We start from the raw sequence: 72,089 nt of genomic DNA on the forward strand, positions 1-72,089 counted from the left end.
GAGAACCTGTACTGAGTACAAATATTTAAAATAAACACATGAGGTAACTTCAAATGAACATTACGTAGTTACCTTGCCATCAGTTCCTCTCAGAAGCTCACCATTTTCTTCTGACAATTATCCCTTCCAGTTCTGACAATATTTTGTCAGATCTGAAATATATCAGTTGCTGTTAGTAAAATATCAGTTGCTGTCAGTTATAAATGAGAGGACAACTGATGCACCAGGTAATGTCCATGTTTCCCTATGGCTCAAGTGGGCGATGTTACAGTTTAACTGTGTGCTGACCAGAAAGCTGTTATGGGTAATGGCCATTTTCAAAATGGAGGACGGAGAATTCCCTTGATCACAGTGAACAAACAGGACGCAGGACAGGAGAAAGACACTGAGGAGAAGACTACACGGGAGGTAAGTATGACTTGTGTATGCTTATTTTGACTTTTAATTTTCAGTTCAGGTTTTCTTTAAGTAACAGCATATCTCGTGCATTTATCTCTTTTTACCTTAAGAACCGGTAGTTACTGCCTGCAATCAAAGAAAGGTTTACATTTAAATTGACAACACTGTAGCCTTGCAATTAAAGGTACCATATAACATCAAACACCACCGACCCCCCCTCCCCCTGCTGTATTAACAAGGAACAGGATTTTCCTGGCAGGACCCAGCATTTTTATGGACAAATATATCTTTTACCTGTAGAACTATTAATCAGTGAGTTCATCTGCCTAGTCTCTCAGACTAAAGCTTGCTACACACTTTCAATTATGATTTACCAATCACTGACCAATTTTGCCTCCAGCATGTAGTATGAGAGTTTACCTACACAATCTGCTCATAGCAATCATAATCTCTTGACCCTCATACTACATGGAGGTGGTAAAATTGGTCAGTGGTTTCATAATTGAAAGTGTGTGCCAGGCTTTATTCAAACAGCATGTGCCAGATAGCAATTAACCTCCCTAGTGGTATTGATGGTTATACACGTCAAGACAAAACATGCTGTGAGCAGTATTGATGTGCATACACGTTAATACAGTAACCAAGCAGCTCAGGGTGACCCAAACTACTAGGAATGTATAGGGGGATAAAAGGGACCAAAAAGCCCTCCTACTAAAATAATTTACACCAAGCTTTACACGTTAATACTCTCCTGCACTGTATACTAGACCCTTGCTTAACAGATTTTGACAAGTTACAGGAAAAAAAGGTTATGAAAATGAATTGGATCACTTAAATCCCAGAAATCCTGGGGAAATTGGAATGCCAGGGAGGTTAAAAGGGATTTTAAAACTTTTTCAGCTAATAAAATTTGAAGTTTACATCAATTCACATAATAATGCAATTGATGGCACGGGCCATGTACATTTACAGGTTTTGCACTAGATAGTCTCCTCTATATTCCTGTAATAGACAATTGTTTGTATGTTTATCAAGAAAAACTTGTAATAGCTTATTATGCAACATTTATTGTATATCACCCTGGTTTTAAACCCTTGATGTCCATTTTGATGTTCATTTGTGACTGACCAATGGTTTTAATTCATCAAGCATTACCGCATTTGGTAATGCTGAAAACAGCTGACTTTACCGAGCACTTAAGAAAATGTCCATTCATCAAAGCTGTTACCGCATGAAAAGCTACATTTACCGAGCAGTGAGGTAAATTACCGACTTGTGCGGTAATTACCTCAACACATGTCAGTAAATGTATAGGATGAGAAAAAAATGGTTGGCACCAGGTGCTAGCTGACAGTGGACACAAAGTGTTCGCCCCTTTAAAAGCTGTGCTCACAGTCCAGACATGTAAAATCCACACAGAAGAAGAAAAGATGGAGGACCAGCTCTGCTTACTAGGTTTATTGCGATCACAGATGCATTACAGGCATACCAGACAGGTGAAGGGTAAAGGTACCGGCCTAACAGCCGTTTCACAGCAACTGCCGCTTTCTCAAAGGCACAAGAGGTACCTGTCTGGTATGCCTGTAATGCCTCTGTGATCGCAATAAACCTAGTAAGCAGAGCTGGTGCTCCATCTTATCTTCTTCTTTGTGGATTTGACATGTCAGTAAATGTCAATTCATCAATGTTACAGCAGGCGGTAAAACACAAAATCATGTGCGGTGATTACCTCCAGCTTTACTCTGTTAGTAACTAGCTTTGAATGCTTTCCATGTGGATGTCCCCATGGTTGACAGGAGCAGGCAGCCAATAGAAAGAGCCCCTGTCTCCTGCAAGTGTCGCTGATAGGTTGCACAGGCTTCTCGGGTGGCTTTTAGACCCCCCCAGGCAGTTAGTAGAGAGAAAAGAACAAAAGATGTTTTCCTGACACACTTCAGTAATTTAACTCCTTGAGCCTGTTTGAATATGCAGAGATGCTAGTGGGAGCTGGTGGGGAAATGACCTAAGCCTGGCATGTGTTATGTTTCTTGGCAGTTCATCTAAGCTGTGGTAAGTAAATAGAATGTTAAGAGACTAATGGGCCAGATTCAGAGCAAGCAGAGGTAGTGTAACATGTATAACATGCACATCGAAGGGGATGCCTCTTTTCTATCGTATGCCCTCACTGCACGGAGAACAGCGGTAACAACACAGAACTGCTGTTACCTCTTTGGTAAATTACCGAACATCTACCACATGTGGGAAAATATTGATGAATTAGCACACACAAGTCTAAAATACAGAATGCGGTATTTTAACGACTTGATGAATTGAAGCCAATGGGTCTTAGTAAAGCCTGCTATTTTATCTAACAAAATAAAATGCCTGGTACACACCACGCAGCGCAGCACTTCAGATCCTACTTCTGACCGACAGAAGTGATCTGATCAGGTGACAAATATGAGCTTGGTACACAGCTTATGAATCACCGGCGATCCAATCCACGCTCAAAATCAATCATCAATCAATCGAAATACCATCTTTCATGAGAATAACAGCATATATATAATAAATCAGCAGTAAGCCAAGTATAGCTTGCATTGTTACTAGCACAAACGCTGGAATAGCTAGTTATGGAGCCAAAAAATGTCAAGGATATAGAAAATGTAAAGCAAAAAAAAATAAATAAAGCTGCAAAATAGTAAAGAGTAAAGAAAGTGAATATGAATATAAGTAATGGCGAAATGATTGTAATAACTGAAGATAAATAATTTGTGTAATCCATGCATCTATAAGCAACTACAGTATAGCAGTGCAATTATCTCATTCCTTAGCAGTTGCCCAGAGATGCATATTTTCATGCATGAAGATTGGAGAAAGTCCTCCTGCCCCATTGTCTAGTGGACATCATGAAATTTTACCTTCAGTACACTGGGAGGAAGCAGGCAGCATTCATTATCTTGTAAATCAATTCCATTTTTGCGATAATTTCCCTAACAGCCACATTACACAGGCACTGAGGCAAGATTCATTATACTTTTTGGATAAATGTATCTCGCCGTAAAGATTAGTTGCACTTAAACTTTTACTCTTGAATTACTTAGCATTAAGAAAATATTGGAATCCCGCTCAGAATTCATGTTATGGAGGAACCTTCAAACGTAATCATTATTCTATCGCCGACATTTTAGTAGTTGCAATTCCTGAACTCTGATGGAGGTAAAGTGTTGGACTATCTTCTGAAATAACACCCACGGTACTAGTTTTTACAATACAGTTGTCAAACAATGCAGGCTCACAAAGTATTGTGGGGGTTTTTGTGTGTGTGTGGGTGGCTAATTAAATAGGTGTTGGCATAACAATACAGCCTAAGAACATAAAGTTATGAAATATATGTAGAATCTAAATATCAGTATTTATTGGGTGGATGAAATGACATGATAATTCTGTTCTCAGCTGTTCATAACTTTGTGGGTGCGATTATTAGAAATCTATCAGTACATATCGAGTAATTACCTTTTAAAGCAATTATAGTAATTATTATGCATTTATATAATAACATCTTCTTACACAATGCTTTAAAGACTACAAAGTCAAAGTTGTGTCACTCACTAAATGTTCCTCTTTGGAACTCACAATCTATTTCGTACTGAAGTCATAATTTCTACCATAGTATTAGAATACTTTTAGGTGAGGGAACAAATTACCATAAGTATATATAAAGAAAGAGAACCGAGAGCCCAATATAGTGTAGTAAGTCAAGACAGTTTAGTATAATGAGAAGGAGTAAATTATATACTCACAAACCAGGGTTACCTCCAGGCAACCACTGTATAAGCAGGTGAGGATATTGACCTGTCCCCACTCAGGACTAAGAAGTCGCTCTCTGTAGACGTGAAAAAAGGGGTATCCCCCTCCACCAAGGGTGGATGTATAATGTATTATGAACTGAACAGAGGCGCCAAAAGAATAAAAACAAAATTTAAAATATTTAAAATTGTTTAGGACTCAGAGGCAGTGGTGGACTTACCTCCCTCAAGCAGACACAAGAAAGCTGTGTAATTCATCAGGCAAAGGCGCCAGGTGTGACTCTGACATTACGCTGCTGTGTGCTCCTATTTTTACTGCCTGATGAAGCGGGTGTAGACCTGCGAAACGCGTTGTACTAAACCCCTGGAGTGTACCATTAAATGTATATTTGTTGAATTACACAGCTTTCTTGTGTCTGCTTGAGGGAGGTAAGTCCACCACGGCCTCCTAAGCAATTTAAAATATTTTAAAATTTGTTTTTATTCTTTTGGCGCCTCTGTTCAGTTCATAACAAATTACCATAACCACTTAAGGACCTAGGGCTTTCTACCCCTTAAGGACCGGCCACTTTTTTTCCATTCAGACCACTGCAGCTTTCACGGTTTATTGCTCGCTCATACAACCTACCACCTAAATGAATTTTGGCTCCTTTTCTTGTCACTAATAAAGCTTTCTTTTGGTGCTATTTGATTGCTCCTGCGATTTTTACTTTCTATTATATTCAGCAAAAAAGACATGAATTTTGGCAAAAAAATGATTTTTTTAACTTTCTGTGCTGACAGTTTTCAAATAAAGTAAAATTTCTGTATACATGCAGCGCGAAAAATGTGGACAAACATGTTTTGGATAAAAAAAACCCCATTCAGCGTATATTTATTGGTTTGGGTAAAAGTTATAGCGTTTACAAACTATGGTGCAAAAAGTGAATTTTCCCATTTTCAAGCATCTATGACTTTTCTGACCCCCTGTCATGTTTCATGAGGGGCTAGAATTCCAGGATAGTATAAATACCCCCCAAATGACCCCATTTTGGAAAGAAGACATCCCAAAGTATTCACTGAGAGGCATAGTGAGTTCATAGAAGATATTATTTTTTGTCACAAGTAAGCGGAAAATGACACTTTGTGAAAAAAAAAAAAAAGTTTCCATTTCTTCTAACTTGCGACAAAAAAAATGAAATCTGCCACGGACTCACCATGCCCCTCTCTGAATACCTTGAAGGGTCTACTTTCCAAAATGGGGTCATTTGTGGGGTGTGTTTACTGTCCTGACATTTTGGGGGGTGCTAAACTGTAAGCACCCCTGTAAAGCCTAAAGGTGCTCATTGGACTTTGGACCCCTTACCACAGTTAGGCTGCAAAAAAGTGCCACACATGTGGTATTGCCGTACTCAGGAGAAGTAGTATAATGTGTTTTGGGGTGTATTTTTACACATACCCATGCTGGGTGGGAGAAATATCTCTGTAAATGACAATTTTTTAATTTTTTTTACACACAATTGTCCATTTACAGAGTTATTTCTCCCACCCAGCATGGGTATGTGTAAAAATACACCCCAAAACACATTATACTACTTCTCCCGAGTACGGCGGTACCACATGTGTGGCACTTTTTTACACCCCAAGTACGCTAAGGGGCCCAAAGTCCAATGAGTACCTTTAGGATTTCACAGGTCATTTTGCGGAATTTGATTTCCAGACTACTCCTCACAGTTTAGGGCCCCTAAAATGCCAGGGCAGTATAGGAACCCCACAAATGACCCCATTTTAGAAAGAAGACACCCCAAGGTATTCCGTTAGGAGTATGGTGAGTTCATAGAAGATTTTATTTTTTGACAAAAGTTAGCGGAAAATTGATTTTTATTGTTTTTTTCACAAAGTGTCATTTTCCACTAACTTGTGACAAAAAATAAAATCTTCTATGAACTCACCATACTCCTAACGGAATACCTTGGGGTGTCTTCTTTCTAAAATGGGGTCATTTTGTGGGGTTCCTATACTGCCCTGGCATTTTAGGGGCCCTAAACCGTGAGGAGTAGTCTGGAAATCAAATTCCGCAAAATGACCTGTGAAATCCTAAAGGTACTCATTGGACTTTGGGCCCTTTAGCGCAGTTAGGGTGCAAAAAAGTGCCACACATGTGGTATCGCCGTACTCGGGAGAAGTAGTACAATGTGTTTTGGGGTGTATTTTTACACATAACCATGCTGGGTGGGAGAAATAACTCTGTAAATGGACAATTGTGTGTAAAAAAAATCAAAAGATTGTCATTTACAGAGGTATTTCTCCCACCCAGCATGGGTATGTGTAAAAATACACCCCAAAACACATTGTACTACTTCTCCCGAGTACGACAATACCACATGTGTGGCACTTTTTTGCACCCTAACTGCGCTAAAGGGCCCAAAGTCCAATGAGTACCTTTAGGATTTCACAGGTCATTTTGCGGAATTTGATTTCCGGACTACTCCTCACGGTTTAGGGCCCCTAAAATGCCAGGGCAGTATAGGAACCCCACAAATGACCCCATTTTAGAAAGAAGATACCCCAAGGTATTCCGTTAGGAGTATGGTGAGTTCATAGAAGATTTTATTTTTTGTCACAAGTTAGTGGAAAATGACACTTTGTGAAAAAAACAATAAAAATCAATTTTCCGCTAACTTTTGTCAAAAAATAAAATCTTCTATGAACTCACCATACTCCTAACGGAATACCTTGGGGTGTCTTCTTTCTAAAATGGGGTCATTTGTGGGGTTCCTATACTGCCCTGGCATTTTAGGGGCCCTAAACTGTGAGGAGTAGTCTGGAAATCAAATTCCGCAAAATGACCTGTGAAATCCTAAAGGTACTCATTGGACTTTGGGCCCCTTAGCGTACTTGGGGTGTAAAAAAGTGCCACACATGTGGTACCGCCGTACTCGGGAGAAGTAGTATAATGTGTTTTGGGGTGTATTTTTACACATACCCATGCTGGGTGGGAGAAATACCTCTGTAAATGACAATCTTTAGATTTTTTTACACACAATTGTCCATTTACAGAGTTATTTCTCCCACCCAGCATGGGTATGTGTAAAAATACACCCCAAAACACATTATACTACTTCTCCCGAGTACGGCGGTACCACATGTGTGGCACTTTTTTACACCCCAAGTACGCTAAGGGGCCCAAAGTCCAATGAGTACCTTTAGGATTTCACAGGTCATTTTGCGGAATTTGATTTCCAGACTACTCCTCACAGTTTAGGGCCCCTAAAATGCCAGGGCAGTATAGGAACCCCACAAATGACCCCATTTTAGAAAGAAGACACCCCAAGGTATTCTGTTAGGAGTATGGTGAGTTCATAGAAGATTTTATTTTTTGACAAAAGTTAGCGGAAAATTGATTTTTATTGTTTTTTTCACAAAGTGTCATTTTCCACTAACTTGTGACAAAAAATAAAATCTTCTATGAACTCACCATACTCCTAACGGAATACCTTGGGGTGTCTTCTTTCTAAAATGGGGTCATTTGTGGGGTTCCTATACTGCCCTGGCATTTTAGGGGCCCTAAACCGTGAGGAGTAGTCTGGAAATCAAATTCCGCAAAATGACCTGTGAAATCCTAAAGGTACTCATTGGACTTTGGGCCCTTTAGCGCAGTTAGGGTGCAAAAAAGTGCCACACATGTGGTATCGCCGTACTCGGGAGAAGTAGTACAATGTGTTTTGGGGTGTATTTTTACACATAACCATGCTGGGTGGGAGAAATAACTCTGTAAATGGACAATTGTGTGTAAAAAAAATCAAAAGATTGTCATTTACAGAGGTATTTCTCCCACCCAGCATGGGTATGTGTAAAAATACACCCCAAAACACATTGTACTACTTCTCCCGAGTACGACAATACCACATGTGTGGCACTTTTTTGCACCCTAACTGCGCTAAAGGGCCCAAAGTCCAATGAGTACCTTTAGGATTTCACAGGTCATTTTGCGGAATTTGATTTCCGGACTACTCCTCACGGTTTAGGGCCCCTAAAATGCCAGGGCAGTATAGGAACCCCACAAATGACCCCATTTTAGAAAGAAGATACCCCAAGGTATTCCGTTAGGAGTATGGTGAGTTCATAGAAGATTTTATTTTTTGTCACAAGTTAGTGGAAAATGACACTTTGTGAAAAAAACAATAAAAATCAATTTTCCGCTAACTTTTGTCAAAAAATAAAATCTTCTATGAACTCACCATACTCCTAACGGAATACCTTGGGGTGTCTTCTTTCTAAAATGGGGTCATTTGTGGGGTTCCTATACTGCCCTGGCATTTTAGGGGCCCTAAACTGTGAGGAGTAGTCTGGAAATCAAATTCCGCAAAATGACCTGTGAAATCCTAAAGGTACTCATTGGACTTTGGGCCCCTTAGCGTACTTGGGGTGTAAAAAAGTGCCACACATGTGGTACCGCCGTACTCGGGAGAAGTAGTATAATGTGTTTTGGGGTGTATTTTTACACATACCCATGCTGGGTGGGAGAAATACCTCTGTAAATGACAATCTTTAGATTTTTTTACACACAATTGTCCATTTACAGAGTTATTTCTCCCACCCAGCATGGGTATGTGTAAAAATACACCCCAAAACACATTGTACTACTTCTCCCGAGTACGGTGATACCACATGTGTGGCACTTTTTTGCACCCTAACTGCGCTAAAGGGCCCAAAGTCCAATGAGTACCTTTAGGATTTCACAGGTCATTTTGCGGAATTTGATTTCTAGACTACTCCTCACGGTTTAGGGCCCCTAAAATGCCAGGGCAGTATAGGAACCCCACAAATGACCCCATTTTAGAAAGAAGACACCCCAAGGTATTCCGTTAGGAGTATGGTGAGTTCATAGAAGATTTTATTTTTTGACAAAAGTTAGCGGAAAATTGATTTTTATTGTTTTTTTCACAAAGTGTCATTTTCCACTAACTTGTGACAACAAAGAAAATCTTCTATGAACTCACCATACTCCTAACGGAATACCTTGGGGTGTCTTCTTTCTAAAATGGGGTCATTTGTGGGGTTCCTATACTGCCCTGACATTTTAGGGGCCCTAAACCGTGAGGAGTAGTCTGGAAATCAAATTCCGCAAAATGACCTGTGAAATCCTAAAGGTACTCATTGGACTTTGGGCCCTTTAGCGCAGTTAGGGTGCAAAAAAGTGCCACACATGTGGTATCGCCGTACTCGGGAGAAGTAGTACAATGTGTTTTGGGGTGTATTTTTACACATACCCATGCTGGGTGGGAGAAATAACTCTGTAAATGGACAATTGTGTGTAAAAAAATCAAAAGATTGTCATTTACAGAGGTATTTCTCCCACCCAGCATGGGTATGTGTAAAAATAAACCCCAAAACACATTGTACTACTTCTCCCGAGTACGGCAATACCACATGTGTGGCACTTTTTTGCACCCTAACTGCGCTAAGGGGCCCAGGGTCCAATGAGTACCTTTAGGCTTTACAGGGGTGCTCACAATTTAGCACCCCGCCCACTTGCCAGGACAGTTAACAAACCCCACAAATGACCCCATTTTGGAAAGAATACACAACAAGGTATTCCATGAGGGTAATGGTGAGGTCATTGAAAATCTTATTTTTTGTCACAAGTAAACGGAAAATGACACTTTGTTAGAAAAAAAATAGAAAAAAAATTCTGCTAACTTGTGACAAAAACTAAAATCTTTTATGAACTCACCGTGCACCTCACATAATACTTTAGGGTGTCCTCTTTCCAAAATGGGGTCATTTGTGAAGTCTGTCCTGGCATTTTAGGGTTTCTGCAATCATTACATGTATGGCCAGTATTAGGAGTTTCTGCTATACTCCTTATATTGGGTATACGGGTAATGCACTCTGGGCTGAAAGGAAAAATGAACGGCAAACATACCTTGCTCCACATCAATGGCAGATCTTCCTCCACATCAATGGCAGTGATAACCTCAGGAGAGAGACACCCCGTGCCACCCTGCACTCAGGGTGAGCCACCAACTTATGTGACTGGGCCTCAGAACTTTAGTATACAGCATTATGCCTGTAGGATACAGCAATATGCCTGCCAATAGAGATGACTCTGTGTGGCATTAAAGCATCATCATAGGCCCAAATCACATATAAACCGGGGGTGTCCACACTCAAGGGAAATTCAAACATGCCGTCTTATATCGCCAACCCAGGACAGATCAGCAATATCAAGCATGGAAACCGATCCTTCTTCCCACTTTTATGCTTACCCGTTTGGTCTTCAAGCTTACCTCTCCTCTCCCTGCGACAATGTGCAAAAGACCACTGAGTGTGTGCCTACTACTGTGTCTGGAGTTCCCTAGGTTCTAATAGTGTACCTGCTCGTGGTACCTCTCAAAACACGGCCCTACGCATAGGCCAGGCTGGTCAGGACAGCGGGGACAATAAAAACTGGTGACATTCCTTCTTCCAGTCCTGCTGCAGACACGACAACGTTTTCTTCGGATGCGTTGACCTGGGGCACACGGAATCTGATAGGCGTAATGCCTACCATGCAGTCGGCTAGTTGCATCTGGGGGGGGGGGGGCCTGGCACGTCCTGGATACAGGATGTCCAGAATGATCTGTTCCTGAAATTGGAGGAAAGATCCAGTTCTCCCAGCCTTACTGTAGAGAACAAAGCTGTTGTAAACTGCCAATTGAATCAGATAAAAAGACACTTTCTTATACCAGCGTCTTGTTTTCCGGGTCATTAAATAGGGCGCTAACCTCTGGTCATTGAAGTCCACCCCTCCCATGTTGACATTATATTCGTGGACGACAAGGGGCTTTTCAATGACCTTAGTTGCCCGTTGAATTTGGACTGTCGTGTCTGTGTGAATGGTGGACAGAAAGTAAACGTCCCTCTTGTCCCTCCATTTCACCGCGAGCAGGTCTTCAGTACGCAAGGCGGCCCTCTGCCCCCGTTCAAGTCTGGTGGTAATGAGCCGTTGGGGGAAGCTCTGGTGACTAGGCCGCGCAGTGCCACAGCATCGGATTCCTTCTAACTTTAAGTGCTGAAAGAGGGCCACACTTGTGTAATAATTGTCCACAAAAAGATGGTACCCCTTCTGGAACAAGGGTGACACCAAGTCCCACACAACCTTTCCACTGCTCCTCAGGTAGTCAGGGCATCCGACCGGCTCCAATTTTGAGTCTTTTCCCTCATAGACCCTAAAACGACATGTATAGCCTGTGGCCCTTTCACAGAGCTTATACAGTTTCACCCCATACCGGGCGCGCCTGCTTGGGATGTACTGTTTGATGCCAAGGCGCCTGGTAAAGCGTAAGAGGGACTCGTCTACGCAGATGTTCTGTTCAGGGATATAAGCATCTGCAAATGTTGAGGACAGGTGGTCTATGAGGGGGCGAATTTTGTGGAGCCGGTCATAAGCAGGGTCTCCCCTTTCATGACAGGTTTTGTCGTCGTTGAAGTGCAGGAAGCGCAGGATGGACTCAAATCGTGTCCTGGACATGGCAGCAGGGTACAAGGGAAAATGATGTACTGGGTTCGTAGACCAATACGACCGCAATACATTCTGTTTCATTAGTCCCAAGTGAAGGATAAGGGCCAAAAAGATTTTAATGTCGGAAACTTGGACTGGTTTCCACCCGAAAGGCTGGGCATACATGCTCTCCGGGTGCTCGGTGATGAATTGTGTGGCTTTACGGTTGGTCTCAACCACAATTAAGTCCAAGAGAACCTGGGTGATGAACAGCTGCAAAAATTCTAGGGCCGTTTCTAGATGAGCTGTCGCCACCTGGACTCCAGACTGGGCGGTGAAAGGGGGCACTACGGGTGCGGCGGAATCAGGGGATTGCCAATCTGGTTGTGCCAGCACCTCTGGGAGTCTATGGGTACTACGGGCCCGTCTTCTTCTTGGTGGCTGCGACGGGGGTACTACTGCACTTGCCACCGTACCAGTTTCAACTTCCATGCTGACGCTCACCACTTCGCCAGGGTCTACGGAAGCACTGGCACTAAGTCCAGAAGATGCTGCGCTGTGGTGCCTGCCTCACCAAGAAAACTATCAACAGCGCTAGCACCACCCTGCTGCCCTTGAGGCGGATCCTGCGCCACCTGCGGTCTAACGACTTGGGGTCTGGTACGCCTGGCTCTAGCCGGGACCATAGCCTCGTCATCACTTTCGGTCAGGGAACCACTGCTTTCTACAGGTTCAAATTCGGACCCGGAAGATTCGACGGATGATTCTTCCCAAAAGAACTCATCCGACTGGTCCATGTACCTGTATACCTCGTCATCGGAAAGCCCCCTTCTTGCCATTTTGGATTGCTAAATTTATGGGGTTTTCCTCCGAGACTACCCAGAAAAAAAGAGCACCTACCTAGCAAAAAGGGAGTATTTGAGAGGTATTGGGGTTGGTGGGAAGTGGGGTCTCAGAGGCAATCAAACAATCACGGGACAATCAAATACAATTACAGCACAATCGACTCCAATCACAGCACAATCAAATCTGATGCACTCGGAAGGTGATGGGGGGAGAGTGGGATTGGGTGTGGCGGGAAGTGGGGTCTCAGGCAATCAAACAATCACGGGACAATCAAATACAATTACAGCACAATCGAATCCAATCACAGCCCAATCAAATCTGATGCACTCGGAAGGTGATGGGGGGAGGGTGGGATTGGGTGTGGCGGGAAGTGGGGTCTCAGGCAATCAAACAATCACGGAGCAATCGAAGCCGATCACGGGACAATCAAATACAATTACAGCACAATCGAATCCAATCACAGCCCAATCAAATCTGATGCACTCGGAAGGTGATGGGGGGAGGGTGGGATTGGGTGTGGCGGAAAGTGGGGTCTCAGGCAATCAAACAATCACGGGGCAATCAAAGTCGATCACGGGACAATCAAATACAATTACAGCACAATCGACTCCAATCACAGCACAAGCAAATCTGATGCACTCGGAAGGTGGTGGTTGGAGGTGGTGGGGGGGGGGGGGGGGGTGGGGGGGGGGGTAATTCCATGGGAGCCATACAATAAGATCCAAACTAGGACAGTGTGCATGTGCAGCAGAGGGCTTATGTCCCTGTTTCCATGGTGATGTGTACACAGTTGATCCTCCCGGGCAGCGGAAGTTTCAGACATGTCTTCAGCTTCTCTTTTTTTTGCGTTCCAGCCCGCAATAGCATCCTGCGCCATTAGCGCTAATGGCGCAGAATGCTACTGTGGGCTGAAACGTAAAGAAAACTTTGTGTAGTTAGGGGCGCGCAGGCGTATGTGCCTTCGACTTGCAAGACGATGGTAACAATATGAGCTGGCGCCGGCAGAACGGAAGATCGTGCAGGACCAGCGCAGGACAGCACAGCTGCTGGGGGCTTGGGGAAGCCCTAGGTAAGTGAAAAAGTTTGTTTTTCTCAATTGTACAGTTCCACTTTAAAAAAAAATGCAGAACACCGCAACTGTTTGTTCAGCAGCACTGACATGAAGCCCCCCCCCCTCTCCCCGATAGGTAAGGAGTGCAATGCTACTACAACAAAAGGGATTGAAAACCTTGTAAAATATATGCTAAATGCTTAAATAAAGGAGGTGATTATGTAGAAAAATAATCAGAAGATGCAGTGCCTCCTATTCAATTCACTTTTTCCCATATGCAAAATTTTCACACCTTATCAATAGAATGCCTTTTAATCCACCAGAAAATACTTTGGATAATTTTGCACGTAGTTTTCACCTACTTTTTGGATTTTTTTTTCAATTGCAAAGTGCTGAAAATGAAAAAATTATCTCAGAGGAAAAAATGAATTGAATAAGGCACAGTGGGCCTGATGCACTAACTAGTGGTAATATATACTGTATATATGTTATATGCAAGGATGTGACATTTTGTACTGATTATGTGATTTTTTTTTTTTATTAAATAAAAGCTGGTTGTATTTTACAATTCAATCTCTTGTAATTATGTACCTCTATTTAACACACCATTATAAATCAAGCTTCCTATGGAGAAGTACTGTTAATCAGAACAGTCTGTGACATTTTCTTCTGTGCAGCAATTGAAAACGATGCACAAAGCCCAGAAAGGGTTTAAATCCCTGTTAACAATGTTTCTAAATCTCTGTTGAAAACTCTCCGCATTTCAGCTGATGCACCTAAAAACTGCTCTCCGATAAGATTGTTCAGAAAAAATGTGATAACGATGCTCTTACAGGCCATTCCTGATACTACAGATTAGCAGCCTTGTGCTGCATTGCCTGGGGGGAGCATAAGATACATCTATATGTCGCTACATTTTGTTTGGTAGATTTAAAAATATATTGGGGAAATAGTCACTGCATGCACTTTTACTGAATTTTCAGGTATTATCAGGTCAGATTTGTAAGTTACAGCCCTAGAAACATAATCTGCAGATCTTAAAATAGTGGATCTCACAACTCTATGGGCTTGATTCACTAAACCGTGATTAGTCATATCACGGCCGTTTTCGTGTGCATTTTCGCATTTGCACGTGATCGTGAATTTGTGCACAATTGCGTGTTTTCACGCACAAATACAAATTTTCACGAGAAAACTAAATCGTTTAAATACAATTCGCGATTGCGCGTGCAAATTCGCAATCGCGCGCAACGGCGAAAATGCCCTGCGAAAATGGCCATGATATGACTTATCACGGTTTAGTGAATCAAGCCCTATAGCTCTATACAGAGCATGCACATATTTATATTATTTTCCAATCACAGATAAAACATATTTTATAGACGAGCTTACAAATTCTACCACCTCTGTTTCATGATTTTGCCGCTTTGCTTTTTGAATATTTGGGGAATTACACTATCGGGAAATTATCCTATCTATACCTGAGTAAAAGATAACAGCTGCTGCAGACACAATAGGGTTATCTCTGCCTCTGCTGTATCCTTGCAGTAAGGTGCAGCAGAACCAAACCAGGGCTCATTCACACTTGAAATCTGCAAAACGGTAGTGTTTAGCGCTTGTGTGATTTTGCCGCGATTCCCAACCATCGCAATCTGCACTTGTTTAGACACTGGACCACGATCGCTCGAGAATCGCTGCAAAATGCTGCAGGTAACACGTTTTGCAATTGGCGTTAATCATGAAACGCCCACGATCAGCGGCAATTTCGGCAGTGAGATCACTGTCGTAGGCAGGGCAGCCACCGGGGGGGACAACTGACACTGCAGTGAAGGGCCCAGGGCTTCTGGGGGTCCCGGCTCCCCCAAAGTGCTGGAAGGGCCGCATGTGCTGGCTGCGGGCCTATGGCACACTAACCACCACACCGCGTTCCAGCACTGAGAGAAGAGTGACATCAGTGCTTGAACGTGGGGAGTAGATGAGTGAGCCCGCTACAGCAGACTTTCTATACTGGGGCACCACCTATATCTGGCTACAGGCTACCTATGCTGGGCTACCACCTATACCTGGCTACCTATACTGGGGCTGGAACCACCTACACCTAGCTACTTATACTGGACCACCACCTATACCTAGCTACCTATACTGGGGCACCACCTATCTTTGGCTACCTTTACTAAGGGGCACCATCTGTACATGGCTACCTATACTGGGGCTCCACCTATACTTGGCTACTTATACTCTGGTGCCTATAGCTTGCTACCTATACTGGATGCACCTGTACCTGGCTAACCTATACTGATGCACCACCCAAACCGGGGGCAACTATACCAGGCTGCCTACACCGGGGCACCACCTATAAGTAAATAACTATACTGGGGCACCTGTATCTTGCTGGCCTATACTTGGGCAGAAGCTATACCAAGCTACCAATACTGGGGACATCAACTATACCAGGCTACCTATACTGGGGACATCTACACCAGGCTACCTACACTGGGGCACCACCTATAGCTGGCTCCTTATACTGGTTGCTTCTTTTTTCCTGGCTACCTATACCTGGCTACCTATACTGGGGGCACCTATGCCTGGACACCTATACTGGGGGCACCTATGCCTGGACACCTATACTGGGGGCACCTATACCTGGCTAGGGCAGGGGGATGAGCTGAGACAGAAGGGGACAAGAGGAAACAGAGGGGAAAAAAAGAGGCACAGGGGAAACAGAGGTGGACAAAAGAGGCACAGGGAGAAAAGAGATGAGACGGGAACATGAGGTCACACGGAGGGACACAAAATAGGCACAAACTGAGGTGAGACAGAGGGGTGACAAAAGAGGCACAGGAAGAAAAGAGAGGGACAAAAGAGAATGGATAAAGAATAAGAACGGACCTACAAGTCTCCATCTCATTTTTTAATCAGGGACTACCTGTATTTTGCTAGTATTTGGCTCCACCCACAACATGCTATGGTCACGCCCTCTTCCTGCCGCATCACGCTGTGCATGACGCTTTCTTCAGTGTCTGAGCCATGCACATTTTTTTGCCGCAGTGTACTTTACGCACGGACACGGGGGTGGGGTGGCTAGTGGGTGGGCACAGCAACCAGTGGGTAGGCTCAGGGAGGGGGGGCCCAGGCCTGATGATGTATGAGGGGCCCCAAAATTTCTGATGGCAGCCCTGGTCGTAGGGTTATAATTGCGGAAGCAGTTTAAAAAGTGCTAGCACTTCGGCAATTAGCAGGAATCACCCGATAATCGCCATAGTGTGAATGGGCCCTAATGCAGTGTTGTCAAATTCAGAGAGGCTTACAGGGGATATAACTGTGAAAAATGGAGATTCTAGTGGATAGAGCAGCAGTGTATCCATGTGTGGGCAGGGTAAATTCTGATCTATTTGGATCCCCAGGTAAACCTCCCCCCGAACAGAAATGGTGTACTTAAGTACAAAAGCCACTGGAAAGCTAAATTATTCCACTGGCATGCTGGAATAAATAGAATTTCAACAGCAGGTTGCAAAAATCATAGACGGTATAATATGTAGGTACCAAAATGTCTTACTGGACAGAAGAATTACAATTCTGTCTAGCCACCAGTCTTGTGCTTCAGATAACCCTGCTATACAGCAGGGCTAGTATAACTACTTGTGTGAGGTCCCTTTTCTCCCATCATCATCTGAGCAATAGTTCAGCCATGTGACTTGCCAGTGAAGAGTAGCGGCACACTAATGAGCCCATGATTTTGCTTTGTCCCATTGTATTCAAGATGAAGGCAAGCGTTTTGCGATTCTGTTTTTTTGCGCCTCCCGGCGCTTGCTTGCGTGCTGCGTTTTTTTAAAAGCGGTTTTCTGAAGCGATTTTTGTAATTCACTCCCTGACGCAAGCCAGGAAGTGAACTCTTTGACCCAAAAAAGAATAAATACAATGTATTTATTCTTAAAAACGCATTCGCCGCAGAAAGCGATTTTGTGAGCAATTAGCGCTCTTCGTATACCTTTCATTAGAGCAAAACCGCCCCAAAATGGTACAGGCACCACTTTGCAGAGCACAAAGCGGACAACACGCACTGATATGAATCTTCTCATAGTGAATCATTGCACAAGCGTTTTGTGGGCGATTTTGAAAATCGCCTGTGCTTGAAAAAAGGCCGAAAACACCCTAGATGTGAATGACAGCATTATGCAGTACAAGAATGACTGATTGGCTTGCAGCACTTGCTCTACTATTATTAAAATAAGTGGTACTGTACAGGGAATTACACAACACACACACACAAAAATGAACACTTCATGTATTTAAAAGTTCATTTAATGAATATTTGGTGAACATATACATATATTTAAATTGTGTTTTTTATAAAATATTTTTTTAAAATTGCATGGTGTTCAGCATAAAATCCCTTAACCTCTCTGGCGTTCAGTTTCCCCAGGATATCTGTGTAAAAAGTGATCCAATTAATATTCATAACCTTTTTTCCTGTAACTTGCTAAAATGTGTCAAGCAAGGGTCTAGTATACAGTGCAGGAGATTATTAACTAATCTGCACATCAATACTGTTCACAGCATGTTTTTGTAATGATGTACGGTATATAACCGTCAATACCGCTAGCGAGGTTAATAAATAGGAACAAAACCAGAATCATAATGCAGTTTCAGTTTTTTTAAATTACTGATATATACTGTATATCGAAAAGGATTAAAACTGTTTAGGTCCCCAATACAGATCTAGATGCCCCAGCTGCACTGGTGCAAGAACAGTTTATGAAGACATTCAGGATCAGCCAAAAGTTTTTATTTCTATTTTGAGAGTTTGCAAAGAGGCTAGACTCAGGGTCAGTTTAAAGGTGCCCATACACACATCGATTTTCCAACTCAATTCCCTGCAGACTGGATCACTTTGACAAAAATCATTTGAAAGAATTAATTGGACAGGGATGGAAAATCTAGGTTGAAAGGGGCAGGAGTGGTGGACCATCAAAAGACCATAGCATTGCATTGCATCGAACAGTGCAATGCTGCGGTTCGATAGATTTTCAATAGATTCCCTGCTGGAATCTATAAAAAACTGACGTGCTGTGTGTGATAGGATTCTTTCTGAATTGATTCCTATTTTAAAGGAATTAATCGTTTTGGAAGTGTAACGGCAGCTTCAGGTCGGTTTCACACTGCATATTAACGGTAGCAGTGCAGTCCGGGGACCGCACCACACTGCCATAAAGAGGCCTTCGGGGATTACCGCGTTAATATGGAGCAATTCCCTGTCTGGCAGCGGGCCAAGCAGGAAGTGAGGCTGTAGGGCACTCACTTCCTGTGGCCGAAAAGAAGAATTGCGTTGAATTGTATTGACAATATACGCTTCAGTGCACGCGCGAAGCATAAAAGCATAAAACTTGCGGCGGTCATCGCTATAGACTTACATAACTTCCGGTCCACCACATGTCACCACAGGAGTGGCACGGCAACATAGGTATGCGCTGGTGTTAGATTAGGAACGTCCAGTGCACCGCGTCACGTGCAGTGTGATATGCCCCATAGATTTTCATTGACTTAGTCTATTAAAAACCGCCAGGGGGCAGCAAAGCAGTTTAAAAAAAAAAAATTTAAATCATGTAGCAAGCCCAGGGCTCGCTACATGATAGCTCGCTACATGATAGACGCATCCCCCACCATCTTCGATCGCCTCCGGCAATCTCCGATCAGGAAATCCCATTCAAAGAACGGGATTACCTGGAGGACTTTCCCCGTCGCCATGGCAACGGGCGGCATGACGTCACCGACGTCATCGACGTCCGTCATTGGGAGTCCCGATCCACCCCTCAGCACTGCCTGGCACTGATTGGCCAGGCAGCGCACGGGGTCTGGGGGGGGGGGGCTATGCGGCGAGGCGAGCGGCAGCGATCGGAGTGCACACGGCCCAGCAAATCGGCCCAGCAGGGCCTGAGAAATCCTCCTGCGCGGCACAGCCGGTGCTCAGCACGGGCTTACCGCCAGGGAGGTTAAGCTGAGGTAAAATGCCGCACCGCGCCAGTGTGAAAGGCCCCTCAATCATTGTCTCACACACAGCTAGGGAGATTTCCTCTATCCTATCCCCATAAGCGAATGAAATCATCTCAGTGCAGCTTCAAGCCCAAATTCAGATATATTTTTTCACACTTTACTTGATGCTATGCTAATTATTCAGGGAAAAAAACCAAAAAGCAAAATTCTTGATGTACCAGTTTGTAAAATTAGCACGTTTAAGTAGAAGTACACTGATGCGTTAACACTGTAAATGTGTGCCTCTTTCAAACAGCTTGAGATATTGAGCAGAAGTGCAGATTTTTAGGTTTTAGGTTTATGTTTTTGTCCAATCACTCAAGGGTGTAACGTGATCCCAGCAGGCCCTCCACCAAAACTCCACTAGCTGGGAACTGCTTAACCTTTTCCTTTCCCCCAAGATTGCAGTGGATAAGTGTCTTCCCACCTCCCCCTGCTGCCACGGAAGAGAGAGAACCCGGTCTGGTGGTGTGAAGGAGGAGAGCAGAGTAGTGGCAGGATCATACATTACCTTCATCCAGCAGAAGAACATGTCCTCCTCAATCCACTCTTCACTGTAATCGCTGTACAACCAGTCTCCCTATGGTCCTTGATGCATGTCACATGCTCAGACGGCAGCTGCCGGGAGATTGGCTGAACAGGGGTTACAGTGAAGAGTGGGGTGCGGTGGACATGTTGCTCCACTGGATGAAGGTAATGTATAACAACGCCACTCCTCTGCTCTCTACCTCCATGCCACTGGACCGGGCCCCCTTAGCCCCCGCCCCCCTGTGATGGTGTGGATTGCAGGGGATCGTATTAAACCGCTGTGATCAATCCATACTATGACCAATGGGGAGGAGGCAAGGTTTCTGTGTGCAAACCTGGGGATGAAGCTAAAATGTGTTACTGGCTGGTGGGGTAAAATAAACCATGCACAGAGATAACCATAAATTTGTTTTAATTGTTTACATGCTCATAGTAGCAGTAACAGGTTTAGGTTTTTGAAAATGGACACAGAACAAACAGTTCTGGCTCCCAGCCCTGGTAACAGACATATTTTCTTTAAGGTATAAAGGAAATTGAAAAGCTGCAAGATGCCCACAAATCCATAGTGATCCATAGTGAAGATCAAAATGTAGTTTAGGGTCTGTCTGTTTATGGTCCGTTTAACTCATTAACAAGAAAATAAATATGGCAGCCTCCATATCACTCTCACCACAGGGTGAGAGTGATATGGAGGCTGCCATATTTATTTTCTTTTAAACAATACTAGTTGCTTGGCAGCCCTGCTGATCTTTTTGGCTGCGGTAGTGTCTGAATTACACCAGAAACATGCATGCAGCTAATCTTGTCAGTTCTGACAATATTGTCAAAAAACCCTGATCTGCCTATACTTGTTCAGGGTCTATGGCTGAAAGTATTAGAGAAAGAGGATCAGCAGGACAGCCAGGTAACTAGCATTGCTTGAAAGGAAATAAATATGGCAGCCTCCATATTACTCTCACCTCGGGTTTACTTTAAGTATACACTGTATAAAAAATATAAAATAATCCACAGATCATGAATAACAGTTCTATCTCCTCTCGATTTCATTATCTTCTTAATTCAGTGCATTGGAGATGCTTGATTTACTGAAAGAGAAATATGCAGATGTCAATGAGGCACAACATAGATGTTAATGTGTAATCACATATCCATAACAAAAAAAAGACACATAACAAAAATGTCATTTAAAAAAAATAAATATGTGAGTGACATAGTTCCAGTTACCTAACCATTGGTTTTTTTTATACTAATTTTCACTAGTAGCACTTGAAAGGAGGCAGATTGTCTCTGTATGATTTGTCAGCATGCTTTAGCGGGATAGATCTAATAGAAAACATACCTATTCGGTATGTTTTCTGCACCTGCCAGTCTAGAATCCCCTTCAGGTACACTTTAATAATTTAAGGGGTCAATAATTAATGGGGAATTTTTTTTTTATGTATTTCACTTGTCTTTTTTATTTTTGGCCACAAGATGTCTCACACTTGCCTGTGTACTGAACAGTACACAGAAAGTAATGTGTATGTGTTTTGTTTGTTTGTTTTTTGTTAGTAATTCCAGTATTTGTATAGCTCTTTTCTCCTGTTGGACTCAAAGCGCAAAGCTTTGTTTACATTTCTTACTTGATAAAATGAAACACTAGTTAACATTATGTAAAGTTTCGGAAGCGGCCAGCTCTGCAGACAGGGAAGCTTCTAAAGCCTGTGTTAACCCTTTGAATGCAGTTCTAGTAAAAAAAAAATGCTGGTTGTGTATAATATGCTGTAAATAATCTATTAGAGCAAAGTAGAAATGCTGGGTTTCATTCCGCTTTAACCATTACACTATCCAGCTGATACCAGCGATCATTCACTTTGGGTAATTTGATCGCCTTTGGGAACACATGCTCCTATTCACCAGTTATGGACAGGCAGGACAGTGATGGGGGTGTGCATGGGTGCCCACTGCAAGCAGAAATAAACAGAGCCACAAATCGATGCCCCTGATCCACAAATAAAGATTTCAGGGGCGTCGATATGCATGGGAAGGATCCAGAACTGTAATTAAGTATGCAAAAATGTAATGTTTGTAGTTTTTTTTTTTTGTACCTACTGTACCTAAATGTCCATCCTCATCTTCTCCTATGAAGGTAATGTATGACAATGCCGTTGCTTGCCCACTTCTGGAAATACTCCTCGTTTAATTACATTGGTATGCAGAAAAGGTAGGATGGGGGTAATTGGTCTGTCAACTGGGGATGGAGGTGAGTGCTCCATCAGCTGAAGCCATACTTCCTTGCTGACATTAAGAGCTAGTTCACAGTACTCAGTTGCGTTGCAGAAAAAGTCTGCATGTCAACTCACTGGATGTCAACTAACAGATCATTAACTAACTTCTAACTCACGGCATGCAGGCTTTGTATTAAAGTATATGCCCAGTCTCCATGAGAGAGGTGAGAATAATTGACATTTTACCTTTTATAGGGACTGTACACTTCTGTCCACATTTAGGGCAGCACTTAAGTTTGGCAGGACAATCGTGGTCACTTGAGCATGGCATTGGTGATGCAGCTCCACAATCACCTGGACAGATTCCTGGTTTCTCTGAATAAGTAAAAATAAAATCCTAATTATAAAAACATATTTAGCAACAATATTGCAACTTAACTCTAGGCAAATAGGTTCAAATAATTTCTTACCTAATTTACTAACTGAGACAATAATTAAATGCATTTTTAGATACACTTGGAATGGGAGGAAGAGGATCAGCCTGGTGAGCCATTCAGACTCTACTGCATTGCATAGTGCTGTTAGTCTAAATGTGAGTTTGATTACAGGAGGCGAAAAGAATGATGACTCATCAGTGTACTGCTGCTTTTCACTAATGATGCTGTGCACCCAAGCTCTTTTTCTCAACTAGAAAAGCTTGTGTAGGAAAACACAAAAGAACAATTTCTAGCTGGCCTGAATAGGAAGAGGCTATTCTGTTGTAAGACGTCACGTACTAGCCAAGCTTAGGTGGTGGAAGCTGTCCTAAATATCACCCATACAGTCTTATACCCTTTGCACAGAGATATCTAAAACATAGCTTTTAATGAACAGTTTTAAAATGGTTGAGCCTGCAAAATAGTTCCCATAACCTAACTGGAAGAGGGGAGAGAAACTAACAGAGTCCTGTGAGTGAGGTCATCCTCACTTCGTAGGTAATCCCTCTTTCCCAAACAGTATCTTATCTAAACACACATCACACCACCATACAACCCAACATGTTTCACTCCGTAAAAGATAGGGGCTTTGTTAGGGGTACTATAACAAAGTGCTAGAGTGCTCAAAAGTGCTATACAGACATTATGCATTTGACATGAAAAACAAAAAAACAGTGAGTATGTCATAGCCTCACAGCTATTCTGACAGGCTAGCCATGACGCTATGACACACTTGATTTTTTTTTCCATGTCCAATGTATTTCTAATGTCTGATTTGCTTTTTGAGAAATATATAAGCAAACTAAGAAGAAACAGTGAGAATGGAGAATGGAGTAACTGACTGGTTCACAATTGGTGAAGGAGTGTGACAAGGTTGCATATTGTCATCTTATTTATTTAACTTGTATGCCGAATATGAAATGTGGAAAGCTGGTCTGGATGAGTGACATGCTGGAATTAAAATGGCAGGCAGGAATATTAACAATCTGAGATATGCCAAAGATACCACTCTTAAACTAAGGAAGAATAAAGGAGCCTAGGTATGAATGTCAAACAAAAAAATGGCAAAAGCTGGTCTACTGCATAACATAAAGAAAACTTAATAGATGAGGAAAAGGTAGAAGTTGTAACAGATTTCATCTTCCTGAGATTGAAGATCTCTGCAGATGGTGACTGCAGCCATGAGATTAGCAGACATTTGTTGCTTGGAAGGAAAGCTAAGACAAGTTTGAACAAGAAACTAACAGACAGAGATGTCACTTTACCAGGGCCGGCGCTTGCATAGAGGCAACAGGGGAAATTGTCCCAGAACACCAGAGTGTGTAGGGGCCTCCAAGGTGTGTGCCCCTGCACTCCAGCTATGGTGACCCAATACATGGGGAGAAGTCCAGAGTGTAGAGCATGGTGCTGCCTCCTGTGTCCTGTCTGGATTAGGTAAGACCCTACACTCTGAATTTGTAAAGGAAATGAGGAGGGAAATAGTGAGGTCCCCAACAATGCTTATGGAGACATATGGACACCTAAGGAATTTGTGTGGCTGTGAGTGTGGTGGAATGGGTCCTCGGAGTCAACTTGGAGGCTTCGGGAGGGTTGGGGCATTGCTGGGGGGGGGGGGGGGGGGGGGGGGGACTAAGTTACCTTTGCCCCAGAACCCCATTATAGCTTCAACCGGCCCTGCACTTTACCAACACAGATAATGATAGTTAAAGCTATTGTATTCTCATTTGGACTATATATAAGGTCATGCAGAGAAAAGTTAATGCTTTTGAACTATGGGTGTGGAGAAAGCTACTAAGAGTTCCCTGAACTGCCAGAAGATCTAACCAGTTAATGCTTTAAAAAATAAAGCCAGAATATTCACTAGAAGAGCTGATACTACTTTTAAAACGCAAATACTTTGGTCACATATTGAGACGACCAGGCTCTTTGGAGAAATTCTTGATGCTTGGAAAAATTAATGGTAAAAGAAGAAGAGGATGGCAGAGGCTAAGATGGATAGACAGCATAAGTGAAGCTATGAACATGCCTATGCAGCAGTTGAAAGAAGCAATGATTGACAAGACATCTGGCATTCATCTACATATGGTCACAAAGAACCAGAGTCAACTAAATGCATGAGGAGGAGGATCAACAATAAACTGTCTGACAGCTAAAGGTGTAAAGGAGAAAGCAAACTAGTGAAGCTGATATTCCCTGTATGTGGATATGTGCAGGAAAACTCACCGTTCAGGAGTTCAGCTCTCTAATGTACAACCCCTTGCACTAATCACTGCAGCTTGTATGTCCCACTCATCATAAAGAGGTACAGACTAACCTGCAAGCTCATGGTGACCCAGAACTCATTGGAGTGTGTAAGGGACTACAATGGTCCTAAAAGTCCCCTTACTAAGATGTTAAGAAAAACAAAAGTTTGCTTTCTTAAAATAGAAAGAATTTGCGATAATTCAGGTTGGAGTGAGCTTGAGATATCTCCCAGGGCATCACTGCTGAATATAGGCAAATTAACCATTGTACCCTTAGAAGCTAAACACACCTCCAAAACCGCTGGAATGCAATGATGTGTCAGCTTGTTAATTATTATGGCTCAGTACAAATTAACCACTTCAGGACCACAGTCTTTTCGCCCCTTAAAGAGAATCTGTAACGTTAAAACGTCCCCTGGGGGTACTCACCTCGGATGGGGGAAGCCTCAGGATCCTAATGAGGCTTCCCACGCCGTCTGCCGTCCCTCGGGGGTCTCGCTGTAGCCCTCCGTACAGCGGTGACGTAATATTTACCTTTGCAGGCTCCTGCGCAGGCGCTCTGGCTGCTTTCGCTCCGAAGGAGGCGGAAATACCCGATCTCAGTCGGGTCCGCTCTACTGCGCAGGCGCAAGTCTCCGGCGCCTGCGCAGTAGAGCGGACCCGACTGAGATCGGGTATTTCCGCCTCCTTCGGAGCGAAAGCAGCCACAGCGCCCCCGCTGGAGCCTGCAAAGGTAAATATTGAATTGAACAGTCGGCACAGTCGCCGGCTGTTCGGAGGGCTGCAGCGAGACCTCCGTGGGACAGAGGACGGCGTGGGAAGCCTCATTAGGATCCTGAGGCTTCCCCCACCCGAGGTGAGTACCCCCCAGGGGATCTTTTTGTCGTTACAGAGTCTCTTTAAGGACCAGAGCCTTTTTCTCCATTCAGACCACTGCAGCTTTCACGGTTTATTGCTCGGTCATACAACCTACCACCTAAATGAATTTTACCTCCTTTTCTTGTCATTAATACAGCTTTCTTTTGCTGCTATTTGATTGCTGCTGCGAGTTTTAGTTTTTATTATATTCATCAAAAAAGACATGAATTTTGGCAAAAAAACGACTTTTTTAACTTGCTGTGCTGACATTTTTCAAATAAAGTAAAATTTCCTATACATTTGAGCGCGAAAGTTATTCTGCTACATGTCTTTGATAAAAAAAAAACCATTCAGTGTATATTTATTGGATTGGGTAAAAGTTATAGCGTTTACAAACTATGGTGCCAAAAGTGAATTTTCCCATTTTCAAGCATCTCTGACTTTTCTGCGCACCTGTCAAGTTTCATGAGGGGCTAAAATTCCAGGATAGTACAAATACCCCCCAAATGACCCCATTTTGGAAAGAAGACATCCCAAAGTATTCAGTGAGAGGCATGGTGAGTTCATAGAAGATTTTATTTTTTGTCACAAGTTAGCGGAAAATGACACTTTCTGACAAAAAAAAGAAAAAGAAAAAGTTTCCATTTCTTCTAACTTGCGACAAAAAAAAATGAAATCTGCCACGGACTCACTATGCTCCTCTCTGAATACCTTGAAGTGTCTACTTTCCAAAATGGGGTCATTTGTGGGGTGTGTTCACTGTCCTGGCATTTTGGAGGGTGCCTAATTGTAAGCACCCCTGTAAAGCCTAAAGATGCTCATTGGACTTTTGGCCCCTTAGCGCAGTTAGGCTGCAAAAAAGTGCCACACATGCGGTATTGCCGTACTCAGGAGAAGTAGTATAATGTGTTTTGGGGTGTATTTTTACACATACCCATGCTGGGTGGGAGAAATATCTCCGTAAATGACAATTGTTTTATTTTTTTTACACACAATTGTCTATTTATAGAGATATTTTTCCCACTCAGCATGGGTATGTGGAAAAATACACCCCAAAACACATTATACTACTTCTCCTGAGTACGGCGATACCACATGTGTGGCACTTTTTTGCACCCTAACTGCGCTAAGGGGCCCAAAGTTCAATGAGTACCTTTAGGATTTCACAGGTCATTTTGAGAAATTTCGTTTCAAGACTACTCCTCACGCTTTAGGGCCCCTAAAATTCCAGGACAGTATAGGAACCCCACAAATTACCCCATTTTAGAAAGAAGACACCCCAAGGTATTCTGTTAGGAGGATGGTGAGTTCATAGAAGATTTTTTTTTTTTGTCACAAGTTAGCGGAAATTGATTTTAATTGTTTTTTTTCACAAAGTGTCATTTTCCGCTAACTTGTGACAAAAAATAAAATCTTCTATGAACTCACCATACTCCTAACGGAATACCTTGGGGTGTCTTCTTTCTAAAATGGGGTCATTTGTGGGGTTCCTATACTGCCCTGGCATTTTAGGGGCCCTAAACCGTGAGGAGTAGTCTTGAAACCAAATGTCGCAAAATGACCTGTGAAATCCTAAAGGTACTCATTGGACTTTGGGCCTCTTAGCGCACTTAGGGTGCAAAAAAGTGCCACACATGTGGTACCGCCGTACTCAGGAGAAGTAGTATAATGTGTTTTGGGGTGTATTTTTACACATACCCATGCTGGGTGGGAGAAATATCTCTGTAATTGACAATTGTTTGATTTTTTTTACACACAATTGTCCTTTTACAGAGATATTTCTCCCACCCAGCATGGGTATGTGTAAAAATACACCCCAAAACACAATATACTACTTCTTCTGAGTACGGTGATACCACATGTGACACTTTTTTGCAACCTAGGTGCGCTAAGGGGCCTAACGTCCTATTCACAGGTCATTTTGAGGCATTTGGATTCTAGACTACTGCTCACGGTTTAGGGCCCCTAAAATGCCAGGGCAGTATAGGAACCCCACAAGTGACCCCATTTTAGAAAGAAGACACCCCAAGGTATTCTGTTAGGAGTATGGTGAGTTCATAGAAGATTTTTTTTTTGTCACAAGTTAGCGGAAAATGACACTTTGTGAAAAAAAAAACAATACATATCAATTTCCGCTAACTTGTGACAAAAAATAAAATCTTCTATGAACTCATCATACACCTAACAGAATACCTTGGGGTGTCTTCTTTCTAAAATGGGGTCACTTGTGGGGTTCCTATACTGCCCTGGGATTTTACGGGCCCAAAACTGTGAGTAGTCTGGAAACCAAATTTCTCAAAATGACTGATCAGGGGTATAAGCATCTGCAAATTTTGATGACAGGTGGTCTATGAGGGGGCAAATTTTGTGGAACCGGTCATAAGCAGGGTGGCCTCTTAGATGACAGGATGTTTTGGGCCTGATCTGATGGATAGGAGTGCTAGGGGGGTGACAGGAGGTGATTGATGGGTGTCTCAGGGGGCGGTTAGAGGGGAAAATAGATGCAATCAATGCACTGGGGAGGTGATCGGAAGGGGGTATGAGGGGGATCTGAGGGTTTGGCCGAGTGATCAGGAGCCCACACGGGGCAAATTAGGGCCTGATCTGATGGGTAGGTGTGCTAGGGGGTGACAGGAGGTGATTGATGGGTGTCTCAAGGTGTGATTAGAGGGGGAAAATAGATGCAAGCAATGCACTAGCGAGGTGATCAGGGCTGGGGTCTGAGGACGTTCTGAGGTGTGAGCGGGTGATTGGGTGCCCGCAAGGGGCAGATTAGGGTCTAATCTGATGGGTAACTGTGACAGGTGGTGATAGGGGGTGATTGATGGGTAATTAGTGGGTGTTTAGAGGAGAGAAGAGATGTAAACACTGCACTTGGGAGGTGATCTGATGTCGGATCTGCGGGCGATCTATTGGTGTGGGTGGGTGATCAGATTGCCCGCAAGGGGCAAGTTAGGGGCTGATTGATGGGTGGCAGTGACAGGGGGTGATTGATAGGTGATTGACAGATGATCAGTGGGTTATTACAGGGAATAACAGATGTAAATATTGCACTGGCGAATTGATAAGGGGGGGTCTGAGGGCAATCTGAGTGTGTGGGCGGGTGATTGGGTGCCCGCAAGGGGCAGATTAGGGTCTAATCTGATGGATAACAGTGACAGGTGGTGATAGGGGGTGATTGATGGGTAATTAATGGGTGTTTAGAGGAGAGAAGAGATGCAAACACTGCACTTGGGAGGTGATCTGATGTCGGATCTGCGGGCGATCTATTGGTGTGGGTGGGTGATCAGATTGCCCGTAAGGGGCAGGTTAGGGGCTGATTGATGGGTGGCAGTGACAGGGGGTGATTGATGGGTGGCAGTGACAGGGGGTGATTGACAGGTGATTGACAGGTGATCAGTGGGTTATTACAGGGAATAACAGATGTAAATATTGCACTGGCGAATTGATAAAGGGGGGTCTGAGGGCAATCTGAGCGTGTGGGCGGGTGATTGGGTGCCCGCAAGGGGCAGATTAGGGTCTAATCTGATGGGTAACAGTGACAGGTGGTGATAGGGGGTGATTGATGGGTAATTAGTGGGTGTTTAGAGGAGAGAAGAGATGTAAACACTGCACTTGGGAGGTGATCTGATGTCGGATCTGCGGGCGATCTATTGGTGTGGGTGGGTGATCAGATTGCCCGCAAGGGGCAGGTTAGGGGCTGATTGATGGGTGGCAGTGACAGGGGGTGATTGATGGGTGGCAGTGACAGGGGGTGATTGATAGGTGATTGACAGGTGATCAGTGGGTTATTACAGGGAATAACAGATGTAAATATTGCACTGGCGAATTGATAAAGGGGGGTCTGAGGGCAATCTGAGCGTGTGGGCGGGTGATTGGGTGCCCGCAAGGGGTAGATTAGGGTCTAATCTGATGGGTAACTGTGACAGGTGGTGATAGGGGGTGATTGATGGGTGATTGATGGGTAATTAGTGGGTGTTTAGAGGAGAGAAGAGATGTAAACACTGCACTTGGGAAGTGATCTGATGTCGGATCTGCGGGCGATCTATTGGTGTGGGTGGGTGATCAGATTGCCCGCAAGGGGCAGGTTAGGGGCTGATTGATGGGTAGCAGTGACAGGGGGTGATTGACGGGTGATTGACGGGTGATTGACGGGTGATTGACAGGTGATTGACAGGTGATCAGGGGGGACAGATGCATACAATAAACGCGGGGGGGGGGGGTCTGGGGGGGGTCTGGGGAGAATCTGAGGGGTGGGGGGTGATCAGGAGGGGGCAGTGGGCAGGGGGGGGATAAAAAAAAAATAGCGTTGACAGATAGTGACAGGGAGTGATTGATGGGTGATTAGGGGGGTGACTGGGTGCAAACAGTGGTCTGGGGGGTGGGCAGGGGGGGGGTCTGAGGGGTGCTGTGGGCGATCAGGGGGCAGGGGGGGGAAATCAGTGTGCTTTGGTGCAGACTAGGGTGGCTGCAGCCTGCCCTGGTGGTCCCTCGGACACTGGGACCACCAGGGCAGGAGGCAGCCAGTATAATAGGCTTTGTATACATTACAAAGCCTATTATACTATGTACATGCGGCGATCCGGGTGCTAGTAACCCGTCGGCGCTTCCGAACGGCCGGCGGGTTACTACGAGCGGTGGGCGGAGCCAGTCCCCGGCGGCTGATCGCGTCACGAATGACGCGATCGCCGCATAGCCACTCCCGCAGCCGCCCCCGCCGATGGGCGTATTGCGGTCGTTTGGGCCCAGTCTTTGCCGCCGCCCATCGGCTGGGGGCGGTCCTCAAGTGGTTAACAAGCTGACACATCATTGCATTCCAGCGGTTCTGGAGGTGTGTTTAGCTTCTAAGGGTACAATGGTTAATTTGCATATATTTAGCAGTGATGCCCTGGGAGATATCTCAAGCTCACTCCGACCTGAATTATCGCAAATTCTTTCTGTTTTAAGAAAGCAAACTTTTGTTCATCATACAGAGGATGGGATCATCACGTGACAGCAGATGAAACAGAGGACTTTGTATCTCTCACATCATCCTCCCAGGAAGTGAGGGAGATACAGGGAACTCTAGAACTCAGGCTGCAGACAGTCTGTGCAGAAAAAAACAGGGCAGCTGCAGATGAGGAGCATTGATTTACTTTGACATGTAAAGCCTTATCTCTTGGAGGTCTACCACCTTTCTGCTTTTTACACCCAAGACCATGACCTTTTTGGCCCTTCCCAGAAATCCGGCCATGTGTATGGTGTAATAATGGCACATAGTACTTCCTCTATGCTATGAAATCCACCATAGAGCCAAATGTGCTTCAAAGTGCTTGGCCATTGGTAGGGCCAGACATTCTACTTTGCTGGAAGACTGCAAAAAAAAAAAAAAAAGGTAACATATGCTGTGTTCTAGCGATTTTGCCTGGAAGGTGAAAAACACATTTTGATGTACCATGAATTGAAATGTCTTTTAAATTACGGTATGCTACATGCATCTTTCTTTACTTCTTTGTGAATATATTTTGCTAGGATTATACAGTAAGCATATTATCATTGATTACTAATGGGGGGCAGCAAACAGCTATACGAGTTGATATTTACAATATACATTGATTGAAGTAATTAAAGTGAATGTGTGAACTCTGGGGTTAAGGTAGCACCTTAGTATTTACAATTAAAAGCAGTACTTTGCAGATTTATAATGAAGTCTTTATATTCATAAATGTAAACCGATTAATAAATACAAAGGTTATTTCAAGACTGATTTACTATGTAAATACATTGCTGTTATGCAAAGACGGCTAGCATATTGATGTTTGTTCCTTCCTCTATCTGAAGGACAAAACACTTGTGTATTATTTGTACTGGTTCACTGAGCCGTTAAGTCGTAAGTTAGCTCACTAAAAACATTAAGTAAATGAAGCACAAAATATAATTCCTTGGGTATGCAAAACAGAATAGAAAGAAAAACAATTGATAACAATGATTGTTGCTAAATTCATGAAGGGTCATTTAATCCAAAAAAAAAGTCAGACGGTGATTAGTGGAATGAAGTGAATAAAATACGTTTGTTTACTCATAAAGTTCTAGCCAAGGGTCTTCTGGTTCAGATGAGTTTTCATCCTCCTTTGAATTATGCAAACAAGGGAAACACTAGCTCACTCCCTATTTACCACTTCATTGCAAAAGAGATACTGGTTGGCTGTGGGGTTAAAAGACCACCCATAAAAGCCTTTATTATAAATAGGGCCTTTTCTTGATGTGAAGAAAATGTTATTCAAATGCTTTTTGTATAATTTAAACAACATATTTTAAACATTTGTGTTGCAAATGGTCAAAACAATCATGATTGGGTAGATAGCAGTGAGTAAAAAGGACATAGATGGCATCCTGAAAAAAGGGCGTTCCAAGCATGGCAATGATAACAGCCCCAAAAAGCGTTAAAGGCTGGAAATTTAGTTGCCCGATAAAATAGCAGTCAAAGCGGAAATAGTAGTCCACAATAGCCACTGCGCCTGCACAGTCCTCATTGATGCACCTGCACAGTTTGAAAGCCATCATGATGTCCTGGAGACCACCAGGAGCATGAAGGCTTTGGCAGAGGGCTTCCATACTGCAGAGCCATGCGAACTGCGCAGGCGCGGCAGCTATTGTGGACTACTACTTCCAGGGCAAGGATGGCGACCCAGGGGAGGGTCAGGGCCCCGTCCGAACACTTTACACATGACAATCGTGGGAAAAGGAGGACGTAGTTCGCGTCCCCGCAACTTCATGCAGATAGATAGGTATTTACTTTTATTCAGCATTCTCACCTCTACTATCCTTTAAAGAGCCACTATCATGAAAGATTGTAAAATGTTAAATATATGTGTACGCATTCGTATAAAATGTATATTTCTGCCCCGCTGTCTCACATTTTTGGACTATCCTCCAGTCTACCCAGGCTCGGGTTCTCCCTGTTTGAATCCGTAGAGACCCGTAAAGTGGATCCGAGGTGAACTTTAACACATTGCATAATTGTGTTCCTTTCCTATTGTTTATAGGGCATTCCTCAAGCCAAATACTTTTTTTGTTTTTGTTTTAATACTGTAATTCTCTATAAACTAAAAAAGCCACGCCCACAGGTTTTCAGAGAGCCTTGGCAGTAGCAAGGGCTCATGGGAGCTTAGTCTGGGCAGGAGGAGGGGGAGGCGTTACTAGCCATTGATTTCAGAGGCGGAGGAGGAGGAGAGGGGATTAGGCATTGTATCACATTTAGGCTAATTTCACACCAGGACGTTGCGTTAGAGGGGGCGTTAAGGTCGTATAACGTCCCCCTAACTCAACGCCTGGTGGTGCTGGATCTGGACGTCAGAGTGAGCCGCGTTGTGCAGCTCACTCTGGCGTCAGTGATGCCGTGATGCGCACTCTTGTGCGCATGCGGCATCACGTGGTCCCGCCGGCCAATCGCCGCACAGAGCGGCTGCTCCAGGAAGTAAACACTGCACGTCATAACGTGCAGTGCATATTAATTAGCCATGTGCCTGGCCGCTCTCCGCTCCTCCCCAACATTACTGAGCATGTGCAAGCAGTCCAAAGTACTGCATGCAGTACGTTGCCTTGTGACGCAGCGTTACAATGTAGCGCAACGTCCACACTGTGAACAGCCCCATTGATTTTTCAGTACTGTGCGGTGGGCTGCGTTACAGGCTGCTCTAACGTGCGCCTGTAACGTCCCACTGTGAAACCAGCCTAATAAATAATCATATTCTATTAAAACTGTTTGCAGCTAGATTTGCTGTGTAAACCATCTAAACTTTAGATAAGATATATAGACAAGTTACTTGTTATAGTTAGTTTTTCATCTCGGATCCGCTTTAAGTCTTGCTCTTAGTCCTAAAACCTACAAAATCCACATCACAGACTTCAATTTATCCTAGTAGCAATTAAAGCTTACATTGCCTCACAGTGGCTCAAACCCACCCTCTCAATTACTGTGTTAAACTACCACACAGACATATAATGGTATATGAACACCTCAATGCATTAATCCAGGATAACATGACTCAATATTCTACAATTTGGGAACCCTGGATTAATTTTAGAGATGGGTTTGGTCTTCTATCTATACAAGCTTAATTCTGGTGCATTTATTTATTCCTGCCGTCACAATGGTCTCAACTTACAGTACCTCTTGCCTATAACTTGAGTTGCTTAATTTATAATATATGACCACACACACACACACACACACACACACACACACACACACACACACACACACACACACACACACACACACACACACACACACACACACACACACACACACACACACACACACACACACACACACACACACACACACACACACACACACACACACACACACACACACACACACTTTTGTTATTTTGTGGGAGTTCGCTCAGTGTTATTATTGACTGTACTACTATGGTTCAAGATTTCAATAAACCTTTTTGAAACTGAAATGTACAGTACATTTCTTCCAGAGTTAAGTGCATTCCACACACAGATGTACATTTCTTCCAGAGTTAAGTGCACACACACACAATCAGTGACTGATATTATCTTATGGGAGTTCGCTCAATGTTATTATTGCCTGTACTACTATGGTTCAAGATTTCAATAAACATTTTTGAGACTGAAATGTACAGTACATTTCTTCCAGAGTTAAAGGGAACCAGAGAGGAATGAAATGGGAAAATAGAAACAAGCTTTTATACATACCTGGGGCTTCTTCCAGCCCCTTAAGCCTGGATCGCTGCCACGCCGCCATCCTCCGCTTCCTCTATCGCCGCTACCGGGTCCCGTCACTTCCGGCGGACGCGGCCAATTGTCTGCATCACAGGGGCTCCCTCCTTACCCTTACGCATGCGGCTGCGCAGTAGGCAGCCACAAGCGTAAGTGTATGGAGAGAGCCCCTGTGATGCGGAGAATTGGCCGCGTCTGCCGGCCGACTGGCCGACTGGCGGTAATGACGGGACCCGGTACCGGCGGATCCAGGCAGCGGAGGATGGCGGCGTGGGAGCGATCCGTGCGTATGGGGCTGGAGGAAGCCCCAGGTATGTATAAAAGTTTTTATTTTATCCTTTCTGGTTCTCTTTAAGTGCATTCCACTCACAAATGTACATTTCTTGCAGAGTTAGAGTTGCACACACACATACACACACACACACACACCTGTACTATTATGGTTCAAGAGTTCAAATAAACATTTTTGAAACTGAAATGTTCTTCCAGAGTTAAGTGCATTCCAAATTATTTTTTTTCCTATGTTGTTGTCACTTACAGAAGGTAGTAAAAATGTGACAGACCTTGTTTTGGACTAGTCCATCTTCTCAGGGGGGATTACCTTTACTTCCGGCACTAGTATCACGAGTTATACTTTTAGGGCGACCCACAGTACTCAAGTAGTGGAACTGTTAGTACGCTAATGGGAGTTACTAATGAGCATTACTGTTGGTAATGCTTGTTACTGTAGCAATGGTCGAGCTGCTTGAGTAGCGCATCCTGCTAATAGCATAACTTGCGGTACTTGCTGCTGGTAGTCTGTGTAATATTGTTGTGCGCTGTCTATGCATATTATTACCATCATTTTGTGAATCAGGCCCAATGTATGGCGCAGAAGTGCAGTTTAACCACCTTAGCGGTATGGACCAGCTCAGCTCATCCATTACCGCCGCGGTGGATATCCCAGCCCCTGGTGGGTCTTATTTTACAATTTATTTTTAAAACACGCAGCTAGCAGTTTGCTAGCTGCGTGTTTAATTCGATCGCCGCTGCTCACCGCTGATCCGCCGCTACACACCGCGAAAGAGGCCCCCCAGACCCTCAGCGCAGCCTGGCCAATCACCCCCAGGCTGTGCTATGGGGTGGATCGGGACTCCCCCTGACGTCATGACGTCGATGACGTCATTCCGATCATTGCCATAGCGACGAGGGAAGCCCTAACAGGAAATCCCGTTCAGAGAGGGATTTCCTGTTGGGTATGGTTGCCGGCGGCGATCGGAGGGGTGGGCGGGATGGCGCAGGGAGGGGGGAATCATGTAGGCTAGCTACATGATTGCTACATGATAAAAAAAAATAGGTTAAAAAAAACCACCTGCGGCCGAACGCTGCAAAGAAATAGAACGCCAGAGTGGTTAACTGAGTAATCTTTAAGCAATCTCATTAAGGTTTATGTACTGTAGTAGGTATGCATTACTAAACACATTTTTTAAATTATAGTCAATCCAGTATAATCGGTAGATGTTGGTAAGATTTGGCAGCTATTACCCCATACGATAGTTGTGTGACAGCAGCATAGCATTAATAGCACCAGAAGTCAAACCTGTACTTTATTAGGTTTTGATTGGCTGAAACTAGCAGCTTGAGGGAACAGAAAGAAGACAAGATCTGCCATTGCCTATAAATATTGTTTTATTCAACTAGCAGACAACCAACTGGCAAAAACAAGGAAGTAGTCTTCAACTACAGGCATAGTGGTGAAAAAAAAGAAATGGAAGAAAAATATGGTATAGGCAACAGTCGCCCAGAAGTTAATCAAGTTAGATGCCACCTGGGCACAGACCTGCTATGCCTTTTAGAATTGGGTTTATGCAGAGCAGATAACCTTTCCACTGTTAACACAAGCCAACTTTAACTTTGAATCATTTTAGCTTGATTATTATAATACAGTCTGATCTGTAATTGATTGTAATGGGTATCTGCACCTGAAAACACTTTGAAAAATCACATTTTATAGCCTGAGTCATCCTCATGCACGAAAGTTGTGGACATTCTGACCTGTGCTTTCATAGTGCCAGGCTGCTGCTAGAACACATTGATTCATGTCAGCAGCACTGCGCAGTTTCGCCTTGTGGACCCAGGTTGGCATGATTAAAAAGCTCATATGAACTGACAAAAAATAATAATAATTCATACATATGTTGGAGGTGCACTTCCACTTAGTCCCCCCTTCTCCTGGTAACTCTCAACCACCCATGATGGGCAAGAGAAACATGAGATCACATGGTAAAACAAACCTTGCTGCCAAAGTCACAGGATGATATAACAGTAGCAAAGTAATCCATATTGGTTTTTGAAGCCACCTATCATAGCAATTGATCAATAAGGAGGAAGGGTCAGGATCTACTTTTGTAGGGAATGTGAAAATGGCAATACAGTCCCATGTGCTCGCCGGTTGTGGCAAAAACAGCACAACCTCCCCCCCCCCCCTCCCCCCCCAAAAAAAATACTTGTCAAGCCTCCATCTATGTCTTGCAACCATCCTGTACCTCTTTGCGGGCTCTGAGTGGCTTTTCGGCATTGTCAGGTAACACGGCGGCTTCCGTACACGGATGCCGGAAGCCACCATGAGCCCGCTAGGAGGTACTGGAAGGCTGCTATATGTCGCTGGAGACTTGATAAGTATTTTACAGCCTTCTAGCATCCCCAAAAATCCCCCAAAAAAGGTCCCCATTATTCTTCAGACATGCCGTAAGTTAAGACTTAAGTTTGCCTGAATTTCGGATTATGGGGACTCTGCTCTATGTGTATTACTCTATCAGGCAATATGGATAAGCTTTCGAATTCCGGGGGCTTTCTGCGGCAGAAATTGATATGCAGAAACCGGAATTCCATGGAAATGCCACAATACCAAGAGTAGAAAATTTTAGGCCAATCACAAAACTCAGAAGCATTGGACCAATCAAACAATCATTATTGTACAGCGGAAATCGGAAAAGCATGGCTTTTAGGGTAATAAGACAACTCAGAAGTATTGAGGAAAAAAAAAATGAACAGTATTTATATAGTGCCTCTCTCCTGTCGAACTCAAAGCGCTTGTGAAGCAGCCACAAGAGCGCACTCAGTAGGCAGTAGCAGTGTTAGGGAGACTTGCCCAAGAAACTACTGAATAGGTGCAGCTTACTGGGCAGGGTATGCAAAACTTATCGGAAGGCAGAAGCAGAATCGGATATTGGCACTTCCAATCATTCCTTTCAGGCAATATCTATGGAATTACAGAGCCTTTTGACCCATTCGATAGTTTTCATTGAAGATAACTTTCTGTTATATATTTTCCTGTATATGTTAATTTCTATTCTAAATCTTTTAGGCTATTCTAAGTCCATGGCAGATGTGTTAAGAGAAAGAAGCCATTACAACAGTTCTACAAACCTTTTAATGCAGGGAGGCAGTCTCGAGTGGCTCCTCGATCACAGCATTTAGCATTGCCTATGCAGCCGAAATCGCTCACACATTTCGGAGGTGCGTTTTGACCGTCTGTAGCTGGCAGATCACTGTCTGGACAAAATCCTGGCCGTTCTGAAGGAAAAGCAGAGGTACATTTATAACACAATGCTTACTTTTGATGATTACTATTGTTTGCCTAGATTGTCTCTTGCCAAACTTTCCCTCTTTCATAAGAACAAACATGTGCCCTCCATCAATCTACATGTACCTAATGGCAAACGATGAAGGAATACTTTGGAATGAAAATCTTACATGTTTTACTTTGCAAAACCACTTATTCAAGTGTTCTTTGAAGAGATCTTTTACAGTTATTTTGTGCCTCACATATATGTCTCCTTACCTTGTATCAGAACTCATCCAAGTCAATTATGATTATATATGTAGCTGTGTTTACCAGTCAGACACACACACACACACACACACACACACACACACACACACACACACACACACACACACACACACACACACACACACACACACACACACACAAACACACTGGTTGGTACCTCTGGCCAATCAGAACATTTGATTAAAGCCTATTCTTCGTTTACATTGTAGTATGGTAGGTATGAGATCCTGGAGCTTGAAATTAACACTCTTCTCAGAAGAATCTCAACCGCTGCAGTAAGCCACCGCCCACAACTGTGCCTCCCACACTAAGCCACCGCCCACAGGTGCTGTAGGGTCCATGTAGATATTTATAACTTTAAAGAGAAACTCCGACCAAGAATTGAACTTTATCCCAATCAGTAGCTGATACCCACTTTTACATGAGAAAAATAATGATTTTCACAAACAGACCATCAGGGGGCGCTGTATGACTGATTTTGTGCTGAAACCCCTCCCACAAGAGGCTCTGGTACCGTACGGTACTCTGGGCAAACTGTCACAATGTAACAATGTTCAGACAGGAAATAGCTGTCTGTTAAAGCCAGACCAGCTAGAAACAGCTCCATAATCTGCCCACAGTAACAATGTCACCATGTAATACAAGTCAGAATGTGAATCTGGGAGAGGAAAGATTTTACAATGAGCAAACACTGACTAAATCATGTATACATAATTATTGTAAAAATGAAGCACTTTTTTTATTACATTATTTTCACTGGAGTTCCTCTTTAAGTTAGTATATAGGATGTGTTTGAAATAAGACTGGTCAAAATTCTTTTAAAATAGAAGATTACAGTTGCCAGGTTGTCATGGTGATCTCTCAGCTTCCAGGTCCGTGCATACTTACAACTGTGGATTAGTATTATAGATATGCATATTTAGGTTACTTCTTATACAAAAGGAAGACCTATTTAATTTCTGTGGTGATGTATATTTCTAAAGCTATGGAATGGCTGTTTTTTGCATAAGTAAATAGTCATTCTTATGAGCAAAACTGATTTTGCATTAAAATGCTAATGTATCTCTACTCACTAATGTAAACGATCTTTCAGCAGTCACATCACACATGAACATCTGCAGCAACAAACAAACATTTAATGATCTCAATCTAAAACTCCATTGATCCATTTTACAGTGAGATTTACTTGCTTGTAATAGCTGCTTGCCCAAATAAGGCTGATGGAGGATTCTCATTGGTTTATTGGGAGCAGTGAGGAACCCTGGCAGGAGCTTTAAAGATTATTTTTACAGAGGCTCCAGTTTTCAGTAATACAGGTAAAAGTAGCGGAGAGCAGTGGCGGCGGTAGTCCCAATGGTTTGTCTGGGAGCAAGCATAGTCGGGGAGGGACGCTGCCAGGGGAACCTGGGATGTAGTGGCAGATGTTGAGTGAGCTCGGATATGCCTGGTGCTGTTGCAGCGGTGAGGGCCGGATGTCGGGAGTGTGCCAGGTGTCTGCCACTGTAGCAGCAGTAGAAGCAACGGGGAACAATGGCCGGGGCAGATCTTCAAGCAAAACGACAGATGAAAAAAAAAGGAAGACAGAAGTGTACCGAAGAAAAAGTATAAAGAAGAAGATGACGTCTCAAGAAAGAGGACAACAGATGAAAAAAAAGTTTTTTATTCATTAAGTTTTTCTTATACTTTACAATGTTAGATAGATTGTCAAAAGTGGTAGTTCCCACCACCTCCTCCTGAGCAACAGAGTTGGGAATGAGCCTCTTGTCCTTGACATTGACAGGGGCTTTGCAGGAGAAGAAAAGATATCTGCCCATCTCCTGCAAATTCCCCCCATGTCATGGACCATGCAGGCCGGTATGGCATAGTATGGAGGAGCCCTATGCGGGTTAGTTCAGGCGTTCTGGCTATACAGCCTAGATGAGACACAAGGGGTTCAAGAAAAGTGTAAAGGGGAGGTCATGCTAATTACTACTACTTACTTTGTGAAAAAAAAAGAAGAAGCCCTTACCCCTCTAAAACTTTTATTAACTCCTCCTTACCTATGCCGGCTGGTGTAGCCAGGATGGCTGAGCCAGCCAGTGTGGGGCTCCACCATATTAAGCTATACCAATCCACATGGTACATAATATGGGGAACTCTGTAAAAGATGAGTGATGAAGCATCTCCCTCTCCTATAAAACCCTGTCAATATCATAGACAAAGGACTCATCCCCAGCTCTAAGCTTTAGACAAGACAAATAACATTTATATTGCACTTTTCTCCTAGTGGACTCAAGGCACCAGAGCTGCAGCCACTAGGGTGCGCTCTATAGGCAGTAGCAGTGTTAGGGAGACTTGCCTAAAGTCTCCTACTGAATAGCTCCTGGAACAGGCAGAAATGAGATACAAACCCAGGTCTACTGTATCAGAGGCAGAGGCCTTAACCATTACACCATCCAGCCACCTCTATCCTCTATGTGTGGGGTAACTACCCCACACATGTGAGGATAGTTGTTGGGGGGACTTATGGTGGTATCTGGGAGCCTCCTTTAATAAGGAGACCCCTAGATGCCTGTTCTTTTCCCCTCAGCAAAGGTGGCTCCCAGATGCCAACTTAAAGTGGATCTTCATTACACATTAACAATATCCTCCAGCCTTGCTGTAAAGAAAAGTTACATTTACCTGCGGTGTGTTGTTCCACAAAGCTGTCCCGAAGACCCCACATCACTCCACTTCCTGTCCCTACTTGGGCTTCGTGGGACAACAAATTGCAGGTAAATGTAACTTTTCTTTACAACAAGGCTGGAGGATATTGTTAATGTGGATGGAGATCCACTTTAAGCTGGTGGCAGATGAGTGATACAGACTTTGCACCTGCTCTGAGCAGGAAAAATTAACGCTCATCTGCCTTCATGTTTGACATGAAGCGATGCTTCCCAGCAGCATGAAAGGGGCAATTGGATAGGTTGATGCTAGGGATACAGTTGTCAGTTGCATAACGCTCATGTTATAATGAGCGTGAACTGCAATGGAGAATGGACATACACTTTATTACAAAGCCTGCATCACGCAGTGAGTAAAACAACGTGATAATTTACAATGCAGTACTGTGAACAGCACCATAGCATTGTATGGGCAGGGAGTTCACATGAAGAATTATTCATCAATGCAACTGAGCACTGTGAACTAGCCCTTAAAAGAACTTGCTGGATAATAAAATCATCTAAGTGAGTTTTTTACCATCCTGCTGGGTGCAAAGGGGAATAGCATAAGGCAAGAGCAATGCCGTCCAGAGCAGGATTATCCACCAGGCAACCTAGGCAGGTGTTTGGATATAAAAAGGCCCACCTGCCAAGTTCTTTGACCTCTCTGCACTTCAGTTTACCAAAAAGAACACAAGGGGGCCCCAAATCTACTTCCTTGCCTAGGGCCCCAACAACAACAAAAAACACCCTGGGGGATAATTACTTACCTCGGGAGAGGAAGCCTCAGGGTCCCCATCCTCCGAAGCTTGAGGGAATTCAGTTTTGTCTAAGCCAAATGTCCCTCTTCAAAGCCTGACAAGGACTGCGCAGGCACGGCAATATTTACCTACTGCGATCCTGCACAAGGGCACTAGCGGCTCTTTGTTTAGGCTAAGGGGGAAGTAGCCGAGTCTAATCGATCTCCTCTACTGTACAGGCACAAAGGACTCGCACCTGCGCAGTAAAGCGGATACGATCGGCCTCTGCTATTTTCGCCTTAGCCCGAACGAGGCTATTGAACGTGGCGATCGTTTGGCCGAACCTGCGCAGGATCACGGTAGGTAAATAGTTACAATTGAAGGCCTTAACCATACCAGTCGGTGCAGGATCAGGCAAGCCAGGCCAATCCACAATAGAAGAAATAGAGGTAAATATTTACCTTGTCGCTGTTCAGGGGGTCACAGCGCTGGATTGCTGGTACACCGGAGGATGGGGGAAGCCTTGTTAGGATCCAGAGGCTTCCACCTCCCGAGGAAAGTATCCCCCAGATGTTTTTTTTTTTAATCTTACAGATTCTCTTTAATCCCTCTCTGTTGCTGCCTAAGTTTGGAACTGGCCACTGCTTTACACTGGTGAGGTAGTGAACAGGATAAAGCCCTAAGTGCCTCCTGCTGTTGTTCGCTCTCTTTTTTTAATCAATACCTTGGAGACTGAAGTGTTGTTGAAATAGTCATTCCTGTTACTGATAATAAACTCAACAAACATTCTGGCTTTACCGATCACAAACATACACAGCACATTTCTGTAAATCAGACACTGATAATTACATTTACAGGAAGTTACAGTGACACCGATCAGCCATACCTGCATACAGACATGTGCGTCCACACGCTGAGTCACAGCATTTCATTAGATTTGGGCATTCCATGTCATTGGAACATCTTTTATCACAGGCAGAATTCTGCAATGCTGATGACTTCGGACATGAACCCGGCTTGGCTTCTGAAAAACATGAAAAAAGGATCAAAACTTCAGCTGAATGAAATGAATTACTTTCTTACTTTCAGAAATCATCATGTGTTATCTAACATTTCTGCTTCTAAAGGCAATATGAAAATAATATTTGAAGATGGTATTGATGGAATATGCTTACCGGTCATTCATCAAAAGTAATGTCATTTAGAAACTAGTGACTGAAACATAAATGATCATTTGAGCAGTGGTGGGGAAAAAACTGTAGATGCTATTGCTCAGTTGCTTTGCTCATTGTGCACAATGTACATTACTGGTATATTCAATACTTTGATTGAATCTGCTAGAAATTGATGCAGTAAACAATTAGCACTTTTGGTCAAAATCAATCAATTCGATCAATTGTGCCGAATAGATAATTTCGATTGGTCAGCAGCTGGTCAGGAGTGAATCGCTAGCAGCATTCGATTTCACGGTAAGTGATGCAGCAACTGAGCTGACACCTACCTGTCTGCCACGTGTATTCTCTCTACCACCTGGCTCCCCTTCCTGTGTCTTGGGCCCCTGTATCATGTCACAAGTGCTACAGGTCAAACACTAGAGGCCTCTAGTGGTAACAAAAGGTATGTAGCATGGTGCATGTATTGATTATCATATGACACAGACCCACGGGAGGGGGCCTGTGTCATATGATAGATGCTGAAATCTATAAAAAAAATTGTGTGTAGTGTGTGGAGGGATTCATCTATGACATGTATATCTGACCAGTGGCGTTGTAAGGGGAGGGGGGGCGTGCAACTTGGGGTGTCCCCATGGGAGGGGTGACTACCGGCAGAGGCAGAGGTGAACAGTGTAATCTGGGAATGCGGGGCGTGGGACACACATCATTCCTCCCTCCCTCTCTGGCGTCCCCAGATGCAGATTACTGATGCGGTGGCTGCATTTTGTAACCCTCACCTCCTCCAAGCATCTCCTCGGCAGCTGGTTCCACTCTACTTCCTGTCATGCAAAACAGAGAGTAGAGAAGCTGGCTGCTGAGAAGACGCGTAGAAGAGGTGAGGAATACAAAATGCGTACTTTGTATCTGGGGCATAGAAGGGGGCCCATGGAAAGGAAGGGAGGAATGATGTTGGCCCCTCCTCCCCACATTTAGTGTCATCCTTTCCCTCCTCCCATCCAGTGTCACCCACCCCACAGACCCCACTCAGTGTCACCCACCTCCCACTCAGTCTAACCCTCCTACAGAACCCACTCAGTGTCACCCACTTCCCACTCAGTGTCACCCCTCCCACCCATGTTTACCCTGCCCTCCCAGTGGAACTCCTTTCCCATCGTGCTCCACATCAGTGTCACCCTTTCACCCCACTTAGCAGCATCCCACCCACCCCACCAGCACCCAGTGGGAGAATGTTTGATGCATTTATATCTAAGGTAAAATTTGCTGCATTTCATATATGTGGTTTAGTGTTTGTGCATTTCATATGTGCTGCATTTCATGTATTGGTGGTAACACCGCCCTCATTGCATGTGTCGGAGGTAACATTTGTTGCATGTCATGTGCCGGAGGTAATGTTTGCTGCATTTCATGTGTCTGAGGTAACATTTGACTCATTTCATATGTTGGAGATAACATTTGCCTCATTGCATGTGTCAGAGGTAATGTTTGCTGCATTATTATTTAATGGTCATATTGACTGCTTTTTGTACTTTGAGGTTACTGTTGCAGCATTTGGCATTTTGGGGCTCATGATTACTAAATAGTATGCTAATAAATGAACCACTGGAATACAATGACAGGAAAATGTATATATTTTGCTGACCACTTTATTAGGTACTTCTTGCTAGTACTGCGTTTGACCCCTTTCAAACTGCCTTATTCTTTATGGCATTCCTCAGAGATATTGGTCCACATTGACATGAAAGCATCACACAGTTTCTGCAGATTTATTGTGTGTACATCAATGATTCCAATTTCCTGTTTCACCACATCATGGGGGAAACGCTGCTTTCTTATGTGTTTGGGTAACGTTATCAAATTACCTTTAGGGTAACTTTGCCTGTGTTTTGGAAGGAAACTCGGGGCACTGCATTAGTGTTACACCATTACATTAAAGTTTGCTTTGCCCATGTCATGGCCATACCTGCACTCCTTTCCTTTTTTTTTGGGGGGGGGGGGGGGTATGTAAATTATCAACACCAGATGTCAAATACTCTAGCTACGCCACTGTATCTGACAATGCCCTGATTTGCTGTTTTAGTTTATTGCTTATTTGAAGGCACACCACCTTATATCTAATACCTTCAGCTAGTTCACATGTTCCAACCTTAGGTGCATCAAGCAGTGTAATGCCTGTACGTTCTACAGTTCTTGCCTCTGCATCAGACAATGACCCTATTTAGCCATTAACAACTACTGTACAGTATTATCACTGTAAGGATTATTTAGATTATTCCGCTCGTATTAAACAAAGTCAACCTACAAACAAAATTATTGATGAATGAACTGATGTACCAGTGGTCAGGATGCGGTGTCTACAGATAGCAGATTGCATCATATGTATGAGCAAGTAAACTGAGACACATCTAGACCCTGAGAAAGAAAGTGACTATGGGGTCACGAAACAAGCATCAGACATGGTTACTGTTGTAATATCATAGATGCAATGCCTGGATGCATGCTATAATATTTGTGTAATGAAGAGTAGATGTGTGTAGAGTTTGTGAATCCACACACTACAATGTAAAGACTTGGTGATGTATTTCATACAACCAGCATCCTCCCTGGTTCTTAGTGCGTGCAGCATGCCCTGGGAAAATGTATAAACAGTAACCTTAATAGAAGTTCAAATGAAGTATCCTCCTGGCACTGCTGTTAATTCTTGCTCATTTATTAATTCGACATGAAAACACATCCTTGTTGCATCAAGTATAAAGTGCTCAAATGGGTTGGGCTGAGGGCAGAAAGCAGCGAGTGCCAGACAGGCTAATATATGTATATAATATGGAATAATGATGTGTAATGATATGTGCTATATTTGTACTGTTTACATTACTGTTAAGCGATCTTAAGGGATTTATTAATATTCATGTTTTATGTTTTTTTTAAATAACAATTTGTTGATTATGGTGATATATGATACCAAGAAAGCCCCATTTATATTCAGATTTTTTTTTTTTAACATATGTTTTCTTAACCACTTAACATCTCAGTCGCTTTCAGCTTATGCATCCGAGCAATGTTCACCTCCAATTCATTAGCCTATAACTTTATCACTACTTATCACAATGAACTGATCTATATCTTGTTTTTTTCGCCACCAATTAGGCTTTCTTTGGGGGGTACATTTTGCTAAGAGCCACTTTACTGTAAATGCATTTTAACAGGAAGAATAAGAAAAAAAATGAAAAAAATCATTATTTGTCAGTTTTCGGCCATTATAGTTTTAAAATAATACATGCCTCCATAATTAAAACCCACGTATTGTTATTGCCCATTTGTCACGGTTATTTCACCATTTAAATTATGTCCCTATCACAATGTATCGCGACAATATTTTATTTGGAAATAAAAGAGCATTTTTTCCGTTTTGCATACATCACTATTTACAAGCTTATAAAAAAAAAAATAGAGAGAAATATTTCATCTTTACATAGATATTTAAAAAGTTTAGACCATTAGGTAAATATTTATGTGTTTTTGTTTTTTTTATAGTAATGTTTTTTTTGTTTTTTTTTTATTAAACATTTTATGTGGGCATTTTTGGGAGGGTGGGTTTTAAAAGTGTTTTATTTGGGGAAATATTGGTGTATTGTAATGTTTTTGGGCATTTACATGTAGTTTTACATTTTGGCCACAAGATGGCAATCTCGATTTTTTTTACATGACGTCACTCTAAGCGTACAATGTACGCTTAGAGGGACACAGCTTCAGAAAGAGCGAAGCTTCCGAGAGAAGCTGTCGCTTTTTCAGCGGGGGAGAGGAATCAATGATCGGGCTCCCCAGCCCGATACATTGATTCCGTGGCTACCGACTCCGCGGCCGGGAGTGCGCGTGCACGCGCGCGATCGGCCGCGGGAGCGCGTGGGAGCGCGCCTGTCCTCCTTGACGTTTTTATACGTCAAGGAGGACAAAGTGGTTAAAGCTGATTATTCATATGGTGTGAGATTTTCTGCACTTTAGACTACGTGAAACATTCTGGATTAATGAGAACCTTCAAATATACCTACTCGTTTTGAGTCATCCTAAAAAATTTGGAAAATGTATTATTACGTGACAACAAGTTGGAGTGCTTACAAACTACAGTTATGGCATACTTTAAACCAAATTATCTTTCTTGCAAAAAATGTGGATAGAGTATATCTCCTGTGTACACCTAAGTGCATGTAAAATAAGTGACATATGTCTTAGTTATCTAATGTCTTTAGAAAGAAGCAATTGTTATCTGGGCCGCCATCTTGCATCCCTTTGTGCTCTCCTCATCATGAATGCAGGCCAGGCACATCTGAAGCATGCTTATCCCAGGTTGTACACAGGCACCGCCTCTAGTGGAGAGGAGTGAATCACATATCATTATCCCCCATAATCCTCTGCACACCCGGCAAGGAGAAAAGCCTAAGCCCTTTTCTCGAGGGAGGAGGCAGAGCAATGACTGGGCCTGATGGAAATATAGGACAGAAATATACTTTATAGGAAAAAACTTGCAGCCAAATCGATATACTGTAACTATTAATTCAGTGCAGGAATATACTAGTGATTTTCCACACCAGAGGTTCACTTTATTAATTTCCATAAAGAAAAAGAAAAACATACAGGCTTTACTTAAAGGACTACTATTGCAAACAAATGTAAAATTTAAAATGCATGTGTTTGAATATATATAAGATGCATTTAATAAAATGCACTATAAATTACTTTTTTCCCGTATTGCAATCAGGTACAGTAGGCAATAAAAATCTGACAGATCGGACAGGTTGAACTAGCCTGTCTCCTCGTGGGGGATTCTCTGTGTTTTCTTTATTTTCAAAAGCACTTAGTGAATGGCAGTTACTCAGTCCAGCTGCCAAAATAGGGTACAGTAAGTAGGGAGGCCAACCCAGAATCCTTATATAGAATCTTTCTACAGAGTGCTTGAGTACTGAGTAGAATCCCCCATGAGGGGATGGACTGGTCCAAAACTTGTCAAATCTGTCAGCGTTTAATTGTCTACTGTGATAGCGACATAGGAGAAAAGTGATTTATAGTTCATTTTAATCTAGGAAAAATGTACTTCTTATACATAGGTATTTTAACCACTTGCCGACCGCGCACTCATAACGCGCGTCGGCAAAGTGGTAGCTGCAGGACCAGCGACGCAGTACTGCGTCGCCAGCTGCAGGCTAATTAATCAGGAAGCAGCCGCTCGCGCGAGCGGCTGCTTCCTGTCAATTCACGGCGGGGGGCTCCGTGAATAGCCTGCGGGCCGCCGATGGCGGCTCGCAGGCTAAATGTAAACACAAGCGGAAATAATCCGCTTTGTTTACATTGTACGGCGCTGCTGCGCAGCAGCGCCGTAAGGCAGTTCGGCGATCCCCGGCCAATCAGCGGCCGGGGATCGCCGCCATGTGACAGGGGACGTCCTGTCACTGGCTGCACAGGACGGATAGCGTCCTGTGCAGCCCCGATCACCGGGGATGACAGGTAGGAGAGGGAGGGGGGGAATTTCGCCGCGGAGGGGGGCTTTGAGGTGCCCCCCCGCAACATGCCAGCCAAGAGGAGCGATCAGACCCCCCCTGCACACCATCCCCATAGGGGGGAAAAAAGGGGGGCGATCTGATCGCTCTGCGTGCTGCCTGATCTGTGCTGGGGGCTGCAGAGCCCACCCAGCACAGATCACAGAATACTGCGCTGGTCCTTAAGGGGGGGTAAAGGGTGGGTCCTCAAGTGGTTAAATAAAAAAACAACAACAATTCAATAGAGGTCCTTGAAGAATTTAGCTGTAAAAATGTTAGATTTTTAAGAATGTAATTTGGGCTGTCCAAATGTTTCCACTGGATATTTATTGACTTGTTAGTATGTAGTAAAGCAAAAACAAGTAAACCTACATTAATGGACATTTCTCACAAGGTAATTGCTTTTATGCATTTGCAATGTGAATACATGCGATATAATGCTTATATGATCCTTTTAGTGCAATCACTCTGCAAAATGCTTATGCGCGTCAAGAAGGTTCCAAGGAAAACTCTGATAATACATCTTCAATGGGCCGGTACTTAGAAAAACAGTTCTAAGAAAATGAGGATGTGCATATTCACTGAGCTATACTGCTTGATGGCCAAATCGATGTCTATCATGCATGCAGAATTATTACTGCTGTTATTAAGCCTGCACCATCTGCTTTAAACTGTAAATAATAAACTTTTCCTGAAAAACAACAAAATTACAGGTCAAGGATTGCGCTAGCAGCAGATGTTTATATTCTATACATCATCATTGTCCTACTACTGAAGCATCAATGTTGTAAACCCTCATTTTAAGTCCAGAATAGTATTATCATTGTATTACATTTATTTATGACTTCATAAATATCATATTTAGATGCTTCATTTATCTCTGTCTAGAACACAATGACATTTTTATATTTAATACAAAATACCCAAGATTTTTTGTTTAGTTGTTTTTTTTTGTATATGGCTCACATTTTAGCTGCATATAATAATTCAATTGTTTTGTTTGTTTATAAAAGAAACTTGATTTGCAGAGGCTATGCACGTAAAAAGATGTCATCCATATAGATGGATTATATAGTAAACCTTACAATGGAAATGAAATACAATTACATCCCTTAGTCATAATATTGTAAATCAGTTTGTGATTTTACTTACTAACGCTGGTTTTGATGGAAAGACCACTTGCTTCTATCCAAAGGTACAAGAAAGTGATGCTGAAAAGCTGGTTAGAAAACCTCATTCTCAATGTAGATGGTAACTTTTCTATCACAACTGATTCTAGGTAGACCGACAGTGCAGTGCTGCGGATTAGGAAATGATGACAGCTCCTGCGAGTTTAGCTTCACATTATATATCCCAGGCAGCCTACACAAAGCATCCCTCCCATGACAATTAAGGCTACAAATACTTACACACCTTTACAGTCACTATATAAATATCATCAGAAGTTATAATTAAGGAGATGTCAGGGAGTAAGCTGTTTACAAGAAAGTTTCCTGCCTCTTCTTTACCAGCAAGTTCTACATGTTGTCTACTCCATAGAAACAGTGGTTGTTTGTGAGCTATATATGGAACAAGGAACTAGTTAGGTGTAAGATTAAAATGAATGTACTGTCTGTGAGCAATTTATTGAGAGACAAAATTACCCTGTAATCCTTTTTTGTCTATAGTGACCAAGGTATAAGACTAAGCACCCAAGTTAGAATTTGGAGGATATATTTTGAAAAAGAATGATGTTATTATAGATGTAGTAACCATGACAATCACTTTCCCCAGGTTTCAGTAGAATAAATGGCTGCAGACCCAGAATTTCTGTGCAGAGCTACCATGCTTGTTAAATAAGACTTTGTGGTGTTGCCATGTTATGTAAAGACAAACATGTATAGGTTCAAGCAGCTTTTTGCAAAGCTGTAGTTATCTTATTTTGAAGTTACTATAAATTCTTGATGGCAGATCAGTTAGGATCAGCACTACTAATTTTTGCTTTGCACAATGGCTATAACAGCTATTACACAGCCAAATGATGCTTGTGGCTGTTAAAAGTTATTTTTGTTACTTGGTATTAAGATATTACAGAGACACATGCCTGCCATTATTTTTTGACGTTTGGGTGTTCTCTTCTATGCTTGATATCTGGCAATTACAAACCTGCAATGCCTAGTGCTGAAGATTCCTACTGGAAGAGGGTTGGATTTCAGTATTTGCAGTGTTGGCGAACACAGGGGAGTATTGCTTAGGGACGTCGGAAAGGGTTAGGTGTAGATTAGAATGGATAGGGTTATGCAACAGGATCAGTAGAAGTAAGTTTTACAGGTTAGGAAGTTAGAGATCTGTGTCAAGAAGAGGTTAATATTAAGTTAATACTTAAAGAGGAACTTCAGCCTAAACAAACATACTGTCATTAAGTTATATTAGTTATGTAAATTAAAATAGATACGTAAAATAATCTCTTACCCACCTTGTTTTAAAAGAACAGGCAAATGTTTGATTTCATGAGGGCAGCCATCTTTTTGGTTGAAAGGAGGTGACAGGGAGAATGAGACACAGTTCCAACTGTCTTGTGTGCTGATCACCCCCTCCCAGTTGCTAGGCAACAAGAATAACAACATATGAAATCCCATCATGCTTGGCACAGCATCAGGGAAAAAATCCCGGGCATTTTTCTTTGATGGGGCGGAGCTTAGCTAAAAATGCAGCTAAAAATGATGCTTTGGTAAGAAAAACAAAGTTCTGATGCTGTGAAATTGTTAAAGAAACACCAAGCCTTTTCAGTTCTGTTGACTTGAGTAGATTTTTAGTCCGGAGGTTCACTTTAAGCTGGACAATAGAAAGGGTTTACTTTAACCTCTTGTTCATGGAGGTACATTCTACATTCATAAAAGTTCCCGAGGGGATCTTGAATGTAGAATCTATATGTCTTGCATTGAAAAATGCTATGACTGTGTGCATGCACCACGCAGCGTTGATTGGTGCATGCAAACATGTATTCACAGAGCCAATCAGATTGCTTGTAGAAATGAATGCTTGCTGCAGGCTGCCTTTGCCGAGCACTCACCATTACAGTTTACCAGACAACACTGGTATGTGTTATGGGTGCATGCATAAATCAGCAAGTGACTACTACTTGCAACCATACTGGGCACAGGGATACAGTGAAAAAAACTAAAGGTACCCATATGTCTATCGACTTGGCGGCAATCAAAAATTGGATTAAATAATTGTTTTCGAATTGGATGAAAATCGGTGCCGCCATGTGCATGCCTGATCGATGATGCGGCCAATTTCGGGCCAAGCATGTCGATCAGACATGCTGCAAGGTGTCAGGTTGTCGTGATCTATCGGGTGTGCAACAGTAATGGTGAGCGATATCGGGACAAGAGAAGAACGCAACAAAACCCCCGATACTGCCCCCCCCCCCCCCGCGTACTTACGGAGCACGTCCTTGGGCAGGGCAAAATGCATTGATGTCAGCACTGCCTCAACATAACACCCGTTGGCATACAGTTCACCGCGGGTGATTGCCACCCACTGACAGCCACACTGAGACTCTGGAGCTGCATAAGCAGCTGTGACATGCAGAAAGACTGCTCATAATTGTCCCTTACATGTATGTGTGTGAGTTGAATTTGCTGTTAGGTGCAAAGGCAAAAATTTCTATGGACTCCAATGGCCATTGTGCTGTAAGGCTGTTTGTAGGCATAAGTTACGCTTAACAATCCAAGCTATGCAGAGAGATTCCATCTTGTATGCAAAGCATGCCACAGCATTATCTTTATGGACGGCTGGTCTGATTGGAATTTACAATATACAGTGCATGAATGTATATTCAATGGAATAAGTGATGGTACGGGATGGATGCCATAGCATTAATCAACAGCATCTATGTTCTGCTACAACATAGTGCACTTCTGCTGTGCAGGACTTTGCTACAGGAAAGGTTTTTTTTTATAGTTTATGCATCTAGTGAAAGAGGTAGAAATTGTAACAGGTGAAGAAAGATTCGTTAGGCTTCTTCTTCAGAGCTTGCAAAACAGAAAAAAAAACCCAAAAAATTAGTTTTGAAAGGTAGCGAGGGTGTGTCTACAAGGCAAAGTGATTTTTTAGAGAGGAATATACAAACAAGAAAAGGAGGAGGAGGCTGTATCCCAGAAAGAAATCAAGGCAGAAGATAGCTAAATTAACATAGAAACTCAGGGTAGAATCTTTGGGCAACAATGCCATTAATCTTACTAATGTTGCTCTGAATGAGACAGACCTAACAGATTTTAATACTGGCCCTACTTTTCTCTAACCCACCATGTGCAACAATTTGAAATTTTTAAGTACTCTTGAAAGAACAGTATAGTCATGACACTGGGTCCTAGGATGAGCTAATGAGATTCACTGACATTGACGATTCTGACATCATAGAGTGGTTGGAGGATGAGGAGTTGGGTTTATCGGATGCTTGCGTCTCTCTCCATACAGACATGTGACCAAAGTCTGCATATATGCCCTCTATACAGAAAACCCCCAAAACAAATAGGTTTAATTGTTTAATGATTGCATTATGGATGAGATAAAGAACTGGACGGAGGAATTTGGGCATCATGACAATCTTTCTCCTAATGAAAGAAGATCCCTCACTCGATTGAAAAATATGGAGGGGATTATTGTTAAAAAGAGTGATAAGGGGGGTAATATTGTTTTGATGCCCAAGGAAATGTGTGTGGAGGAAATAAGGAAACAGTTATGTTATCCCTAATGTTATGAACAAATTACGTTCAATTATTTTGAGAGGGCAAAGGACCAATTAAACTTGAGATTGCAATGGGGTTTTCTGGGTGGGATTCTAACAGACAAGGAATATAAAGCTCTGGTAGTCACTGAATATGTGATGTATATATTATCTAAGGTACACAACAATTTTGCCCACTGAGAGAGTGGCACAGTATGTTGACAAAAAACTTAAACCATTAGTTGAGTAGTTGTCTTCTTTTGTGTTAGACACATGCATTTTTGGAGGAAGTTTAGTGAGAAACGTGTTCCAGAGGACTCATTTCTAGTCAGTTTAGATGTGGAATCGTTATTCCTATCTATTCCAAACGATGTGGGTCCGTCAGGCGACATCCACATTTTTGGTAGATTTTATCCAGATAATCCGCAACATAATGATTTTGTTGACTCCTTTTTGCAATTGATTTTCAACAACAATTTTTCTCATTTAATAATGTTTTTTTATAGGAAAAGGAGAGGCGTGGCCATGGGGGTAGCGTGCTCTCCAGCTTATGCATGTCTCCACCTGGATTCTTTGGAGGAGGAGGTGGTTTATAATGAAATGGTATACCATGAACATATCCCCCCATGACTTCATCATGTGAATGACATATTTTTGATATGAACTGGATCCATTGCGGATTTGAACGATTTCATAGACCGGTTAAATACAAATACGTACAATATTTTTTGACACACAAAATACATGAGTCTCAACTTAAATTTTTGGACATACAGATCATCTGTGAAGGCTGTACTTTGAAAACTACTGTGTTTAAAAAAAAGACGCCGGGGAATCTACTTCTGCATTATAATAGTGCAAATTTACCATCTCAAAAAAGTGTGGTACCCATAGGCCAGTGCCTGCGTCTCAGAAGGAACTGGTCCTTGTTACCAGACTTCAAGAGGGAAGCTTACCAGCTCAAAGAGCGGTTAGGAGTTACAGGTTACCCACATAAACTGTTGAAAACTGCTATGTACAGAGATCAAGTGCTATCTTATCTATCTGTGCTATCACACAGATCACAAGTGTTTGTTGATCAAAAAGAATAAGGATGTGGCTGAATCTTTCCCGATATTAAGTACTACTTATGGTAATTATTGGAATAGACTACTGAAGTTTCTGGAGAATTTTTGGCATATTCTGCTAAAAGAAGATAAGATTGCAAAAACTGTTTGTTCCAGGCCTGTGCTCATGGCAAGAAGGAATAAGAATGTATCACATTTACTTGTACAGTCAGAGTACAGGCGGAGACTCAACAGGAATAGACAGATGAGGAATGGGATGAATAAGTGTTGGGAATGTTCTATACGTCCATATGTGAAGTTAACTGATGTGTTCTTGGATGTGAGCAATACAAAAAGATTTAAGATAAATAGTCCCATTAACTGTAACATAAAAGAGAACCCGAGGTGGCATATGAGTATCCTAATAGGACCCAGAGGCATGCCGTGTGCACAATGACATGCCTCTGGGTCATTGTACCGCCGCTGTCAGCCTCCCCTGCGCCGCGCTGCACCCCCTTAAAAGATCACCAGGCTAGCGACAATCTGCTTGTCGCTAGTTGGCTTTATTTATGTGAGGCTGTCAGTCAGCCTCGTAGCATCTTCACCTGGATTCCAGGCTCCCTACACCGCTCCCCGCCTCTGTTAGCTTACACCAATAGGAAGCCAAGCCGCGACCCAGGAAGGTTAGGAGCGTGCTTAAGCAGTACATCCTGAGGAAGCCCCCGGGCTGGAGCAAAATGTGTTGACATCAGCTCTGCGTCAACGTAACACCCATTGCCATCCTTTAACAGCCACGCTGAGAGTCTGGAGCCACATGTGTGGCCATAATACAGGCAAAGACTATGTGAGTTGAATATGCTGTTAGGTGCAACAGCACTCACTTCCACGGACTTGAGAGGCCATTGTGCTGTGAGGCTGTTTGCAGGCATAAGTTACACTTAGCTATCCAAGCTATGCAGAGAGATTGCTTTTGTATGCAATGTGAGCCACACCATACTCTTTATGGACGGCTGGTCTGATTGGAATTTACGATATGCAGTACATGGATGTTTATGCAATGGAATAAGTGGCGGTACTGGATAAGCTGGACAGAAGACTGGATACCATCAGGCTGGGCAGGAGACTGGATACCATCAGGCTGGACAGGAGACTGGATACCATCAGGCTAGACAGGAGACTGGATACCATCAGGCTGGGCAGCAGACTGGATACCATCAGGCTGGGCAGCAGACTGGATACCATCAGGCTGGGCAGCAGACTGGATACCATCAGGCTGGGCAGCGGACTGGATACTAACAAGTGGATCAGCAGACTGGATACCACCGGATCAGCAGATTGGATACTAACAGGCAGTGCACCAAGCTGGAAACCATCAGGTAGGGCAGCAGATTGCATATCACCAGGGAGGACAGCAGACTGCATACCATAAGGCAGGTCAGCAGAGTGGATAGCTTCAGACAGGGCAGCAGATTGCATATCACCAGGGAGGACAGCAGACTGCATACTATAAGGCAGGTCAGCAGACTGGATAGCTTCAGACAGGGCAGCAGATTGGATGTCTTCAGACAGAGCAGCAGACTGGGTAGCTTCAGACAGGGCAGCAGGCTGGATAGCTTCAGACAGGGCAACCGGCTGGATAGCTTTAGGCAGGGAAGCAGACTGGATAGCTTCAGACAGGGAAGCAGGCTGCATAGCTTCATATAGCACAGTAGACTGGATAGCTTGAGACAGGGCAGCAGTCTGAATAACTTGAGACAGGACAACAGGCTAGATAGCCTGAGACAGGGCAGCAGGCTGGATAGCTTGAGACAGGGCAGCAGGCTGGATAGCCTGAGACAGAGCAGCAGGCTGGATAGCTTGAGACAGGGGAGCAGGCTGGATAGCTTCATACAGCACAGCAGGCTGGATAGCTTCATACAGCACAGCAGGCTGGACAGCTTGAGACAGGGCAGCAGGCTGGATAGCTTCAGACAGGGCAGCAGGCTGGGTAGCTTCAGACAGGGCAGCAGGCTGGATAGCTTCAGACAGGGCAGCAGGCTGGATAGTTTCAGACAGGGCAGCAGGCTGAATAACATCAGAGGTCTGGGACATTGGCAGAGCACCTGGCTGGGCCATTGTCAGAGTACCTGACTGGGCAATTGGCTCAGCACCTGGCTGGGCCATTGGCTGGGCACCTGACTGGGTCGTTGGAAGAGCTTCAGGGTGAGAAAAAGGCTGGAACCTTGATGAAGTCTGGAGCAAAGCCTGTGTGGGCTGGAGCAAAGCCTGTGCGGGTTGGAGCAAAGGTTCTGCAGACTGAAGCAAAGTCTCTGCAGACTGTATGCAAGTTTCTGCAGGCTGGATGCAAGATTCTGCAGGCTGGATGCACATTTCTGCAAGCTGGATGCATGTTTCTGCAAGCTGGACCAAAGTGTCTGCAGTCTGGAGCAAAGGTTCTGCAGGGTGGATGCACATTTCTGCAAGCGGGACTAAAGTGTCTGCAGTCTGTGCAGATTGTAGCAAAGTGTCTGCAGACTGGAACACAATGGCTTGAGACTGTGCAGGCTGAATTGTAATAGCAGACGATTCTAATGCAATGGCTGGAGACTGTTCTGAAGCTTGCAATTCATCATGTGGAATCTGATCAGGACACAGTGACCATGAGCTACGTTTGTTTGTAATATATGTATACGTAGCATCAGGGAAAAAGACTAAACCAAGAGACTTAACCCCCATGGTGCCTCTTCTTCACTTCCCTTTCTTCCTGATTTCTCTACATGGTCCCTCTAGTAAGAGCAAACTGTTATCTGTTACTGCTATGCTGTCACATGTTTCCTTAGGGTGGTCAGGGCAGTAACAAGGCCGGATTTACCATAAGGCACTGTAGGCACGCGCCTACAGGCGCCTGATGATGGAAAGGTGGCTCACTCCCCTCCCCAAGCACCTCCCTCTCTATGCAGAGTCCTGAGCAGAGTGTAAATGAGAGGTTACTCACCCTGCTCTCAGCATTCCACTGACGAAATCTCCCTTCAGTAGGGGCCACCTCTAGCTATTTAATATTGAGGGTACCTCTGGCTATCTAATACTAAGAAGCAACTGTAGCTACCTATGACGGGCAAGGGAAGTAAGTGAGAAGTGTCAGCTGAGCCAGCCAGCACACTTGCGGACCGGTGCTGTTTGGTGGGGGTTTGTAGGTTCATGGAGGGGGATGTCTAGGGAGCCAGGACATATGTGCCTATAGGCTCCTGTGAGGTAAATGCGGTGATAATCTCTTAAATGTATTGTCCATAACCTGTCATCATATGCACTTGCTTTGCCCATTGGATTTACAAATGTCTGGTTGTTAGACCCACTGTGTGCAGTTGTGTTTTTACTCCACTGGGGGGGGGGGGGTCATACTCATATGGTATATAACTGTTCCAGAGAGAGTATTTGTCTGGGAGCTTCCCTGACTGTTTGTAATTTTCTACTACTGTTAAAACCAATAAAGTAATTTGTAAAAAATAAAAAGAAAAAAGGATCTGATCAGAAGGTGGCAATGCAACACTTGAAGTCTGTGCAAGACTGTAGAGGAGTCATTTGGAAGCTGAACAAGACAGTATTCAGCTGGAGGCTGTACTGGAGTGAGGTCAGCTTCTGGCAGGAACAGAATCTGTGGTGTAGGAACTAATGGTAAATGTTTAAAGGAAGCAGTAGGAAAAGATCTGTGCCTGGATTTTATTTCTGAGCAGATTTTTTACTGGTGAATACAGTTTTGCCAGGTTTCCAATCTGAAGTGTAGATTGGTGCATTCTTAATTACTTGTTGTTGTGAACTCTGGATAGAGGTGGAGGTAGGAGTTAGCAGAGAGTTGTCAGGTAGAACATGAGAATAGGAATGAGAAGACAGAATCTTCTGCCAGGGAGAAATCAGAAGAGTGGCCTCCCATATCTGCAAATAACCCTATCAATCAAGGATTGGAAGACTTAATACATCTTAACAAGGTATCTTAATCTCTTTTAGCATAATAATCAAAAAACACTCCCTGTCATCCTTCGACAGATTAAGCAAAGCCTCCACCTCATATAAATTGAAGGGAGGTAAGTAAACACTCTCCAAAACAGATTTTGCAACATCATACCAGATTCTAACAAAACTTCTTGTGTGGAAATAATGGATCCGGCAGTCCACCCGCAGGTCTGTCAGAGGACTACAAGTTTTTAACACAGTCAGAGAAAGGCCACCTACTGGTGATACACGGAAGGTTTCATAGTCACAGCACACATTGCCACTAGCAGGCAGAACTGGGAAATGCAGGATTCATAACAGTATATAACCATTTATGTTTTATGCCCTTTGCATCGGACTTCACAATAATGAGTATAGTTACAGCAGGAATGGAATCTGTCTCTTTACTAACATGTGATTGCTGCTATAGCTCCCACCAAAACTGGTGTTATCTATCATGCCTGAGCTTGATCCTGCAGATGACACAAGGAACAAGCACTGTTTTGAGGCATTACACTGAGTGATGTGGCGGGTTGAGGGATGACAATGTGGCTCACAATGGAGTAACTTCCAGTGTGAGGGGTAAGGAGGGATACAATAAACTTTCCAGAAATAATCTGGCACTCCCGATATTTTGGTGATGCATCAGGCAGCAGTACACATGCTAGATTCTCACAAGAGACTTCTGCTAATGGCCGGTTCTGCTAAGTTCAGTCTAGCATGTTTATGAGGCTTAAACCTCTAGCCAACCCACTAGCCCTTGTGTCATCTGTTCCTATATATAGAAATCCCTGATTAATGCATTCCTTTTACCCCCCCTGTAAGTGTTTTTAACCCATTATCTCGATATCATTTTTATGCCTTTTTTATTTGTCTTAACTTTACCTTCCCTCCATTCTCTCTTCTGTTTTAATAAAACCCTTTTCCGTTGATCCTGTTTGTCAGTCAACTTTATCTATTGCTTTTATCTCATGATCTATTAATCCTACGTATTTGTTATTCAATCTGAGGTGATAAAGCAGAAGATAAGTTGTGCATCATGCTGCAAATTGGCAGCAGCGGCAAGGAGGAGTCTGGCAGTCAGTGGCTGACAATTAAAGATTCAGAAATGCTGACAGCGATAGTAACTTTAGCTCTGAGCCTGCAGGGCCATAAGCACAGCCTGTGAGAGTTAGCTGTGTGGTGCGCTCTACGATCTAGTGTTGCTTCCTTTGCCATCAGCCATTACAGTGATTCTGAGCGTGAGGGGCCTTCCAATCACAGAGGAGGGAGGTCAGCAGGCAGCAGTGGTAGCCAGGGCTTGCCCTCTTAAATACCACACACGATGTCCACGGGTGCAGACCCAACCCTGTTGCAGAAGTCAGGGTCAGCCACAACAGGCCTGCTGTGTGCTGCCTTGTTCTTTAGTTCTGCACTCAAAAACTATGAACCTACCAGTTGGGGATAATGGTTCACTAGGTGCTCAGCTACTTATGAAATAAGGCATAAGTGGCATCATTTTTAACTGTGAGAAGCTGAAGAATACATTTTTGCTGTGTTTCATAGCAGAGGCACCTGTCAAAATAAAAACATTTAGCAACAAACTAAAGCATTGTAATTTTCAAAATAACGGTCATATTTAGGCGAATTAAACCAGACTACAAGAATTTAAGAGACGCATATACCCATACAGGTACAGCACTGTATGTCTAATTTTTAAAATGGTGGCACTTGTGGTAACTATCTGCTGTTCAGACTTATTTAGGCCTCTGCAAAGGAAGAATGATGCTATCAAATTAAATGGAAAAAACTCTCATGCTAAAAACCAAATGCACATGCTGCGGTTAACAATCTGCTACATGTCCAGCCAGTAATGAAAGATGTAATTAAACACATGTGACATTTCAACAAGGAAGGGGCAAAAAATATGCGTACGTACAAAAAGGGCGCCCGGACAAAAAGGGCGCGGGGTGTAAACGCTAATTAATAATTAATCATTAATAGCGTTTATCAAACTAGTGTGCTATATTTCGTTTACAAATAATGTTTTACAAAATTATAAATCATTAAATAATGTTTATGAAATCGGCAATTGTGAAAACGTTAATCTTCCCTGTTTCAAAAGTGAAACTTATAATTACGTTTATTAAAAAAACGATAATATATGTTTAATTGTTATAATTGTATATTATTGTGAATAACCTTCATTTATGGTTTGTTCTTATAATAAAATCTGAAAATATTCTTTATAACGATGATATAAATATAAGTACGTTCGTAATAAGTGTTGTAAAACATTAGTAAGTATTACTAAAATTTTACTAAAACTATACCTAAGCCTACTCTCACACAGAACCCTCCCTGTACCTATCCCTAACCCCTAGACCCCCTGGTGGTGCCTAAACCTAAGACCCCCCTGGTGGTGCCTAACCCTAAGACCCCCCTGGTGGTGCCTAACCCTAAGGCCCCCCTGGTGGTGCCTAAACCTAAGACCCCCCTGGTGGTGCCTAACCCTAAGACCCCCCTGGTGGTGCCTAACCCTAAGACCCCCCTGGTGGTGCCTAAACCTAAGACCCCCCCTGGTGGTGCCTAAACCTAAGACCCCCCTGGTGGTGCCTAAACCTAAGACCCCCCTGGTGGTGCCTAAACCTAAGACCCCCCTGGTGGAGCCTAACCCTAAGACCCCCCTGGTGGTGCCTAACCCTAACCACCCCCCTTACTGATCGCTTTATTATGTGGATAATAATGTTTTACTAATTGTGGCTGCAAAAAATATATTGCAATTTACGTTACGTACTGATCGCTTTATTTTGTGAATAATACTGTTTTACAAACAGTAAGGGATAAAACTTTAAATAATGTTTTAATTAGTTAAATAAGATAAATATGTTTAGTATTTTTATAAACGTTATTCGGCAAGGGTGCATTTTATAAACGTAAATCACCACAAGCACACTTATAAATCATTAAAAATCTACGGGCGCCGTTTGTAAACGTTATTTATCTCCGGCGCCCTTTTTTCCTGCTCGGCGCCCATTAAACGTTATTTATTATGAGAGTGAATGGCGGCGCCCTTTTTGTCCACTAGCTGCCTGCGCCCTTTTTTCCTGCTTCCAAAAAATATATTTTGGGACATTTTATAGCAGTGCCAAAAAAGTGTGTTTTTTTGCATTTATATGTATTTTTCCCTTTATAATGCTTATAAAATAAAATAATTTTTGGATAGAAATATAACCCAAAGAAAAGCCTTGACTGCTAGAACAAAAGAAAATATACAGTACGGTTCTGTACTTATGATTAATTAGTAATGTAAACAATAATAGCAAACAAGCTGAAATGTCAAAATTCTCAGGAACCTTAAAGCCTACCCGACGTGGCGCAGATGGGACACAGAGGCATGTTCACTGCTCCCTAACATGCCTCTGTGACCCCCCCCCCCCCCCAACTCTCTGCCTTCCCCTGCACTATGCTTGTCGGCAGCTAACAGGGGGAAGGGTAGTCCATTACAGGAGAGACGTTCCTGCATAATGCACACTCTGGGGTTAGGAATGCCCTTCCCAGCACTCATTGGGTAACTGTGCCTCTCCCCCACCTCTCCCACACCCCTCTGCTGCCTCCCTACTCTGTGTTGAGACACACAAAGCCAGAACTGCGGTGTCGTGTCCCCAGGGGTCGCGGCCATGTTTGTTTCAGGGCTGTGAAGTCGGAGTTGGATTCAAGGAGTCAATGGTTTTTGGGTACCTGGAGTTGGTGTCAGTGGTTTCATAAACTGAGGAGTCGGAAATGGAGATGATTTTTGTACCCACTCCATAGCCCTGCAAGGGCTGTGGAGTAGGAGTCGTGGAGTCGGAGCAATTTTGGGTACCTGTCAGAGGTAGAGGTTTCATAAACTGTGGAGTTGGATGATTTTGTACTACCAACTCCACAGCCCTGGTTTGTTGTTTTTTTTTCCAGAAATTCGGCGATTACAGGACGTGGGAGAGTCGGGGCAGTGGTGATCATTGACATGATGCGGCTAGACCCCCAGATCAGGTAGCATCATGTTTTTTGTTTTTTTTAAATATCCACCTTGGGTTTGCTTTAAGAAGTACGAACCCTGGAAAGTGAAGTGGTTAAGGGAGTTGGGCGGCAGGTAGAGTTTAATGTTAATGTAGAATTAGAGCCAAAATTTCAATGTCAATAGATTTGCAACAACATTATAACTTCTGAGAAAAACAGTTGCAGGCAGAATGCTTGTAATAAATGCTCCACAGAGTGAAAAAATACCTGCTAGTTGTTTCCCATTATAGATGTCCCACAGTGAAAACAAAATCCCATGTCATGTCTGCAGGAGGCCCCCGTCACACTGCTGGAAGCAAAGCAAAGAAGAAAGAAAAACTAAACTAGAGAAAACTCAGTGTCCACAAGGCAAAGCATGTAGGTTAGTGTGGCTGACCTCCATTTGATGCTATAGGTTAGCATTTGTGTATATCCTTTACATTGAATAATTCATCATATGGCAGACACCCCATCTAAAGTGTTTATGGACCTGCCCAATTCACGGGATATAATAATAATAATTAGCTTCCAATCACATGGCAGATAACCAACATTTTGAAATATCTCAATTTAACATAAATATAATGCAGGGATCCGCCAAGTAGTGTGATTCATACATTATTTTGCTTTTCTATAGAACAATGAAAGCTGAATATAATGCATTCACATTCATATCCTCCAGTGTTATGCTAAGTTTAAGCAGTGATGCTAAGCTTTAAAAATAGTGAGCTGAATCCACATGCGAGCCTTGAGGAATGAGGTGGGGAGGGGCATATACAATGTTTTGATTTCACCTCAGCACCATAGAGGAGGAACTGCTGAGACCACCAACCAATTGGACCACTAACACCAGCTTAAAGCGGCATGGTAAATAAACCATGCCTGATGCCACATACACTCATATTAAACTAACAAAGGCCCATGTGCAATTCTCCTGAGTTTTCTACTAGGTGATATTTACACACCAAGGCCGATATCTTTTTCTCCTGAGTTTTCGCTAAAGTGATATTTTCAGACTTGTCAATAAAATGCCCTTTAAATCACCAGAAAGCAAGAACATGCTTAAAATTGTTTTTATAGCACTTTTTTCACTTACTTTTTGGTACTTTTTCAATTGCAAAGTGATGAAAAGTAATTTTAAATAGACAATGACAAATTATCTTTTGGAAGAAAACTCACAAGAAAAAGTGAATTGCATAAGGGACCATGCCAATAAAATGCCTTTTAAGCTCTCATGCAAGAAAATACCATATTTTTCACACTAAAAGACGCTCCGGAGTATAAAACACGCCTAGGATTAGAGGGCAAAAACCAGGGATAAAAATATACTAAACCTGGTGTGTCTACAGTCTAGGGCCGTCTTGTAGATGTTCTCCTTCCAATTATTGTGTCCTCCTTCTGTCCCCCTTTTGTGTCCTCCTAATGTCCCCATTTGCATCCTCCTAATGTCTCCTTTTGTGGCCTCCTAATGACCACCTTGGTGGCCTCCTAATTTTCCCTCTCCGTGTCTCTTGTGTCCTCCTGCACTGTTTCCCTGTATAAATATAATTAGCTGCAGCCTTTATCAATCACCTCATCCCACTCGTGTCCTCCGCTGTGTCCCTGGTGTCCTGTCCTGCTCCCCCTCCGTGAATGTGAGTGGCAACAGCAGCCACAGGCATCACTCACCTGATCCTTGGAGCCGCTTGTCTCTCTCACTCCTTCTCCCTAGTGCCGGTCGCATCTGCAATGATGCGACTAGGAAGCGACGGCACTAGGTGGAAAGCGTGAGTGAGACAAGTGGCTGATCATGCGTGTTCCAAAGATCAGGTGAGTGATGCCCGTGGTGATAGCAGCCACCGCTAATTAAATTTATACAGGGGGGCAGTGCAGGAGGAAACCGAGGAGTGCAGGGAGTTCCCGACATCTCGTTGCAGGCGATATTTGTCGACATCTTCGTATCGGCAAGCGATCTTATGTCGGGGACTTCCTGTATTCGGACTATAAAACACCGAGACTTTTTTCCCCCATTTTTTTATAGTCTGAAAAATACTTTTGTTATTACTTTTTCACCTATTTTGTATACTTCTTCAGCTGTAAAGTGCTGAAAAAAAAGAGAATATGAAAAATTATTTCCTAAAAGAAAACCTAGGAGAAAAACTTAATTGCATATGGGCCAAAATGTCATAGCCCTAAATATGAACTCCACTTTTATTTTTTATTTAAAAAAAAAAAAAGTAAAATAAAAACTGGAGTTTATTTTAACTCACAATAGACTTATTTTCATGGAGTCCCAGAACTTACAGGTAGAACACACTGTTCCCCGCCCCTTTCTTGCACCTCTGACACCATGGTTGTCAGGTTTTGGTGCGCTGTATAAATTGTTATGTATAGAGCGCTAAGCACTTGGGGGCCCAATGTAAAACTTGGACCGGGGCCCTTAGTTCCTTAGCTATGCCACTGGTTAAAGTCATTATGTTATTCTGTGCAAATTACACCATTTTGACCTCTGTCTGATACCTCTATCTTTACAATGCGTAATATGCATGCAGGCAATATTTGCAAATAAAATACATTTTGAAAACGAAAAATGTACTCTTGGATATGATTCTTGTTCTGCTATATTTTTAGATTTTAAATAAATGAAAATAATGTAATTGGACATACCCAATTATTTTGTAAAGCAAAGGCTTCCAGCGATCTGTAATGTGGGGACAGTTCCCATCCCTTTCCGCTCATCAGAGGGATTCTCACAGGCCAATTACAAAAGAGCATGTTGTACATCTATGCAATCATTCAATTAAAAGGTGGGAACAATTAGAAAACAGTTTGTATATGTTAAATTATATTTTGAAACTGTTAAATCAAGCCTATAATAGAGTCAAAAAAGGGAAAGAAGAATTATTATTTTCACAGTAATACTGAATCTTTTCCAAGCTCAAGACCCTGCCAGGATTTTGCTGAGATTTTCAGCTCAGCATAAACAATTCAACTTGTTCTTGAATAAATGCTGGCACTTTTGACTAATGGTTCAGTGTTTGGAAATGAGGTCTCCTCTAGATTTTTACCAGATTATTTACATATTCCTGCCACAGGCTAGTAAATGATGATGCTTCATGAAGGATGTCTCTCCTTGGGCCATATACAATTTGAGGGCATAAGATGCTTGGAGTATCACCTGATATCTCTCAAGATTTACTGGCAAATTCAATTTGAGTGATGTCCAAGCGTAAAGAGCATTACTGAGGCGAATAATAGCTATTGACCTGAGCGATGCTCCTACGTGACAGGCAATGGAAAGTGAAGGTTTATACCGTTGAGCTGTCCTTCAGCACCACCATGGCATTGCTCCCTCACTTCCATGGAAGATGTGGCACACCCATTGCTTTGCTGCCACCTGCCATTCGCTATATCCTGGCATGTCAGTTCATGACGCTCCTAGCAGGCTTCATTTTAACCAAAGGACCCATCAGTAGTACATAGGTCCTGGACTAAGGTGCTGGACCAAAAGACCAAAAGTCATCAAAGCAATAAATCCAAAGGGTATGCACACTCAGTAATGTTTGTTACAATTCTGTTATACTGTATACCTTGACAAGGGGACCCGCCGTCACCCCCAAAACGGTCGTTAGTGACTGGAGTGGATGTCTGGTGTATAATGTGAATAAAGCACTCTGACGTTTACTGAGTGTGCAGACCCTTTGGATTTTATGTTGGAATCTGGGAACCCCCTTCAATAAAGGGACTCCCAGATGTCTTTCCCCTTCTAGGTAAATAGTATAGAGGGTCACTTTGGACCCTAAACCTATTTAGTGTAAAAAGTAGATTTAACTTTTATTAAAAAGCAAAAAATACTTCAGTGTTTTTCCTTTTTTATATGTCACTTCTTTCTTCATTTTTTTCTTTTGTCTTTTATTATTATTTAGTATTTATATAGCGCTGACATCTTCTGTAGCACAGTACAGAGTATATAGTCTTGTCACTAACTGTCCCTCAGAGGAGCTCACAATCTAGTCCCTAACATAGTCATATGCCTATTGTAGTCTAGGGCCAATTTTAGGGGTAAGCTAATTAACGTTTCTGTATGTTTTTGGGGTGTGGGAGAAAACTGGAGCACCCGGAGGAAACCATGTAGACATGGGGAGAACATACAAACTCCTTGCAAATGTTGACCTTGCTGGGATTTGAACCGGGGATCCAGCTCTGCAAGGCAAGTGTGCTATCCGCTAAGCAATTATGCTGCTCTCTCTTTCTTCTGTCTTTTCCTTTAAATCTTGATTGAATAATCTCCTTTGGCACCGCACCCCTTGCTAGCAGCCGCTTCAGTCCCAGGCACTCTGGAGCTTACAAAATGTATGCCCGCTACATGCCAGGCTCCCTTGGCACCATTGCTTTACACCTACTTCAGGTGAACTGCCTCTACCACTCTCCTCTGCTTCCGAGTGGTAATGGAGAACTTTGGAGCCCAGGAACAGCATCCTTATAGCACTAGCTGGCACACCCCATTGATTACATAGGTGGACCAATGAGAATCCTCCTAAAAATCCCTTGCAGGATTATTATTGGTCCACATAGTGCACCAAAGGGGAGGCCCAGCAAAAGCTACAGGTATGAAGATGTTTAACTGAGGATCCAGAGTTCTCTGTTATCAGTCAGAAGCAGAGAAGAGTGGCAGCAGCAGTTCAGTTGAATCTGTTGTGGAGCAATGGTGCCAGGGGAGCCTGGCATGTAGTGGACAGACATCGGGTGAGCTCCAGAGTGCCTGTGGCTGAAGCGGCAGCTAGCAATGGCTTCTTAATCAAGTGATGGATAATAAAGGAAATACATAGAAGATTTTTTTTTCCTTTTTAATAAAGTTTAAATCTACACTAAATAGGCTTAGGGTCCAAAGTCTTTCTCTACACTTAGTTAACTGGAAGGGGACAGACATCTGGGGGATTCACATTATGAAAGGGGGGGGGGGGGCAGAATCCAACATAAGCTCCCTAGGGCCTATGCACCCCTATCTCCTCCTGGGCCCTACATGTTGGGACAAAGGCTCTCTAAGAATGGGGGAGGCTTTGTCACCCCTCACTTACAGAGCCCCCCATATCATGTATCCTGTGGGCTGGTATGGTGAGTATAGCAAAGCATCATGCAGGTTGACTCATCCTAGCTATATCAGCCTGAATGGGTAAGAATAAGTTAATGGAGGTGAGTGCTACATTCTTATCAAATTAAAAAAAAAATGGCATAGCCCTTAACCCCTTGTACACTTATTTAACCACTTGCCGACCACCCACAGCCGATGGGCGGTGGCAAGGGCTGGGCCCAAACGACCGCAATAAGCCCATCGGCAGCGGTGGGCGTGGTTATGCGCCAATCGCGTCACATGATCAGGCGCCGGTGACAGGCTCCGCCCCCTTGTGCAGAGATCGCCGCATGCAAAGCGTATAATACGCTTTGTAATGTATACAAAGCGTATAATACAGGCTGCCTCCTGCCCTGGTGGTCCCAGTGTCCGAGGGATCACCAGGGCAGGCTGCAGCCATCAAGGTAAGCACCTAAGCATACTGATCTGCCCCCCCTTCCCTCTGATCACACACAGCACCCCTCAGACCCCCCTCTGCCCACCCCTCAGACCCCTGTTTCCCCAATCACCCCCCTAATCACCCATCAATCATTCCCTGTCACTATCTGTCAACACTATTTTTTTAGATTTGTCCCTAAACTGCCCCTGGGGGCTCCTGCTCACACCCCCCCACAATCTCAGATCCTCCCCAGAACCCCCCAGCCCCCCCCCCCCCCCCCGTGTACTGTATACATCTATCCTCCCCTGTATTCACCTGTCAATCACCTGTCATTCACCCGTCATTCGCCCGTCAATCACCACCTGTCACTGCCACCTATCATATCAGACCCTAACCTGCCTCTTACGGGCATCTGATCACCCTCCCACACCATCAGATCGCCCGCAGACCTACCCTCAGATCACCTCCAAAGTGCATTGTTTACATCTGTTCTGCCATCTAATCACCCACTGATCACCCATCAATCACCCCCTGTCACCACCTGTCACTGCTACCCATCAAATTAGACCCCAATCTGCCCCTAGGGCACCCAATTACCCGCCCACACCCTCAGAAGGCCCTCAGACCCCAGCCCTGATCACCTCGCCAGTGCATTGCTTGCATCTATTCCCCCCCTCTAATCACACCTTGAAACACCCATCAATCACCTCCTCACAAGTTAGCAGAAAAGGACACTTTGAAAAAAAAACAATAAAAATCAATTTCCGCTAACTTGTGACAAAAAATAAAATCTTCTATGAACACACCATACTCCTAACGGAATACCTTGGGGTGTCTTCTTTTTAAAATGGGGTCATTTGTGGGGTTCCTATACTGCCCTGGCATTTTAGGGGCCCTAAACCATGAGGAGTAGTCTTGAAACCAAATGTCTCAAAATGACCTGTGAAATCCCAAAAGAACTCATTGGACTTTGGGCCCCTTAGCGCAGTTAGGGTGCAAAAAAGTGCCACACATGTGGTATCGCCGTACTTAGGAGAAGTAGTATAATGTGTTTATTCATACTATCCTGGAATTTTAGCACCTCATGAAACATGACAGGTGCTCAGAAAAGTCAGAGATCCTTCAAAATGGGAAAATTCACTTTTGGCACCATAGTTTGTAAACGCTATAACTTTTACCCAAACCAATAAATATACACGGAATAGTTTTTTTTATCAAAGACATGTAGCACAATAAATTTGGACAAAAATGTATACAGAAATGTTACTTTATTTGAAAAATGTCAGCACAGAAAGTAAAAAAAAAAATAATTTTTTTTGACAAAATTCATGTCTTTTTTGATGAATATAATAAAAACTAAAACTCGCAGCAGCAATCAAATAGCACCAAAAGAAAGCTGTATTAGTGACAAGAAAAGGAGGTAAAATTCATTTGGATAGTACGTTGTATGACCGAGCAATAAACCGTGAAAACTGCAGTGGTCTGAATGGAGAAAAAGGCTCTGGTCCTTAAGGGGCGAAAAGACTGTGGTCCTCAAGTGGTTAAAAAGAAAAAAAATAGTTCTGTAATATTTTTTCATCTATCACTTCTTTTTTCTTTTCTTTCTATTTTCTTATGTCTTCCCCTTTAAAGGGACTCCGAGCTCATAAAAAAAATGAAAGTTGTACTCACCTGGGGCTTTCTCCAGCCTTTAATCGCTTTAATCGCGCATGCGCAGTACTTTCACGCCGGCCGTTGTGATGACAAGAGGCGGCCGGCGTGTGACGTAATCCGCGTCATACGCGGAAGGAGCAGCCCGACACTCGGGCGAGTGTCGCCCGGGCTGCGGCCTGTCAGCCATTCCGGAGAGAGGAGAAGGAGAAGAGCCAGGACGCCGTCGTGGGACCTCCCGACCAGCACTGGGCTGGAGAAAGCCCCAGGTGAGTACAACTTTCATTTTTTTTATGAGCTCGGAGTCACTTTAAATCCTTTTGAAGAATATCCTCCATGGTGTTGTTCCCCATCGCGAATATCGTCACTCTTTTGCCAGTCGCTCTGCTCCCCGATGCCCACAACACCACTCTTCTGCCAAGCACCCTCGGCACCTTGGCTAGCACACTCCACCCCACTGCTCGCCATCCAGAGCACACGCTGCTTCTCGCCAGTGCTGTAATATTACGGAAGCCCCAGCATAGCATCTTTGAGCCACCAGTGGGGCTCCCCATTTGGTATAGTGTATCAGCCAATGAGAATTCTTCCTCTGGAGGATTTTCATTGGTTCAATAAACAGTGTGTTCGTTAGTGGCAGCAAAAGTGCCTAGAGTAGTCAGCAGAAGAGCGGCACTGCAAGAGCGGAGAGTGACAGGACTGGGGTGCCAGGTTTCTTTTTTATACTAAAAAGGTATGGAATAAAAATGAATCCCTTAACATATTTATAAGACGTACAACTGAGGTCTTCATTGTAAAGGAGTCTCCCATATGTCAAAAAAAGCCGTTGGCACATGGGCGATGGAGGCTTTTCACCTGCTCTGAGCATTTAATGGACCTTCATGGGTGTGATGACCAAGAACATCAAAAAAGAAGAGAATCAGAGCTTATACTTACACTGCTGATCATAAGGTACATGAAGCGGAAGTACACTAAGATAAGTATACGGGGCTTTGTAAAAATAGGGACCAGTAATAGCTGTTATTGGAGCCCCCAAATTAACAGGTGCTATTTTTCAATGTCTCAAAATATACATAACCAGGTGATGTTACTACTAGTGAGCTATTCAAAATGGTGGAACTGGTCTTTGGAAAATCGTACAAGCTGAACAAAGAGGAGAAAAATGCTAGAGCATTACAAGTAGGTTATAGTAATACCAAAACTTAAAAAGTGGCAATGGAAACTCTAACACCCACAGAGGAATTAGTGTACTGAATACTGGTTATAAGGTGTTCTCTAGTCTATAATAAAGTATGCTGAGTAGTTGATTAGAGATTATCAATGTGGATTTTATATGGGCAGATTAACCATCAATCACATACACAAGCCTTTATTAAAATTGTATTTCATAACCTTTTAATTTATTATAAGCAAGAGTGCAAATAGATTAAAAGATAACTAAGCATGTAATAAGTATGATTGCAGTAACTTTACAAGGATCAAGAGCATTAGTTAAGGTTGGTGGTAATAGAATGACAGATTTATTTGAATTAAATACGTGAGTTACACAACGGGGTGCATTGTTAGCTATGCTTTTTATCTTGGTGCTGGAAGCTACACTTAGAAAAGATGATGTAACTGGTACTGTCACATTTTCAAATAGGTGGCAGGCTGGCAGCCTATGCTGATGATCTTATAATTATAGCTCATTGAGAGAACACATTTTAGATGCGATTGGAAGCAAACCAGAAGAAAACAAAGAGAACAGATAAAAGCCTTCAGGAAAACAGAAATCAACAGTCACCAGCATGAGTTTGTTAAAAAGGAACTTTAACCCAGGATTGAACTTCATCCCAATCAGAGCTGATACCCCTTTTCCCACAAGAAAACATAGCTTTTCTCAAATAGATCATCGGGGGGAATTGTGTGGCTGGGACTGATATTTCGGTGAAACCCCTCCCACAGTGTGATGTCTATTGCTGTTTGTAAACCTCATTGCATTGTGGGAAATAACCACTGTTTTCAACTGCCAAGCAAGCAGTATCTCCCTTTGTGCATAGAACTCTCAGTAAACAAACATTCTGCAGAGATTGCCTGGCAGGACTAAAGATGTTGTTTGCCACCTGTGATGCAATTCACAACGTAAATTGGGGTGCTGCAGCATAATTCATACTGGCAAAGTAAAGCAGTTGATGTTGTGCCAGATATGTTATGTTTTGTTTCAAAAAGTGTGTATTGAGACTTAAAGGGAACCAGAGATGAACGATTCACACAAAATAAACTTATCGGTCGGCAGCTTGTAAAGAATAAAATGCTCTACCTGATAATTTCGCCACTCTGGTGTGCCTTTTTGAGTGTTTTTTATCCATTATTGCTCCAGTAAATATCCAATATGGCCGCCGGCTCATATCCCTTCTGCTTCCAGGTTATAAGCTGTTCTGGATGTGCTGTCTAGCCTCTATGAAACTATAGACAAGCAGGGCTGCTGCAGGCTTTCATCTGTGTACTTTCAACTTTATTATTCTGGCATGCTGTGTGGCTGCCTGTAGGAAGTGTCTCTCATAGAAATGAAACTGCATACAGTAGATAATGACTGGCTGCACAATGCACACAGATACACTTGTCTGTTTCAGAGTTTCTTTCTC

General features: G+C 43.2%; 1 protein-coding gene across 2 annotated transcripts; it reads right to left on the bottom strand.

Moving 5' to 3' along the window:
* Nucleotides 1-17,833: 17,833 nt before the first annotated feature.
* LOC137569814 (WAP four-disulfide core domain protein 5-like) lies at nt 17,834-49,908 on the bottom strand. 2 transcript variants are annotated; one of them, XR_011030994.1, is made up of 6 exons: nt 49,739-49,908; nt 42,770-42,907; nt 38,036-38,182; nt 22,561-22,689; nt 20,847-21,192; nt 17,834-20,760 (listed from the first exon to the last, which is right to left on the bottom strand). XR_011030994.1 is itself a non-coding variant. In XM_068278869.1 (5 exons), the coding sequence occupies exons 1-5, from the start codon at nt 49,821-49,823 to the stop codon at nt 21,167-21,169; spliced, it is 525 nt and encodes a 174-aa protein (XP_068134970.1). In that variant the 5' UTR covers nt 49,824-49,908; the 3' UTR covers nt 17,834-21,166. The 2 variants fall into 2 exon arrangements, 1 of the variants encoding a protein (XP_068134970.1); XM_068278869.1 differs by having other exon boundaries at nt 17,834-21,192.
* Between the last annotated feature and the right edge of the window lie 22,181 nt (nt 49,909-72,089).

The sequence above is a fragment of the Hyperolius riggenbachi genome, chromosome 1 (genome assembly GCF_040937935.1).
Source record: "Hyperolius riggenbachi isolate aHypRig1 chromosome 1, aHypRig1.pri, whole genome shotgun sequence".
NCBI classification, from domain to species: domain Eukaryota; kingdom Metazoa; phylum Chordata; class Amphibia; order Anura; family Hyperoliidae; genus Hyperolius; species Hyperolius riggenbachi.

Coding starts and splice junctions, on each gene's coding strand:
- LOC137569814 (XM_068278869.1), bottom strand. CDS start 49,823: ATGAGGTTTTCTAACCAGCTTTTCAGCATCACTTTCTTGTACCTTTGG. Junction 38,183..42,769: donor ACGCACATGTCTGTATGCAG/GTATGGCTGATC, acceptor CTTTTCCTTCAG/AACGGCCAGGATTTTGTCCA. Junction 22,690..38,035: donor CTGCCTCCCTGCATTAAAAG/GTTTGTAGAACT, acceptor TTACTTATTCAG/AGAAACCAGGAATCTGTCCA.